The sequence below is a fragment of the Sus scrofa genome, chromosome 1, assembly GCF_000003025.6.
Source record: "Sus scrofa isolate TJ Tabasco breed Duroc chromosome 1, Sscrofa11.1, whole genome shotgun sequence".
Taxonomy (NCBI): Eukaryota; Metazoa; Chordata; class Mammalia; order Artiodactyla; family Suidae; genus Sus; species Sus scrofa.
The window spans coordinates 199878131-199950219 of NC_010443.5; positions in this window are offsets into that span (position 1 = coordinate 199878131).

Consider the following 72089-nt stretch of genomic DNA (forward strand, 5'->3'; position numbering starts at 1 on the left):
ATACAAACACGGCTTTGTAAATCTTGAGATATTGAATGTCTCTAATTGTAAAGAGGTAGAGAAAACACAGGTGCAAATAGTCTGGTGTAGCTTTAATACAGATCACTGGAGGACAAAAATCAAATGATAATTATTGTATCTCATACTATTTTACTGAATATATGTTATGTTTATATTCAATAAGGATGGTCAGAATTATTGGGATTAATTTTCCATTCAACATATGAATTCTCCAAATTGAATCAAATATTAAACATTTAATAGTTTCTCTGTATTTTGTTTTATTCTATTTATTTTTTGGCCACTCCTGCAGCATGTGAAAGTTCCAGAGCCAGGGATGGAACCTGATCCATGGCAGTGACAACCCAGGATCCTTAATCCATTGAGCCACAAGGGAACTCCAATACTTCTTATTTTATTTCTTTTTATGATTTACTACATAGAATTTATTTGATGTTAGTTGTCACTTAATGAGACATACTTCCTAAGGAAAAAATATGGAATGTTTTCAGATCATTAATTGGATGCTATGGATTCCAAAATTTCATTGCATCCAAAAGTTAGAGTGTGAGCACTGAGTAATATTGTAGATAAAACTATTCCATAAAATAGAAAACTTCTCTTGCTCATTTTGATAATGTGTAATTCTGGCCTTAAAAATGAGTTGGGAGGTAGTTTCATATCTTCAATTTTCTGGAAGAGTTATATAGAATTGGTATAATTTCTTCCCTAAATATATGTTAGAATGTACCAGTAAAGTCATGTGGGCCTGAACTTTTCCTTTTAGAAAGACTTTGACTTATAAATATAAACTATTTAATTGATGTAAGGCTGTCTTGTTACTTATTTGTCCTGAGCAAGCTTTGGTATTTGGATCTCTTATGGAATTTGTCTACTTCATCTTGGTTGTTGAATTTATTTCTATAAAGCTGTTTATAATATTTCATTATTATCCTTTTTACATCTGTAGAACAGTGATCCTCATCTTTATTGTAGTAATTACTAAGAAGTCTTAATTCCATGGGTTTACTATATGTTTTTAATATACTATATACTGTATATAATCTGTAATTTGTATATAAAAAGAGTAAGAATTTTTTGCTCAGCCAAACCAATTTTATCACCCCCATTGAAAATGCATGCTATATTATCTGTAGTGATTTCAATTCTCTTGCAATTCCTTTGCATCTCTCTTTCTTGATTAGTCTCTTCAGAGGTTTAATCTCATTACTTTTTGTTACTGGCTGATAATCTTCCTTAAATTTGAAACATGGAGAAATTTCCAAGCACAAATAAATTATTTTGGTTTTCCAAGAATGAAAATAGTACTGTAATTTGCTCTTCTGGTAGATTTATATTTAATTTGCTTTTCTGGTAGATTTATATTTAATTTTCCTTTTTTTTCTCAGACCTTAAATTTACTATATATACCATCTTATTTACAAAATTATCTATTTTCCTTCTGTAGTTTTTCTCATGCTTATTGTGCTATTAATTGTTTCAGATTCTTATCATTCATTAAACATTGTTGAAAAGACAGCAACTATTTATTTATTTATTTATTTATTTATTTATTTATTTATTTAAACTTATTTATTTACTTTTTAGGGCTGCACCTATGGCATATGGAGATTCAATACTGGCAACCTTATAGTTTTTAATTGATTCATTTCCACTGAGCAGCAAGAGGAATGCCTTTTTTTTTTATTTTTATTTTTAGGGCTGCACCCGCAGCATATGGAAGTTCCCAAGCTAGGGGTTGAACCAGAGCTACAGCTACTGGCCTATGCCACAGCCACAGCAACACAAGATCCAAGCTGCATATGCAACCTACATCACAGCTCATGGCAATGCTGGACCTCAACCCACTGAACCAGGCCAGGGATTGAATCTGTATCCTCATGGATACTGGTTGAGTTCATTACCACTGAGCCACAAGGGGAACTCCCCATAGACAGCGACATTTATATTAAACTAAGAAACAGTCTGTGGAAATGTCTTTTTGAATGGCATATTATTAAAGAATAAAATTTTTAAGATAAAGTTATTTTTATACAAGGAACTACAGTACTCTCTTTCTTCCAAGAGCCTTTTATACCTCCTACTATCCTTTTTTCATTGGTAATAGATTAAAACAATGTTATTCCCATTAAGGATCATAGAAAATAATAATATATAGTAATTAAAAATAACTAATGCTTTTATATTATGCTTTAGCACTTATAGAATAGTTTCATAACTCACATTTGTCACAATTAACTCTAGGTTTGTATGATAATATCATTCTTTAAAAATATATGCATATGGACACAAAACTTTTTGTGTGCCTAGAAAGTTTTTTTTGGCAAGCTTAGAACATATATAAATATAAATACACAAAGTTTGTATTTGTAATCCTAAACGCCTAGGTTTGCATAAACACTTTCTTTGTAACTAGGGATTGGCTTTTGTACCTAGCCCAAAAGATATCTGTAGCTATTTCAGCCAAAGATATGTACTAAATATTTCTGCTCTTAAAAGCTTTACAACTATTCCTACAAAGGAGGAAGATAATACAAAACTCTACCTGCTGTCTGAAGTCCAACTAATAGCCGATTTTATCACATCTTTCTTGGTTAGAAATTGATGGAGAAATTGTACTGCTTTTGCATTAAATGATGAAATAGTGTACAAACCTCATTTTGCAGAAAGTATAAATCTGATCCAAATAAAGACACTATTGGAATTTTCAGACACCGGGACTAAAGATTTGTATACCATATCACTATCACAGCACTCTCCACTTTTGAATTTCTTTTTCTTAGCAGCATGTCAAATATGGAATCCAGATTCATGGAAAATTATACAGTTTGAAAAACAAACAGTAGAGTACATTGTAAGAAGAGTTTCTGAAGACTGATAGTCTCTGAAATCAGTATCATTTCTGTTAAGTATAAAATTTTTCATTTGCTTATGTGAGAAGACATTAGTATTATTATTGGTGTTGAGGATATGATTTTGATAAAGAAGGGACAGTGAGTGCACCAATAGAAAATAAGCTGTTGAGAAATGCTGGGAAAGTTATGTGGCCTCTGTACTCTAAGTTTGATGCCTACAAAATATGAGAATTATATAAGTTAAAAGTAAAAATTTGCTAAGAACTGGGCCTGACACATAGTGTCCTATAAATCAATCAATCAATATTAGTTCTTAAAGCTCTTATTTTCACAATTTATGTACAGCATAGAAACCAAGGATTAAGTATTTATTTTAAACAAATTATAAAATCATAAATTAATGGGGAATAATATTTATCTATATTCCTCTCTCCAAGAGATGGTTTTGATGAAAATTTCCCCATACTTATGAAATACTGTTATAGGCTAGTATAGACCAATTAATTTGGTCAGAATAGGCTATGTATGCTATGATATGAAACAATCTTCAAATATTGGTGCTGAAAACCCCAAAGGCTGATTTCTGAATTACATTCCAAGGGGAATCTGTTCACCATTATCACTTAAGTACCTGGTTTTATGAAGTAGGTATCATTTTAAATACTGGAGTTGCTGTGCTAGAGGTAAAGAAATCTCTAAAAGGTTTTACCCTGTCACATCATTCAACTCAACTCATTGGCTAAAATTAGGGGATCTGGGAATACAGTCATCCCTGTTCCTCAAATGAATGAGAAGCAAATATCTATGAAGAGAATTAATAAATATCACAGATGCCGGGTTAGGGATGGGAATAGGGGATGGAAGCAGGCAATATGATTAAGTGGAATGATCGCTTTAGTTCTGGGTTTGTAAAGCCTTTCTTTTCCCACTCCTATACTCCCTTTGCTTCCTTCCAGCCCACACACTTATACATCCTTGATGCAAGGCAAACATTCTCACTCAATCTGTGCTTTTTAGAGAGATTAAAAAACAAAACAAAACACCAGTTTTAAATGGCATTTATTTGTGGCGCTAGACCAGCCAAAGTTTGTAGCTCTGTGAACTGGAATTATTGTCACAGCAGTTTCATCAGTTACTCCTTGATTTATCTGACAAATAAAATCTATAGAAACTTTATTTGCCTAATGGGCCAAGGTGTAACTACTGGAGTGTCAAATTGCCTTAGCATTAAAAAAAAAAAAAAAAAACAACTAACATAGAAGTGGAAAGAAAGCAGTTTCATGAACAAAGCTTAGAAAAAAGGAAGGTTCCATGCATTCGCCTTATCTCCCATCAACTGTCCTAGCATGAGACCTCACTTCTTCTCCGGACATCTGATCACCCTGATCTGCATGTGTATGGCCTTCTCCTCTGCTGAATCTGTGCTATTTCAGACAACTCTCACTTATATCACGTTGTTTCAGTTGTGTAAAGGCTTTGGAAGAGAGAAAGAATTTCTTGCCTTTCTAGGATCTTGAATCCACATAGGGCCAGAACCCAATTACTGATATACTTTGGGGACATATAACAAAGGATTGGTCACTATCACATAAGCACAGATGTGCAGCTTTATCTCAAATGTTGCCCTTAGTAACAAAGACTTTTTTCCCAAGCATCTTTCATGAAAACAACTATTGGTGGCAGAAGTGGTCCTATTTAATTAACTTCTTGCTTTCAACCCTTAGGCACAGGAGAAAATAATGAAAAATCCCCATGAAACATTTGGTGACCACCTACTGATTTTTTTTTTTTTTTGCAGTATTTCTAAATGTTTTGCTTCTATGTAATAGCACTTTTCCCCTTAGCATTTTAGTCAACAGAGAAATTCAATTCTATTAAAATAAAAGAAAATAGTAGAAGAGTGTTATACTGCTTTCTTTTTCACTGAATTGTCTACTTATGTTTATTTTTATGCTTTCCATTTATGGTAATTTTATTTGTTTCAGTTGCTATATTTCCTATTTTTATAACACTCTGAATTCTTCTCTCCTCCACTTAATTTTCATGCATTTATCTTTACTCTCCAAATAGCCAAACTGTATCATTAACGCAAGGCAGTAGAGTGAATAAAGATGATGTTTTTACCTCTCCTCCCAATACCAGAATGCAACTTGTATTCAGTTTATTTATATTTGTTCATTTGTCGTAGCTACCCAGTAGAAATTGAACAGAACATTAATTTTAATGAGCTTAAAACTGATTTTGAAAATGCTCACTATACATTTTGAAATAATATATATTGCTCAGGTTGCATGACTATATTGGTGGAGATATATAATATTATTAGGGTTTTGTATTTTGCTTTTTTTGGTTATTTTTAATTTGTAGTTTTTGTAAAATAAAAACATTTCACAGTAAGTATTTCGCAAAACCTCAAATACTTGATTTTTTCGAAAACATTCTTCTGTTATTATTTCAAGTTGACATCTAAAAATAAAAAACAAACTATACCTCCATGTGTTATGAAAAGTCAAAAGACAAGAATGGTATCAAAATAAACCAACTTTTGAACTTCCACAGTTTTCCATAGATGGGAGTTAAGTTACTATTTCCTAGGTCTGTAAAACTTTTGGAACAAGAAGCAGATCATTTAATGTAACTGTGCACAAAGTTCCCAATGCTAGTAATATAAATTGAGGGAAGACTGTGGGAAAGAGAGTGGTAATAAAATTAAGGTGGCCACATAGAAACTTAGGAAAAGATTCAGTTAAGGTTAATATGGTTAATTTTAGAATATGAATATGACTCTGAAAATTAAAGTGCCAGGAGGCAGTGTCAATAGTTTTGAGAAAAATTCTGCATATGCTGATAACACTACTAACAGTAGATACAAAATACAACTGTAAGCATGATATTTAAGAGAATATGTTTTCATTGCATCAACTGAAATTGATCATGCTGTTTCATGTATCTGTGACTTTTTATAATCTATCCCTCTGGCTAGATTTTCTTCCCATACTTATCCACAAAGGGAACTTACTTTCAACAAGAACGTACATTCACCTTCAAAATCAGTTCAAATATTAATCCTTCTTTGGAACTTCCCTGAGCCCAGGTTAGAACTGATTTCTTCCTAAGTTATACTTTCACTGAAGTGCACTTACTTGTTTGCATTTATTAGTCAAACAGTGAATTCCTCCTTGGGAGCAAGGACTTACTCCATTTTCTTTATATTACTGGTCCTGGTAGATACTAGGCATAATGTATATGCCTGCTAAGTAAATGATTCACATGATTTCAGTCATTATAACTCATGGTAACTTTTTTTCTAGTAGGAAATAACAATCAGGACCAACTGTCTCATTGCTTCTGAGTTTAAAATGCTAAAAGTAATATTTTGCATGATGTGTTGGCAGGATGACAAATATCCAGTCATTTAAGACACTTTGACAAGACAAAAGAATAACAGGATTGGTAGTAGAGAATAAATCATATGCAATTAATGAAAGAAGGTGATGAGGTGGGGGAAAAAAGCATAAAATTTCAACGAGTTGTAGATACTTAGTTCTACATGTAAGAAGACAATTAGGAAAAAAAATAATGAAACAAAAGGCTTGGTTAAAGTTTTGCACAACAAAGAGAAATATATTATTATTGAAAAACCAAAGAGAAATATTATTATTACTATTATTATTGTATTTTCTTTCCGCTGTACAGCATGGGGACCAAGTTACACATACATGTATACATACTTTTTCCTCCCATTGTTGTGTTGCAGTGTAAGTATCTAGACATAGTTCTCAGTGCTACACAGCAGGATCTCACTGTAAATCCATTCCAAGAGCCATAGTGTGCATCTGTTAACCCCAAGCTCCAGATCCCTGCCACTCCCTCCCCTCTGCCCCCCACGCAGGCACAAGTCTATTTTCCAAGTCTATGATTTTCTTTTCTGTGGAAACATTCATTTGTGCTGCATATTAGATTCCAGATATATGTGATATCATATGGTATTTGTCTTCCTCTTTCTGACTTACTTCACTCAGTATGAGAGTCTCTAGTTCCATCCATGTTGCCGCAAATGGCATTATTTTGTTCTTCTTTACGGCCGAGTAGTATTCCATTGTGTATATATACCACCTCTTCCGAATCCAATCATCTCTTGATGGACATTTGGGTTGTTTCCATGTCTTGGCTATTGTGAATAGAGCTGCAATGAACATGCAGGGGCATGTGTCTTTTTCAAGGAAAGTTTTGTCCAGATATATGCCCAAGAGTGGGATGGTGGGGTAATATGGAAGTTCTATGTATAGATTTCTAAGGAATCTCCAAACTGTTCTACATAGTGGCTGTACCAGTTTACATTCCCACCAACAGTGCAGGAGGGTTCCCTTTTCTCCACACCCCTCCAGCACTTGTTATTTGTGGATTTATTAATGATGGCCATTCTGACTGGTGTGAGGTGGTATCTCATTGTAGTTTTGATTTGCATTTCTCTAATAATCAGGGATGTTGAACATTGTTTCATGCACTTGTTGGCCATCTGTTTATCTTCCTTAGAGAGTGGTCTATTCAGGTCTTTTGTCCATTTTTCCCATTGGGTGGTTGGCTTTTTTGCTGTTGAGTTGTATAAATTGCTTGTATATCTTAGAGATTAAGCCCCTGTCAGTTGCATCATTTGAAACTATTTTCTCTCATTCTATAAGTTGTCTTTTTAGTTTCTTTTTGGTTTCCTTTGATGTGCAAAAGCTTGTCAGTTTCATTAGGGCCCATTGGTTTATTTTTGCTCTTATTTCTGTTGCCTTGGGAGAATGACCTGAGAAAACACTTGTAAGGTTGATGTCAGAGAATGTTTTACCTGTGTTCTCTTCCAGGAGTTTGATGGTGTCCTGTCGTATATTTAAGTCTTTCAGCCATTTTGAGTTTATTTTTGTGCATGGTGTGAGGATGTGTTCTAGTTTCATTGCTTTGCATGCTGCTATCCAGGTTTCCCAGCAATGCTTGCTGAAAAGACTGCCTTTTTCCCATTTTATGTTCTTGCCTCCATTGTCAAAGATGAATTGACCATAGATGTCAGGGTTTATTTCTGGGTTCTCTATTCTATTCCTGAGGGCTGGTGGTGTTGGCTGGTCTTCTTTGAGGCAGCACAGCCTTTCCCAAGGGTGGGCGGGGCTAGCAGGGTCACTCTGAAGCAAAGGAGGACTTCCTGAGGGCAGGCGGGACTGGCAGGTCTGCATCGCAATTGAGGCAGACTTCCTGTGGCTGGGCAGAGCTTGCTCTGGCATTTCTGGGCTGCGGAGGTCTTCCAGGGGGCAGGCGGTTCTGCGCAGCTGTTTTGCAGGAGTGCAGCACCTTCCGAGGGCTGGAATGGTTAGCCAGGCTGCTTGGAGACAAAGAAGTGCTTCTTCAGGGCAGCCAGAACTTGCAGGACTGCCCCAAGATGGAGGCTGACTTCCTGTGGCCATGGCCAGGCAGGTCTTGCTCCAGAGCTTCTGGGCCACAGAGCTCTTCCAGGGGGTGGGCGGTGCTAGGCAACTGCTCTGTGGGAGTGCAGAGCCTCCAAAGGGTGGGAGCAGCCAGCCAGGCCACTTGGAGACATAGGAGTGCTTCCCCAGGGCAGCCAGAACTGGCAGCACTGCCCCGTGATGGAGGCAGACTTCATGCGGCTGGGCAGAGCTTGCTCTGGTGTTTCTGGGCTGCAGAGCTCTTCCACGGGTCTGGTGGTGCTGAGTGCTGCTCCGTGGGAGGAGAAATATTATTTGAACTTCTACTCAATCTGCTTCCTACTCTATGACTGCTGAGAAAATTGGGAAAATCTTTCTCAGTGACTTTTTCTTAGAAAGCTTTTTAGACTCTGTTTTTTACCAGCTAATCCACTATCATCACTGCTCTATAATTACTTCTCCCAATAGTCTGTGAGATACTTGAAGTCAGTACCCTAGCTTTATTTTTTCTTCTTTCATTGTCAGAGAATCATAATTTATTTGAATAAATATGTAGAGTTTTGATCATTTTTTAGATATTCTTTTTGTATTAGATAAATGGGGCCTGGCTCTATTCATATGATAATTTATGTAGAGCATTATAATGCTAACAAATTCTATTGGTTTCAAGTTAAGAGTAATCACTGGTAATGCAATAACTTGAAAAAAAAACAGAGGACTTACTAGGTATGACTGGGAAAGTTCTAGAAATATTTATAAAAATTACTGCAGTCTTATAAGAACACATCTTAGAGAAATAAATGAAAATAAGATTATATATATAATATATATGTTACATGTATATAACTGAATCACTGTCGTATAGCAGAAATTAACACATTGTAAATCAACTATACTTCAATAAAACCTTAAAAAAATAAAAGAAATATAAAGATTAGTATAAATCTTAAAAAAGATACAGTCTCAAAGATGTTTGTTGAAAATTAATAGTGGAAGTTGTCAACAAACTAAATTTCAACAAAAGAATAAATTGCTCAATTATTCCACATTAACAAAATGAAACAATTATACAGTCATTAAATGATACTTATAAAGATTTTACAGATAAATAGGAAAGTGTTATTATAAAATTTAAAAGGAAAAAATGAACTGATAATTGCAAATATTATATGATTGCAATTATGCTAAATATAGATCACTAAATGGAAACATGGATGAAATAAAATATTATTATAGTAGTGTTTTTAGGGTGGTAGGATTATGACTATTTTTAATTTTTATAATTATCTTAATGTTATAGTATTTAAAATAAAGTCAAGAGAGAAAACTTGAGAGTTTTCCTCCTGGGAACTTAAGTAAGATGACTTTAAAGGACAAAAAGCAGTTCTTATAAAAAGCTTACTATATAACTCATGTATTCAACATTTCTTAAATGTTTGCCAGAAACTACTGTGTCCCTTGAGCAATTCTATTTTGCACTTTTTTATACCAGCAATGTCTAAATCTAACACAAATCTAACAATTTTGTAGGTCAGAAGTTCAAAAACTCAATATCTCAGTACCTCACTCCACATCATCTAGGGCTTCAGAAAATCAATGATATATGAATATTGTCAATGGCCAATTGAAATATGTTGTGGTGGCAGTGACCACAACAGGCAGCTGCTGTCATCACTGATGACATTTTTAACAGAAGTGCCAAGGATTGAAATAGCTTGGAAGATTTAAGTGTATTAGTCTCTGAAAAGAGTGCTTCCCAATGAAGGCTTATGGCAAGGTCAGGGTTAAATAGCAAGTGCTTGGCAGTTATAAATAGTGAACACTGAAGCAGTGCCTAATGAACTGGATTGCAACATTAAAAAGCCAATGAAAATGGCAATTTGGGAATTTGGTAGAGCATAGACTCTGGCGAATGCAGTTAAAGGACACTCACTCATCTAAAAGTAGCCATCTGGGGTCAAAGACTTACTTCACCTTAAGGCCATTCCAATGCTAGTATTTTTCCCTGAAAAATATCATTGTAAATGTTGAGGAATCTGCCATCTCTGTAAGCCAGTCAAAAGTCCAAGCAAAAACAAAACTGTTTTTCATCTTTAAATAACTTTCACAATCATTCATGCATGCATAAATAAATATTTGGAAGGTTCTTCTATAAGCAAGATGTAAAAATAAAATGTGAAAGATTAGGTTACCTTATTTGAAGTCCACCTCTAAATTGGACTCCAGGGTATAGAGAATGTGTAATATATTGGTCTCTTTTTTACAACTTTCCTCTAATTAGACAGCAACAAGCACATGAATTGTTTGGTGGTGGTGGTGGTAGTGATCTGTGTGTGTCGATGTGTGTGGTTGAGAGCACACATATGTGTCTGTTTTTACCTCAGGCTTCTGCTTTAATAGGCAGGGACTATCTAGGCAAGAGAGAGGCCAGCATGAAATCTATATTTGCTTTTAAAAGTTCCAGATTCTTCTTCATAGCTGCCAGGATCACATTTCTTTACATTTCCAACAAATGTTTGACACTTCAGCCTCTCATCAGACCAACCCCTCCCTTTGCTCCTCGTGCCACCTGCTGTAGTAATTGCTTGTGCTGCCATGCTTTTATTTATTAGGAGGAAACCTGGGGTTGTACCTATGGAGAGGAAATCGTAAGAAATGTGATAAAAAGGGAAAGATTAGAATCCTCCAAGCATCCTGGAAAGTAAGGCATTTGGAAAAACATTGTACCCAAATCATTGTGGGCATCAACCTAATTATAAAGACATTGAGGACCTGGGGCAGTAGTGAACTGCCTTCTCAAGAGCAGCAGGAGCTTTTGGCTGTGAGCAGCTTGTGTGGTCTCACAGCTCAAAAAGAAGGATGAAAAAACACACTTGTGGGAATCTATGGAAAGAATGAGTTTTAGTACTTTGTCTTTGAAGACACAGAGTAAGGACAAGGACTCACATGGCAGCCAAATGTATTTTCTCTGCTTAACTACCTCTTTTAGCTTGATCAGTACCTACTGTCTTAATTAGTCCCCTCACTCCATACAGAAAAGATGGCACAGCAGTGCTGCTTCATGTTTATATATTTTGCCAGTCCCCTTTGGGTAGTAAGAGCTGTTTTCGATACTAAAACTGATTTGTATCTTTTCGTTTTTCTTAACCTTGGCTCTACAGTCTGCTAGATATCCACAGAGGTACATTCCTCAGCAGAGGGGCTGTACCTCACTAGCCAGACAACGCTGTACATTTGCCATATCAGGAATAAAAACAACTGGGATTTAGCTCTCTTACCATAACCCCATGATACTTGAGAGCCAGATGGTCAAGTACATTCAAATGACTGCAATAAAAACAAACAGAAAAATCTGTATACACACACACACACACACACACACACACACACACACACACACTTATGAGGGAGACCTCTCCATTCAAAATTTTAAGTGTAGCTGAAAATCCCCCTGAAAACCTGTGAAAACACTGCATGGCAAAACCTTCCCTACTTTCTAATAAGGTCAACATTCATAGACAGGTCTTAGGTAAAAAAAGAAGGAAATGAACTTGTTTTTGATGCACATTTGTTCTGGTCTGAAATATCTTGACATATACTTAAACAGATCTGACTGTCTTTGGGTCATGCCCTTATCTTAATCCCTTCTGCCATTCAGTGTTTTGCAAGGGAAAGCATTCATAATTTCAGATTTCATTAGAGAATGCCAAGTCTCTCGTGTGTGTAGAAATGCAGTATTTCCCCCTTGATTTTTGAAGCTCGAATCACTCTTTAGAGTCGACAGTAATTTGCAGGAAGCACCAAAGAGATTGGGTTTAATGCTCATAAGGAATGTATTGTGTCAGCTTAAAGTTATCCAAATACTTTCAAAGTGAGCCACTCTCCTTCCTGACAGGTGTTAGACATGTTATCATGAGAAAGCTAGAAGAGCTGTAAACAGCAGTTAAGCCTCAACTAATCATTTCTATAAGAGCTAAATTGTAATGACAGAAAACAAAAGAAGGCTAAATATAATGGCAGACAATAATATGTTGTATCTTTATGTGTTTCAGATTTATATTCATCCAAAGTAATTCACAGGTTCCCAAGCTTTTAGTACAATCCATTTCAGTCATGATCGACAAAGATAAAGCCATCTTTCACAATAAACTTCATGGGTGTTTTAAATTAATGCTTTAAAAGTGACTTGAATGTTTTAAACTACTACCTAGTGATTAAATGTTGTATTTATGTGTTTTGAGGGCTATATTTATACATTTATATCTAATACTAGGAACCAGGAACAAAAATAAATTGGCCCACGTGGGAAAGGAGTAATAAGATGAAAATTAACAGTCAGTTCTAGTAGGAGAGAGAAAATAGAAGAACAAATTAGTCCAAAGGGAGTATCCATGAATGACTTGGCTGGCTATAGTAGAACCTCTTATCACCCTTGGCAAGGGCTATCTTAGAATTCCTGTTTTCTCTTTGAACTGGTTTGAAGAAAGCTTTCTTTTCATTTGGGTACTTGCAATGCACCTGAACAAGTTCCTAAGAAACTAGGTCAAGGCAAATGCTTCTCTGGTTGTGATGGTGGTGACTCACTATTAAACCATGACATAGCTACATGATCTGCCATGGTGTCATGATGGTCAACATTTTATCTATACCCATGTCCTTACCTTGGTTCATATTACTTGACTTCATGAATGCTGAGTGTTAAGGGTAATGAGGGTGGAAATTATGTGTGCAAATTTGGAGCCAGACTTTCCTGGTTCTAAATCTAATCCTGATAATTACTAGCTGTGTGACCTTGGGGCAACTATTTAACCTTCTTTTGTCTCAGTTTTATTGTCGTAAAAGACACATGTTAATTATACCCACTTTAGGATTGTTGTGATGATTAAACGATAATTTATAAAATTAGCACATAGCATTAACTATAATACCTGTTGATTTTTATTTTTCTTTAAATAACCTGGTAGATTGTTATTTCCAAATTGCTGGTGGGATATATCATGGTATTTAGGGAAGAAGCCAGATCTTTATACAATCAAGAAGGAAAGAAGGAAAAGTCTAGGGTGGAGCTGTGACTTCCTAGGTCAAAGAGTTGATTCTGTTCAGCTTTGTACTGTGCCAACCTAATCTTCAATATTGCTTACTTCTCCAAATCATGAAAAATATTAATTACTGCTTTAAAATGTATATGACTTTAGAAATTGCATATATTTTACTTTCAGAAAAAAATAAAATATTGTATACTTACATAAAAGTACTCAATTTTAAATAAAGTATTATTAGGTACATACATACATCAAAGGTCAGTGAGATGGTATTTTGCAACTAAACTGGAAGTTGACATCAGTTCTTTATATTTGTCCAAAATTTTATGAGAATCTGGATGGGCATAGATAAAGAGTAAGGATAGTAATACTTGTTTACATTAGGAATCTATTTTTTGCAGAAAATATTTCAGAATTTTGAAAATATCTCTTGAGGTACACTTATTTCAGGATTTTTTAAAGTTCAGTGCTAGAAGTAAATGACTTAGAACCATAACCAAATTAATGGTTCAAGCAATGGAGCATGAAGAGAAATATAGGAGTTTTAGTGTCTCAAGAGGGAAAGAAGGTAGGACTAATCATAATAAGATAAACCAATCAAAACAACTGAATATTTGCTGTTGCATCTGCTGATGCTTATGGTGGAACCTGACTTAAAAACATCAGAAATAAAAGAATAACTAAGAAAGTAAGATATGGATTTCTGAGAGACTTGAAAAATAAAATATGAAGAATCAAAAGAAAAAATGAATAATTAAAAAACACCCATGATAACCTATGATCACTCCTAATGCTTTAATTAGGAGAATAATTAATTAGGGGACTAATTCAAGCTAGTCCTACTAAAAGGCCCTGCTGAAAATGAATGCAAGTAAAATAAAACTTTAAGTTTGTTCAACACTCATTTGCCAGTTAAGGTACATACATACGTGAGATAAGGAGCAGTTTCAAGGTTTTGAATTATCCTTAGGATCATTAAATCACATTTTCCTCTTTCCCTACTTCCTTTTCTTTCTTTCCCCTTCCTTCCTTCTTTCTTTCTTTTCTCTCTCTTCTTCTTTTCTACCTTTACTGTCTTTTCTTCCCTTTCCTTCCTTCCTCCCTTCCTCCATCTCGCCCTTCTTTCTTTTTATGCCCTCCCCTTTTCTTTTTCCAAAGAGTAGAGGAAAATATCTGGGGTAAAAAAGAACTTTAACAGACTATAGATTTCTAAAATTTGCAATCACTAGAAGTTCCACAAAAGCAGACTATAAGTTTGCTAAAGACATTTTATTTTTTCATATGCAATTTCTTAGGAATGGTGAGACTAGAAATGTTTTACTTGGAATTACACAGCAGGAAGTGGACTTTTGTAACCATTACAATTAACTGATTTACTCTGTTGTACATGTGACACTAACACAACTTTCTAAGTCAACTATACTCCAATAAAATTTATTTTAAAAAATTTATGTTAAAAAAAAGAAAAAGGTAGAAATCTCAAGCCAATTTTCTGGTTCATAAACAGGGATGTTGAACTTCAGTTGTTTAAAATAAAAATAAAAAATAAAAACATAAAATAATATCCAAGTCTGCCAAGTGTCTCCTAAGCCATCTAAAGTTTTTGCTTTAGATCTCTGCACTGAAAGTCTCTTCACCTCAGGCCTTCCTAAGCCTGCTTATTCTTTTCATTCAGGTATCGAATTGAATATCATCTCCCACAATCATTTCTAACCTTACAATCTAAAGATGTATACCCTATCCATCCCAAGCTCAAAAACAGAAAAATCCTTATTTGCCCTTGATTTTTCTTGTTAATATGACCCTTAAAAATAGAGCTAAAAAATTTAAAACAAATTAAAAATTAGACTGAACAAGGTCACCTGATTGTATGTTATTTCACCATATGCTTAATAAGTGGGCTTGTTTTACTTTTTAAGTGGTCTAAATATTTCAGAAACTCAAAGATAAAAGAAAATGAAATAATAATATTAATTTCACATACTCCTACTTTCATTTTTTAAATTGAGAACTATTCTAGAAGGTTTAACTTCATAATCTCCTGAAAAGCTAACCCTTCCTAATGTCACATTAAATGAATACAAAACTGAAAGTGGAAACAAAATTTGTAACTTAATTTTGGGTGGATAGCTTAAACTTATTTGTTTTTCACTGCAGAATAACATATGAAAAAATTCGCAATAATTAATAATACATACATCTTTTATAAACTCACTCTCTATATAATATAAACTCCATTCTATACAAGCAACTCTGCTTTGGTTGTAAATACTCTATTATATGATTTGAAGATATCAGAGATAATGGTAAGATTTGAATATAAATTTTGATCAAGAGAAAAGAAATTAGATTTTTAGTTGAGGTCACAATATATTGGGTTTTTTTTTTAGTTAAGTGTCAGGAAGCAGTGGACTTTCACTCTAATGTAATGAATGTTTTCTTTAACAGGCTGTCCATAGTATTAAATCCTAGGGTTGAGGGACCACAATGTTAAGTGTCTAAAATATGCTCAATGATGGAATGAGTTTCCTGTGTAGAATAAATAATGTTTGATTAAATCCATTTTTTGCTTACAGGATAAAATACTGTGTCTGACGAAATTAAATTTGCTCTGTAGCCCACACATTAGCATAATGTAGATCTTCCAAGCTGCCTTTATACATGATATAATGTAAGCTGTAAAGAATGAAAGTAAGCACAGGTCATTTCAGTGGTAATTCCTCAGTGCTTTCCAGAAATTTTGATGGCAGATCAGCTCTTTATAGCTGAAAGAAAGCATTAATGATGACTCAGTGAACTGAATGGTATATTCCATAAGATAAAAAAGTGACCACCGAAACATAAAGATATCCAGAAGAAGATTTCTACTTTATTCCAATTTACCATGTCTATAGGTCATTAAGATATTAAGTTATTTTCTCTAAGATAGGACCCATGAAGAAAGTTGTTATTAATACAAATCAATCAAGGTCTAGATGAAGAAAAAAAAAGGAGGGGTTGATACATCGCTAAGAAATGTTGGAAATAAAGAACCTCATAACAAATTTAGTTTCAGAACAAATTGTAGGGCAAAGCTACAGAAACAAAGTTGAATATTTATGCTTTCATTTTTTGTTTGTTTGTTTTTGCTTTTTAGGGCCACACCTGTAGTATATGGAAGTTACTAGGCTGAGGGTCAAATCAGAGCTACAGCTGCTGGCCTATGCTACAGCCATAGCAACGCAGGATCCGAGTTGCCTCCTGGATTTACACCACAGCTCACAGCAACACCGGATCCTTAACCCAATGAGCAAGGTCAGGGACTCACATCCTCACGGATCCTAGTAAGGTTTGATAACGGCTGAGCCATGAAGGGAACTCATCATATTTAATTATAGTCAGAATATCTATTTACTGATAGCCTATGTTTTAAAATTAGGTAAACTGTTGAGGTATAATATGTAGGGAGTATAATTCAATCTTTTTGCATGTTCATTTTAATTTTGACAAATGATTACAGTAATGTAATGAGCACTACAGTCAAGTTATAGAACATTCTCATCATCCCCAAAATACCACTTTGAAGTCACTTCCTTCCAGAATGTCACATCAAGTTAATTACAGAATATGCATCTTTTTGAGTTTTGCTTCTCATACTCACTATAATGCACTTGATGGACATCATATAGTTGCATGTCTCAGTAGTTCACTGCCTTTGCTGTGGGGTGAGTTGTATTCCACTGTACCACAATTTGTTAATCCAGTCACAAGTCAATAGACAACTGGAGTGTTTCCAATTTTGGGCAATTATAAATAAAGCTGTTGCACATATCTATATGGAGGATATATATTTTTTTGACATATGCTTTCATTTTCAATTCCTAGATAGTTGGCTTTTGTGTTGTATAGTAAGCAAATGTTTTTACTTTATAAGAGACTATCAAACTGTTTTCCAAAGTGACTATACCATTTTTTTAAATTATAGTTGATTTACAATGTTTCTTCAGTTTCTGCTGTACAACAAAGTGGCCCAGCCACATCACACATGCGTTCTTTTTTATTTCTTTCATACTATTTTCCATCATGTTCTAATCCAAGAGATTGGATGGTTCCCTGTGCTATACAGTAATACCCCATTACCCACCCATTCCAAATGTAATAGTACCATTTTGTATTCCCACCAACATATGAATTCAGTTTCATATTTTCATCATCACTGACATTTTAAGATTTTATTATTATTAATGTTGTTATTTTAGCCATTCAATATCATCTTATTGTGATTTTAATTTTCACTTCCCTAATGGCATGATGAGTATCTTTTTTATATGCTTATCTATTTTTGTGAGCATTTATTTGAAGCATCTGTTAACATTTTTACCTATTTCTTTTGTGACCTGTCTTCTTCTTATTGATTTGTAATAATTCCTTATGTAGCTTAGATACAATTTTTTTTTAACCGATTATGCTTTTGCAAACATTTTTCTTGGTCTGTGATTTGTCTCTTCATTTCCTTAGGTTTTTTCAAAGATCAGAAGATTTTATTTTAATAGTCTAATTTATCATTCTTTCTTATTTTATTTACTTATTTATTATAAAAATTTTATTGTTATTTCCCCAAATACATTTTTTTTCTACTGTACAGCATGGTGACCCAGTTACACATACATGTATACATTCTTTTTTCTTACATTATCATGCTCCATCATAAGTGTCAGACATAGTTCTCAGTGCTACACAGCAGGATCTCATTGCTAATCCATTCCAAAGGCAATAGTTTGTATTTACTAACCCCAAGCTCCCAATCCATCCCACTCCTTCCCCCTTGGCAACCACAAGTCTATTTTCCAAGTCCATGATTTTCTTTTCTGTGGAAAGTTTCGTTTGTGCCATATACTAGATTCCAGATATATGTGATATCATATGGTATTTGTCTTTCTCTTTTTGACTTACATCACTCAGTATGAGAGCCTCTAGTTCCACTCTTGTTGCTGCAAATGGCATTATTTTGTTCTTCTTTATGGCTGAGTAGTATTCCATTGTGTATACATACCAAATCTTCCTAATCCAATCATCTCTTGATGGACATTTGGGTTGTTTCCATCTCTTGGCTATTGTGAATAGAGCTGCAATGAACATGTGGGTGCATGTGTCTTTTTCAAGGAAAGTTTTGTCTAGATATATGCCCAACAGTGGGGTTGTGGAGTCAAATGGTAGTTCTATGTATAGTTTTCTAAGATACCTCCATACTGTTCTCCATAGTGGCTGTACCAGCTTACATTCCCACCAACAGTGCAGGAGGGTTCCCTTGTCTTCACAACCTCTCCAGCATTTGTTATTTGTGGACTTATTGATGATGGCCATTCTGACTGGTGTGAGGTGGTATCCCATGGTATTTTTGATTTGCATTTCTCTAATAACAGACATACAGACTAATGGAACAGAACAGAGAATCCAGAACAAATTCAGACACCTATGGTCAATTAATCTTTGACAAAGGAGCCAAGAACGTAAAATGGAAAAAGATGGTCTTTTCAGCAAGCATTGCTGGGAAACCTGGACAGCTGCATGCAAATCAATGAAACTAGAACATACATACGCTCACACCATGCACAAAAATAAACTCAAAATGGCTGAAAGACTTAAATATAAGACAAGACACCATCAAACTCCTGGAAGAGATCATGGCAAAACATTCTCTGACATCAGCTTACAAATGTTTTCTTAGATCAGTTTCCCAAGGAAACAGAAATAAATGGAAAATAAACCAGTGGGACCTAATCAAACTAACAAGATTTTGCACATCAAAGGAATCCAAAAAGAAACCAAAAAGACAACTTACAGAATGGGAGAAAATAGTTTCATATGATGCAACTGACAAGGGCTTAATCTCTAAAATATACAAACAACTTATATAACTCAACAGCAAAAAAGCCAACAACGCAATTGAAAAATGGGCAAAAGATCTGAATAGACATTTCTCCAAGGAAGATATATAGATGGCCAACAAGCACCTGAAAAAATATCATTCTTTTTAAAATTATCCTTACTTTATATGTTTTGCTTAAGTGATTTCTGTCTAATCAAGTTGACAAAGATTTTCTATGTTTTCTTCTAGAAATTTTATAGTCAAATTTTAAATTTAGGTCTACACTTGAGTTAAGTTTTTTTATATGGTGCAAGGTATGGTTTATTGTTTCTGTGGCCACAAGGGCTCTGGGATTTTCTCCAGGGATTATCAAGGACTCAACAAATGCATGGGCTATGAAGAAGTCAAAATATTTTAAAAAGATGTAAGTATGCTCCATGATATTTAAAATGATCATCAAGTGGCTATAAAATGGCAGATTCATGTACCGTATAACTGATACATGAGGAATTAGACATATTCTGTTAATATAGTTCCTAATTTTTCTTTTTTCTTACTTTTGTTTTGATTTCTAGTTATATGCTCTTGGGAGAATTACTTCACATAAAAAATTCAGTACTGAATGTCAGAGAATTGATCCAAAATTTGTATTATTTTTGATAAATCTGTCATAGTGGTGATAGGAACTTCAAACTGTGGTTCTGCCTGTTAGATTTTCAGTCAAGACATCTCTGAAACATAAAGTGGGCCTTGTAGAAATATGTCTCACTGGATTGTCTGGCTTTTTCAATGAGAACAGATAAATTAATGTGCTTGCAAACTCTTTAAGGACAATGTACATGTTATTTATTTTATAGAATTTCTTTTGTTCTGCTTTTTTGACTTCAAAGGTAATTCATGTTAATTTTAGAATGTAAAAAAATGAGGTACCAAAATTTCTATTATCCAGAGGTAATCTGTGTTTACTTTTTGTGTATATTCTTGTAGTATTTTCCTAAGAATTTATATGAATATGTATATCTCTCAGTATAGAATATTATCTCATTTGCTTGTTTAATAAAAGCAAACATATGTATGTGTATATGAGTATAAACTTGTATTTGATTTCAGTGCATATATTGCTTTTATTTGTTTTATATAATTTACAGCCTTTAGTTGTGAGCACTCCTGTATATGAAAAACCCGTGTAATGTGAAGTCACAAAGAACCGGATGCTGCAAAGCCCTTTGGTCCTGCAGACTCCAAATATGTGTTTGTTTGTTTTTTTCTTCTTAGTAAGAAATTGATTTAGGGAACGTTTTGATTACTCTTCCAATAGTGTCTAAACCACAATGTAGTTAGACTTTGTAACTAAATCAGAAGCTTATATCACATTGATAAAAATACTCTTTGTCAAATGGCCCTTATTCTTTGCTTTAGAAATAACTGGTATCTTAAGCATGGCTTCATAATAGAGTGGCTGGCTTTGTAGCCTGTCTGGAAAGAAGACAGGAAATCCCATGGCTACAGGTAATCTACAATCTGTTGGTATACATGATTCCAATTCTTTCTGCCAACAAAAGAAAACTAATGCTTGGTCTAGAGCAATGCAGATGGTTAAATTTCCTTGTGGAGATAGAGCACAGTATCTATTCTAGTGGAACATGACTGAATTACACATCAGAAAGCTGAAAATTTGGAGCAGGTTTGGTTGATTACTTAGTCACATAGATATCTGTAAGTCCCACTTTCACAGATTCAAAGAATTTTACATTTTTACACTGAAATGAGTATGTTGAAAAAGGATTAACTATTACTTCAATTCACTATCACAGGTCTGCTAATAACACCTTTACTTTAGGTTTTCTTGTAAAATTCTGATCAACACAAAAAGTTCTTACAGTAGAAAATGATCTTATTTGTTTAATAAAAGCAAATGCATGTATGTATATGTATAGATATAAATAGATATACTATAAAATAATTGTAAAATTGCAGTATAGATTATAAAATTACAGTATGAGTGAATTGTGATTAATGGTGATTAAGACAGTCATAGAAGAGTTTGGAGTCAACTTTTTTTTTGGGGGGGGGCATTCCCATGGCATGTGGAAGTTCCCATGCCAGGGACTGAACCAGCCACAGCAGTAACAACACTGAGCACTGAGTCCTTAACCACTAGGCAAGCAGGGAACTCCTGGAATCAACTTTTAAAATCACTTAAAGGGTCTTTTTTCTCAATTATGGACCTAATTGAAATTTTAAAAATGAATATTTGTTTTGTTTTCTTAATGTAAAAAATGTACATTAGTGACTGCTGAATTTCAATTTGCTAGTCTTTCAAATAAATAGGTATTAACATTGCATTTATCAGGAATAAACACAACAGAGGTAGGAGATGAGAAAAAGCATTCAATTATGTAGTAATTTTAGTTAATTTTACCAATGGGACATTTTACATAATAAAGTTGTTTGAACAGTTGGAAAAGGAATTATGTTCCCTGCAGCACTATTCACAGTAGCCAGGACAAAGGAAAAACCTAAATGTCCACCCACAGAGGAATGGCTTAAGAAGATGTGGTACGTACATACAATGGAATACTTCTCAACCATAAAAAAATGAAATAATGCCATTTGCAGCAACATGGATGGACCTAGAAATTATCCTACTGAGTGAATTAGGTCAGAAGGAGAAAGACAAATATCATATGATATCACTTACATGTGGAATCTAAAATATCACACAAATGAAACTATCTACAAAACAGAAACAGACTTACAGACATAAAGAGCACACTTGTGGTCGCTAAGGGAGAAGGAAGAAGGAATGTGATAAACTGGGATTTGGGGGTAGTATGTGCAAACTATTACATTTAGAATGTGTAAACAACAAGGTATAAAAGTATAGCACAGGGAAATATAGCCAATCTCCTGGGATAGACCATGATGGAAAAGAATATACAAAATAAAGAATGTAGGAGTTCCCACTGTGGTGAAGTGGGTTAAGAATCTGACTGCAGGTAACTATGCAGGCCTTGGGATTTCATGTTGCCACAGCTGCAGCTCAGATTCAATCTCTGGCCTGGAAACTTCCATATGCTGCTCATGTGACCAGAAAAAAAAAAAGTAAAAAAAAGAATATGTGTATGTCTGTGTGTATAACTGAGTCATTTTGTGATATAGCAGAAACTGACCCAACATTGTAAATCAAATTATACTTTAATTAAAAAATGAAAAATAAATATTACAAGTTATATTACAAATTATAAATTATAAAAATTAATTAATTACATTTTTTTTTTGCTTTTTAGGGCCTCACCCCACGGCATATGGAGGTTCCCAGGCTAGGGGTCGAATTGAAGCTGCAGCTGCCAGCTTACACCACAGCCACAGCAAAGCCAGATCCGAGCTGTGTCTGTAACCTACACCACAGCTCACGGCAACTCCAGATCTTTAACCCACTGAACGGAGCCAGGGATCAAACCCACAACCTCATGGTTCCTAGTCGTATTTGTTTCCACTATGCCATGACAGGAATTCCTAATTAATTACTTTTATATCAGGTTGTCTTTTTAAAAAAATAATGGTTTTACCATCCCCATCTGTAAAGCATTCTCTATGAAAGGGAGAGTACACTTACTGGGAATATGAGATGCGGCTGCCTGTGACCAGTTAATAAGGAATCCTGAATTAAAGCTAAAAGATTTAAAGGCCCCTCAGTCAAAGCTCTTATGAAGTAGTCGGGATATAGTCAAGCATTAAAACAGATGTTAGGGCTGCAACGAGTGGAAAGCTGACTCAAGGCAGCAGGGAACTAGACACCAGCTTCGTAGATTGTGGTGATGTCTGTGGATGCATTCATTCATTCATTCATTCATTCATTTACATACATTCTACAAATTATTACCAAGCATCGGGGTCTGATATAGACATAGGAATATGTTTGGTGCCAGAAATTCAAAGATAAATAAAACAAAGACCAAAGTTTCAGAAAGCTCATGATGAAGTTTAGGACACAATAAGTGCAGCAATAAAAATAAGACAGCTGTTATGTTAGCATGCAGGATGTAAACATTTATTTATGTCAGGAATAACAGAACTATTTCTAGTAGAAAATTACACATATGCATTTGTGTCTATTTTTGTATGTATACATTTCTCATTGCTACTTATAGAACAGTACCTGTTGGCTTTAATGATCATATTTTTTTGAATCTTGACAATACAAGATTCCAGCTACTGTATTCCATCTGCCCATAGTTCAGGTGGAGGCATTCAAGGACTCAAGATGGTAAGCTTTTACTGGAAAACCAGTGAGATAAGGCTTAATAAAACATCTTGAATCCAAATTACATTTAGAAGAAATCATAGTATTCTAAATATGACTTCAGCATTAAAGAGAGTAGAGATTTGTGGCTCTTTATTATGGTATTGGTCATGACACTGAAAAATATTAGAAAGAAAATAAATGTGAAATGGTATAATCTTATTCCCTAAAACTATCTTTCTCACTATCTTTTATCCACTCTTCACACAAACATAATTATCCAAATTGTTTGAAATGTATGAAAAAGTATGAAATAAAATATCACTCAGAAATTAATAAAATTTAAAGTTGTGATATGGCATATTTTCAGCATGTGTCATTTCTGGGGAAAACAATTATGAGGAGTTGGAGATGTTTAGGGAACAAAAACAAAAAAAGCCTTGGGCAGTCCTAGTCCTTGGAGGAAGTTCATAGAAATAAACATATATTTAGTACCTACTATGTATCAATAATTTCTTTTATATATGAGAGACATAACTGTATATAATCTTAGAAATCTCAGAAAGAGAAGATATCAAAGGAACAGAGAAAATTAAAATGAGAAAACAGGTATATTATTAGTGATAAAATAAAATAAAAGGGGTAAATTAGATTTAAGACCATAAGAATCATGAGAATGGAAAGGGAAATTAATAACCAGTATGTAAGAATGTAGGCAATGTACTAAATAATTTCACAAAAGTTTTATATATATTGTCAATAATAATTACTATTCTTCTAAAATGATATATGTTAATTATAAAATCTTAAAGCAATACTAAAATATATTTCCCAAATCCCACAACCCATCAAATGAAATAACTGATCATAATCTTCACAGAAAATTGAGTTGCTTGTGTGTGTTGAGAGTGAGTGAAAAATAGTGATAAAAAAATTTGAGAATAAAATTATACTATAATTTACATTCTTCGAATAAAAGAAAATGTATTTTTTTAGAATTTCAACAAGAAAAAGGAAGAAGTTTATCAGGAAAAATTTTCTGAATGGAAGTTTTAATTACTGCAAAATTAGGGAAATTAATTATTATTTATTTATTTTTTGCTTTTTAGTGCCACACCCAAGGCCTATGGAAGTTCCCTGACTAGGGGTTGAATCAGAACTACAGCCATTGGCCTACACCATAGCCACAGCAACTCAGGATCCCAGCCAAGCCTGTGACCTACACCACGACCCAAGGCAATGCTGGATCCCTGACCCACTGAGCAAAACCAGGGATCAAACCCACATCCCCATGGATATTAGTTGGATTTGTTTCCACTGAGCCACAGCAGGAACTCCCAAGAAATTTAAAATAAAGAAAATATTTTCTTTTTTTAAAATAAAGAAACTATTACTTTAAAAATTAATAATTTTGCCTAATTTTAACTACATCTTTCCATACCAGCTTCTATTTCTTGTTCTAAATAATCAGAGCATTAGTACATTTGCCTACTTTCCAAATTCCACTTTTACTAGAATTTCAACTTTTATTGTTATATTGCTGATTTTACAATGTCTGAAATTCCAATATTTATATTCAATTCTTTTGTCATAATTCTTCTATTTTTTTCTTTGTTACATATTTTAAAAAATCAATATTAGCCATCAAGATTTTAACATTGCTTCTTCCTTCTTAAGTATTTAACTTTTATTAATAATTAGCCTGATTTTTTTTAAGATAGGCTCATGGGTAATTTATATGCTGAATTAATAGATGTTTAAGAATATGATCTGCTAATTTGAAGAAGATCTTTGATAGGTATAAAATCACAGGCTCAGTATCTGCCACAAAACATATTATTTTCTACTAATTTTGATTGCTATTGTGAAGAAATTTAGAACAAATTTTCTTCTTTATTTTAATTAACTTTTAAGGGAGTTCCAATTAGGGCTTAGTGGAAATGAACCTGACTAGAATCCATAAGGATTTGGGTTTGATACTTTGGGTTAAGGTTCCATCTTGCTGTAAGGTTAGGTTGCAGATGAGGCTCAGATCCAGCATTGCTTTGGCTGTGATGTAGGCTGGCAGCTATAGATCTGATTTGACCCCTATCCTGGGAACTTCCACATGCTGCATGCCGCAGGTATACAGAAAAGTTTATTCATTATATTAAGATACATTTTATTGCAAGTTTTAGTTTAGTGTTCATTCTCCTGTTTTTCTTTATATCAAGAAAAATTTTTTCCAGGGGGTATTTTAGCAATTTTTTTTCATGTCTCACATTTTCTATTCAGGCACGATTATGTAAATGTTAGATCACCTCTTTTTTTTTTGTCTCCCACATTTATGATCTTCTCTATATTAAATTACTTTCATTCACTTTCCAATATGTTTTGTGTGCATGTGTGTGTGTGTGCTGGGAAAGATAATAAAGGGTAGAGTGTATTTAGAATAGTACTTGTCTGTAAAAGAGGATGTTTTATTTTCTTACTCTAAGGACACTTCTCTTTAGCTGGAATTTATTACCAAAAATTTTTTTTGACAAATTTTCTATATTATGACCTTTTCAATGCTTCACATTCTCTCTTTCACCCTCTTCACCTCTACCATCTCCTCTGGCTGAGAGGGGCTGGTACAGAAGTGACAGAAATGACTTATTGGCATGGCTGTTTCCTTACTTCCTCTTCTTTGCCACTCAACTATTCAAGGTCAATCTCTACCTCTTTCAAGGAAGAACTTATCACCTCAAATCACCTCCATTTCTTCAGTTCAATGAAATCTCACTTTTCTCACCCTTTCACTGAAAATGTTTTCATTGAATTATAATTCTAGATTCAAAATCTAGTGGAAAATCTTTAATCTGACTCTCACTTGACCTGGTATACCTCTAAATAAGAAAATGAAACAAAAGAAAACAAAAACTACCTCTATCTTATATTTCTCATTTTAATAGCACAAATATCTTCTAATCACTTAACACTGAAATCTAAAATTTATTTTTGATTCCTAGCTTTCCTTCAGCTCTTCACATTCAAAACTTATTTTCCCAACTCTGCCAATTCTAAATATTTCCTGTTGCTTCTTATCCAACAGTCAGACTATCTTCAATGCAACAGGTAAAAGCAAAGGTGTATGGGAGTTCCCATTGTGGCTCAGAGGTTAATGAACCTGACTAGTATCCATGAGGATGCAGGCTTGATCCCTGGCCTTGCTCAGTGGGTTAAGGATCCGGCATTGCTGTGAGCTGTGGTGTAGGTCGCAGATGCAGCTCGGATCCCAAGTTGATGTGGCTGTGGTATAAAGCCAGCAGCTGTAGCTCCTATTCGACCCCTAGCCTGGGAAGTTCCATATGCTGCAGGTGCAGCCCTAAAAAGACAAAAGACAACAACAACAAAAGCAAATGTGTATGCATGTCAAGCACACACACCTATGTGTAAGTGTTCGTGCATATAAAAAAAGTATATACACAAACATTCACATGCACTCATATATACTGAACAGAGTTTAGAGCAGATCAATGTGCCCAGAACTTTGCGATCAGAAAATCTAGAAAGAAAGTTAAAATTCAGCATAAAAATAAGCTTTGTACTTTATAGTTGAGAAGGGACTGCTTTGCTTCTTATGGTGGTGCATTGTGATCTTTTCAGTTCTTAGTGTCTCAGAAGGCGTAAATTTAACCTGCTTCTTTCAATCTTCATGAAAGATGTCTTAGTTCTCTACATTTTTCACCTGGAAAGTTCCAGCAGAATTTAATCTATTTCAGTCATTGTCCAGATGGCTTCCAGAGTCCATAATTATAGAAATATAATCCTGTTGTGCAGATGTTTAAAATCTTTCAATTTCATCCACTACATAATAAAATAAAAGCAAAATGTATAACACATTATTCACATCTTTCTTAATTTGACTGCTGTCTACTTCTGCCTTAATTTGTACGCATGTCATGCCTCTGCTAATCAAATTATTCACAGTTTTTCAAAAGTGCCCTCCGTGTTCTCTCCTCCATCTTTGGTAAAAATTTTCCTCTATCTGGAATGTATTTGCACCAGTTCCTGGAACTTCCTCAAGCCTCAAGATTTAATATTTTCAATTTATTGATTTTGAAATTTCTTCAGTTCATTCACCCCATACATGCAAAACATAAGCTTTTTAAGTTCTCTGAAATAGAGTTAAGAATTCCCTTCTCTATAGCCCCATTCTGCTTTATATACATGTTTCTTTTATATAGTATATTGGTTTCCTATTGCTACAGTAATGAATTATGACAAACTCAGTGGTTTAAAACATCACAAATTTATTGTCTTATGGTTCTGAAAGTCACAAATCTGAAAAGGGTTTCACTGTGCCAAAATTAAAGAGTTGGCAATGGAATATGCCTTCTGGAGGCTATAGTGGGAGAATCTATTTCCTTATCTTTTCCAGCTTTTAGAGACCTCTTGCAATCTTAGCACCTGGCTCCCTACTCCATCTTCAAAGCCAGCAGTGTGGCATCTTCAAATCCCTCTCTGATTCTGACTTTCAGCTTCTGTCACCAAATATTTTGTCTTTGACCCTGACATTATCACCTCCCACTTTTAAGGACCCAATCACAAACAGCCAACTAGCCTATAAGCTATATAGCCGATCAATAATTACCATTGTTTGCTTCCAAATTCCCTCTATATGAGTCTTTCCCCTATGGAGGAGCACTCCTAACCACTTCTAGTTTGTCACTGACCTATTTGAATTTACTTTTGCTCAAATAACCCCTTAACATTTTTAATATGCCTCAATTTATCTTTTAGTACCTCTGAGAGCTACATTCATCAAAATTCCTTGGAGTATTTCCAAAAATGGGTCAAATTTCAAATTTACTAAATAAAATCTCTGAATTTGAGGCCAGGAATCTTCATTTTAAGAGATTCTTCAATAATTATTACAAAACAGTGCTGCAATGAACATATGGGTTCATGTAACTTTTTCAAGGAATGTTCTGGGAGGGAGTGGGATGGACAGAGAGTCTGGGGTTAATAGATGCAAACTATTGCATTTGGAGTGGATCAGCAATGAGATCCTGCTATATGCTGCACAGGGAACTATATTCAGTGAGTTGTGATGGAACATGATGGAGGATAATGTGAGAAAAAGAACGTATGTATATATGTATGACTGGGTCACTTTGATGTATACTAGAAATTGACAGAACACTGTAAATCAACTATGATAGAAAAAATAAAAATCATAAAAATCAAAAAAATAATTACAGAAACTAAATTATAAAAATCTCTACTAGAAGTCAGAGGGTGTGTACTATTTTTCATCTTTTTATTTCAAGTTTCTAGCACAGTATCTGATGCATAATAAACCTCAATAAATTATGATTAAGTGACTGAATATATTAGATAACCTTTAAAATTACTTTCAATGACAAAATAGATTTTTGATTATAAGGCAAAAGAGAGGAAACATAACATTTTTTAAAGAATATAGATTAGGCAATTTCTAAATTATCTCCCAGCTGAAATTTGTTTGTGTAATTCATATAAAAGGAATCTTTAACATAGTAAAATTTGATAAGAGAGTCAAGAGATGGCAAAGCAATACTCCGAATAAGGTATAGCCATCTCCCAGCACTGTAATCCTTCCTGCTGAGAAATTAAGAACAGAGTCACAAAGCAACAACAAACTAACTTGTTTATTTTTTAATTTTTAAAAATTGAAATGTAGTTGATTTACGATGTTGTGTTAGGTTCAAGTGTAGCAAAGTGATTCAGTTTGCAGTTTATTTTATTGTTGTTGGATTTTTTCAATGTATTTGTTCTTCTAAACGTTGCAAGACAGTATGGGAACTTTAAAGATGGGGAATAGAGGACTTGTGTAGAGACAGCACATATATTATACATATATATATATATATATTCTCTTTTTAGATTCCTTTCTATTATAGGTTATTACAAGATATTAAGTGTAGTTCCCTTTGCTGTACAGTAGGTCCTTGTTGGTTATCTATTTTAAATATAGTAGTGTGTATATGTTAATTCCAAACTCCTAATTTATCCCTCCCTCATTTTTCCCTTCAGCAACCATAAGTTTGTTTTCTAGGTCTGTGTCTATTTCTATTTTGTAAATAAATTCATTTGTATCATTTTTTAGGTTTAACATATAAATAATAACATATAAATAACATATAAATTTCTCTGTGTGACTTACTTCACTTAGTATGGTAATCCCTAGGTCCATCCCTGTAGCTGCGAAAGACATTTTTTCATTTTTCTTATGGCTGAATAATATGCCATTATTATATGTATATTATATATATATATTCTCCATTGGTTTGACTGAGATTTTCCAGATCTGAATTACAATGTAGGGCTATTCTTGCTCAATTTTTCTTTCTCTTCTTTTTCCTTCCATAGGCATTCAATCTTATTTATAATCTGAAGAGTTTCCCTGCTCAATCTTGCTTTCTCACCCTTTATCTTTCACAGACATTATTTCTGCCCCACCTCCACTTCCCTCGGTAAAACCCTTGTGCACTTCTTAACATTGTCTCAGTGTTTGCTTCCTGAAGGATCCCAAATGACATAGTCCTTTACCTGGAATATCCCATTCTACTTTCCATTCTAGCTAATCAAGCTTTATCTTTACTTCTGAATTCTTCTTAATGCTGGGCCTACTTTGTGTGTTGTTCAGATATGTGCAGTTGGGTAAGATCCTGTGCTCAGTTTAAGGCTCTTCTATGTGTGTGTATAACTGAATCACTTTGTTGTACAGCAGAAATATCACAACATTGTAAATCAACTATACCTCAATAAAACTTTAAAAAGAAAAAGTAATTGAAATTCTTAATATTTTTGAACATAGGATTCCAAATTTTCATTTTATATTGGTACTCCAAATATTTTTATAAATCAATTATACTTCAATAAAATTTTAAAAAGAAAAAGTAATTGAAATTCTTAATATTTTTAAACATAGGATTCCAAATTTTCCTTTTATATTGGTACTCCAAATATCTATAGCCAGTCCTGCATTAAAATATTTTAAAAATAACACTAAACCTTAGTGCATACTATTTTCTCATGAATACCTTAGTTAATTGAAGCATTTTCTTTCCTGTTAGTTTCTTTTGTATTAAAATTATATCCTTTTTTTCTGTTTATAATTTGAGTGGGAAAATGTGTGCCTGCCTTATTCTCTAACAAGAATGCAACCTCTGAGATCACATTTGAGCTTACTTTTTATTGCACATAGAATTGTCAAGTAAACATAAAGAAGTATCTGTAAATATTTTCTGAATCGATGACACAAAATCCCCTTTATGTGAAGGAGAGGGCACAGATTTAAATAGTGACAAGGTTAGACATGCTAATAAAATAAAACTTTATGCTCTATAACTCATCTATTCTTTCCCACTACCCCATGGAGTAGTATGAAAACCTCATGAAAACTTGCTATCCAACTTACCAAAACTCAGTTTCTTCTGATTTAAACATTCAGTTTAAAGCAGCTCATATGAGATAAATTCTCAATCATTACAAGTTCTATTCAACCTTTGTCTTCTGCTCTGGGAAGAGGAAGAGAGCTGGAAGTAGGAGAACAGCCCTGACAAACCTAGACAATAACAACAACAACACAAATTTCTATGGGCCAGGTACTGTACTAATCATTTTATGTTTATAATGGCATCTATTATTCATAGAAATTGTATGAAGGCTACCATCGCTAACCTCTCAAGAGAATGAATTAGGGTTTGGAGAGTTTAAAAAATTAGCAAATAGAGTTGGGAAACTGCAACTCAACTTTCATTTCTCCAAGACCATGGTCTAAGCCAGATACTTTTATCTCAGACATAAATGTTTACTCAATATCCATTTAGCAAAAGGTACAGCTATCTACACAGATGTATTTCTTCCAAACTCAACTGGGAAAAACATCTTGAACTGCCCACTGGAGTCTCCATGTGTGAAAATGTAAGACAAATCTCAAATAGGAAATTTAAAAGAAAGGCATTAATTAATTGGGCAAGAGAAATTTCCTATGCCCAGGCCATGAAAAGCCCTATATTTTCTCCTTATACTTAAAATTACCTAAGAGACTTATCTGCTGAAGACAGACCTAATCTGAACAAATAGCCCCATTCCTGAGAGCTTCCAAAGTCAATACACAAAGATGGCTGGGATTCAAAGCAGTCACTGCAAAATGTGCCGCAGGAAGCTTTCAAAGCGTAAATTAACCCATTTATTGTGTCAGTGACAAAGTAGCATGTTTTGCCTTGTATAACATTTCTCATGTTTTCCAAAAACTGTGTTTAGCATTTTTTCGGAAGATTAAAACTAGAAGTCATTCCTGGTGCTAGCAAATATTTTGGTTGACTGATACAACTGTTCTATTGGGCCTCACAACTTGGCAGCTAGCCTCTTCAATTACACATTTGAAGTAGGACAAAACTCTGAAAGAAAGCAAACCCTTGATCCAGAGTCCTTCAATGGGATTGGATATGTTGTCCTATCTCCCCAAGGCACATTTTCTTAAGCAAAAGTGTATTTTTGCAGATGGTAACTCTTAGTCACTTATTACTATCAGAAAACTATTACATTCTCTTTTCTGGTTCCTATTGGCCAGTTATTTAAAATTAAGTTAGAATGTACACATTTTTGTGAGGAGAACAGACTTGATTTAAATAGACCATGATAACTAATCATTTCTTCTGAAAAACATGCTGCAGTCAGCACAGTCTCAATAAAACTGCAACAAGGATATTTCAAGTGTCATGATTTTAGTTTTACTATTATATTTAAAATTCCAAGATTGAATTGTTTCTTTTTTTGTATAATAGGGGGCAGTATGGCTTACTTTTTCTTAGATTACATGTCTTCCTTTCTATTTTGAACAGGTGTGGGCTGTTTTTGCCTCTGCCTTCCCACTCCATCCAGGCTGGAGTCAAAGATACTTTCTATATGTTGGCTTAAACCTATCTGGTATATGGAGTATAGAACTAATTAATTTGCACATCAAAATCTGTCAAATATCTGCTATGCCATGTGGTTCATGCTACTACTATTCAAGGTACTCCTTACCATTGCAGTACACACCTAGTAGACTCTTGAATTAGTCTACATGTCAAATGTGCAGACCTGATGTTTCTAGAATGAGCTATATGCAGTCAACAAGTCAGTTTTTACTCATTTGGGTATCTTGTTCTCAAGTGATTTTGGATTTCAATTTTCCCAAATTCTTTATTTATGCCTTTTAGTTCCTTCTTTCCTCTTACAGTTATAAATTATACTTAATATCAGACCTTGTGCATTTTCTATTTATCTAGAGGTGTCTCAGAGCATTTTTTTTGCCAAAACTAATAAAAAGGAGCATTTTACAAAGCAGGTGGTTGTTTTCATAGCAGTTCCTGGAACTACAAATTGGTTCCAAAATACAGCTCAATATTTAATTGATTTTTATTAGATATTAGATATTTTTATTAGATATATTTTTATTAGAAAGTCCTAATAAAAATCAATTAAGAAATCAATTTTTATTAGATTTTTATTAGATATTAGATATTTTTATTAGATATATTTTTATTAGAAAGTCCTAATAAAAATCAATTAAGAAGCAACAAGTAAGTTGAAACAAGGACTGCATTCAATATATTTGTATGAATCAGTTGATTCTAATTTCTATAATGTCACATTTTCTGTTTTCATATACAGTCATTATCCTAATACCTTCTATGAGTGACAAGTCTCTGAGTGGGAAATCCACATTTTACACTTTAAATAAATTTACCAAAACTTCCAAACAGTAAGGGAGAAAGGGAACATGAGTCTTACATACAACTTGCCCTTGTTCTTACAGCTTCCATGGTCAGACAGTTTTAAAGTCTAAAAAAAAAAAGCCTTTTAAACTTCTGACAAAATAAAAATAAAAAGCAACCTAACATTTTTTGCCCCAGCTTCAATTTTTTTGTTCACTTACATGCTTTTTCTCTCTTATTCTTTACACTTATTCTTTTTCTTTCTCATTTTTACTCTACTCCCTCTACCTTTCCTTCCTGATGGATGTGCTTCCTTCAGTTTTAATAATAAGTGTCAAATATAAATGCCATACAAAGTCCTGGCCATAGCAGTCAGAGAAGAAAAAGAAATAAAAGAAATCCAAATTGGAAAGGAAGAAGTAAAACTATCACTATTTTCAGATGAAATGATATATAATATACCTATGATTTCATGAGTGATCTTTTGTTGTTAATATATAGAAATGCAGTCTATTTCTGTGTATTAATTTTGTATTCTGCAACTTTGCCAAATTCATTGATGAGCTCTAACAGTTTTCAGAAAAAGAAATTAGGGAAGCATAATCCTACCTAAAGAGATAAAAGTTCTGTACTCTGAAAACTATAAGACAGTGATGAAAGAAATCAAAGTTGACACAAAGAGAGGGAAAGACATACCATGCTCTTGGATCGGAAGAATGAATATTATCAAAATGACTATGCTACCCAAGGCAATCAACAGATTCAATGAAATCCCTATCAAATTACCAAGGACATTTTTCACAGAACAAGAACAAAAAAAAATATCTGAAAGTTTGTTTGGAAGTACAAAAGACCCAGAATAGCCAAATCCAAAAGAAAAATGGATCCAGAGGAATCAGGCTCCCTGACTTCAGACTATACTACAAAGCTACACTCATGAAATCATATGGTACTGGCACTAAGATAGAAATACAGATCACTGGAACAGGATAGAAAACCCAGAATTAAACCCATGCACCTACAATCAACAAATCTATGACAAAGGAGGTAAAAAACATACAATGGAGAAAAGACAGTCCCTTCAATAAGTTGCACTGGGAAAGCTGCACAACTACATCTAAAAGAATGAAATTAGAACAGTTCCTAAACACCATACACAAAAATAAACTCAAAATGGATTAAATACCTAAACATAAGACCAGATACTATAAAACTCTTAGAGGAAAACATAAGCCAAACACTCTCTGACATAAATGACACAATATCTTCTCAGCTCCGCCTCCTGGAGTAATGACAATAAAAACGAAAATAAACAAGTAGGACTTAATTAAACTTAAAAGTTTCTACACAGGAAAGGAAACCATAAACACAACATAAAGGCAACCCACAGAATGGGAGGAAATATTTGCAAATGAAGCAATGACAATGGATTAATCTCCAAAATTTATAAACACTCCCTACAGCTCTTTACCAAAGAAATAAACAACTCCATCAAAAAATGGGCAGAAGATCTTAACAGACAGTTCTTCAGAGAAGACTCACAGATGGCCAAAAAACACATGAAAAGATGTTCAACATCACTCATTATTAGAGAAATGCAAATCAAAACCACTATGAGTTACCACCTTATACTGGCCAGAATGGCCATCATCAAAAAGTCTACAAGCAATAAGTGCTGGAGAGGGTATGGAGAAATGGGAACCTTATTACACTGTTGGTGGGAATGTAAATTGGTTCAACCACTGTGGAAAACCATACGGATATTCCACAGAAAAATAAAAATAGAATTACCATTTGATCCAGCAATCCCACTCCTGGGCATCTATCCAGAAAAAACCACGACTTGAAAAGATACATGCACTCCAGTGTTCGTTGCAGCTCTATATACAATAGCCAAGACATGGAAACAACCTAAATGTCCATCGACAGAGGAGTGGATCAAGAAGATGTGGTACATATACACAATGGAATATTACTCAGCCATTAAAAGGAAAGAAATAATGGCATTTGCAGCAACATAGATGGACATAGAAATTATCATGCCAAGTGTAGTTAGTCAGACAGTGAGACACCAACATCATATGTTATCACTTACATGTGGAATCTAAAAAAGGACCCATTGGACTTCTTTGCATAACAGATACTGACTCACAGACTTTGAAAAACTTATGGTTTCCAATTGAGACAGGTTGGGGGCTGTGGGGATGCACTGGGGGTTTGGGATGGAAAGGCTATAAAACTGGGTTGTGATGATCATTGTACAACTATAAATGTAATAAAATTCATTGAGTAATTAAAAAAATAAATGCCATACATGTTGTAATGTGCTGAGAAGCCAATTCCATTAAATTTCTTGGTTAGATACATGCTGACAATTTATAATATGTTTTAAAAATATCTTTTCTTCTTTAAATTTCATTTTGTTTTATTATTCTTGATATTACATGAGAAACATCCAATACTTCTCAAAGGTATTTTTCAAAAAATTGTTAAGCCAGCTTTAATGGGCAAAATTTTAGTCCAGTTTATCTTGAATAGTTTTCTCAAAGTTCAAAATCACAGTCTTTTCCTAATTCTGCCCCAGAGAAGTGATAAACTGTGTAAAGAGCATGGGCATGGGTTTGTGTGCAAATCCTTTCCCTTTTTAGCTGATTAACTTTGGCAAATGATCTTGTCTAGATGGATGATATAGACCTGGCAGCATATGAGTATTAAATGAGACGACACAAATACAGTTTCACAAAATCTAGACACTAAATACATATTCATTTCTCTCACCCTTATGTAGTCAACTTGTTTGTATGAGTGGTACCGATAGGGTTACAACAATTAAGGAGAAAATGAGGACTATTTATTTTCTTATCTGAATTTGATAATTTTGATTTCATGATTTCAGATAAAAAATCTATTATTTAGATATTGCTTTAAAATTCACAGAATCTTCTTACATATCATTTCTTTTATTTTCTTTAAATAGAAATGTGACGTTAAGTGAGTAGATATTGTTATGGAGAAGTGGGTCAGAGTGGTTACATATTATAGCTAGTGATTGATAAGCTGAATACAAAAGCCAGGTCTCTTGATGTCTATTCAAATCCTATTTCTAATATATAGTGTATAATTAAATTTAGAAACAATGTTAATCATAATACATGATAGACAGCACTGTTTCATGGTTGCCCACATGGCAAAATAACTAAGTGGAATGACTCTAGATCCAGATTTTGGGAGTGCTTGAAAAATTAACATACACTTTTGTACTCTTAGTTTTCTCACTTGCAAAATGGGTATAATAATAATTACTACTTCACTGTGTTGTTATAAGGATTAAGTGACAATGTATGTAAATTGCTTAGCATAATATTTGGCACATAATAGCTGCTATATGTGTTTGTTATTAACATTAGTATCACTGCATAAGCTGTAAAGAATTATAAGAACAAATCTAATGGTGAATAATGGAAATCCATCAGATATGAGATATACTCAGATATTTCATTTTATCTACTTCTCTGAATAATAGATATATACCTAACCACATTTTAAAAACGATTATATTTATGCTCCAAAAAGTTAAAAAAAATTGTTCAAGTTCATGTAAGTAATACATGTTAAAAAAGGATTTAAATGCAAATCTCTCTTCAAAGACTATGTGCCTTCCACTATTTCACACAATGTATTTTAACCAATATTCACTTTTCACATGAGCGAAGGAGGGTCAAGGGAGAATACCTATGAGTACTAAGAATGATGTCTTATAATATCATTAGTAACTGGCTTAAACTAGGACCCAGAACTCCTAAATCAGAGTTTAGTGCTTATATATATGACCTAAATAACTTTTTTGTTTTGTTTTAATTGTCCATGATCTCATGTTATTGTCACTGCTTTACATTTAAAAACTTACTATAGAGAATAAGTAAAGAGAAGGATTTTTTAAAATTAATGAGGCATTTGTTCCCTATAACTACAAATTCTAATAAAACGACAGGCAGACTGATACATAATTCATAGAAGCTAACAAATTACAGTGCATTTGCAAAAATGACCTGTTCTTTCCCACTTATTTTCTGTATGGTACATTAATGTCAAAAATAACATAGTAGTAAATATAGACAGCATAGTACAACAAACAATATTGGAATAATGTATTGATATAACCCATGCCAGAAATGCTAGCAGAGCAATTAGAGAGCTCACACAGTTTGAAAATGAAGTCAAAAGGTCAACCAAGCTTTTATTTCAGCACATATTATTTTATGCTTTATATTCCTTTTACAGCAAGGATTCAATTCTTTATTACTGGAAAGGCCAATCAGATATCACAAATTCAATTCTTAAATCCTACAAAATTGACGTTGTTTAGGCTTTCAAGAATCACATGAACACATACATTACGTATACAGACTTATACCACTAAGCTATGCCTCCGTAAGAATTGCAAATTACTGTAACCCCAAGTAGAGTATTCAAAATGGCAGATTTCCAGATCCCATCCTTAAAGACTGTGTTAGCTGTGAGGGAAGAGATTGAAGATAAGAAGAAAAGCCTTCTTTTCTCAAGGTTAAAGGGTACAGTTTAACCTTCATCATTTGTTTTTCAGTTCCGGAGTGAGAACCCAGTAATGACCTGGCTAACTAGATTGATTAAGGATACCTCAGACAAAATTATAGGCTCTGAGACATCAGGGGTTGGGGGAACTCCAAAATAAACACATACACACACACAAATCAGATAATAAAAAAATTTAATGATAGGACATTAGGAGTACTTGGAAGCACATATTAATAAAGCTTGTAATAAAGAGAAGCATGCAATTTTTTATCTTTTTCACCTACTATTAGCCTGCAGAACATGTGACTGGAGAAATGCCAAATGATATTTTAAGCTGTAAACTAGGATTCTTTCACATATATGGCATTTGCCATCTATGGACAGTCATTTCACTCTTATTCTTCTCCACAAGTGGCACTTATCTCATAAACGTGCTTCTTTTTATTTAACACAATATTCTGCACACAGGTCAGAACTAAGAGCCTCTTGGCATTATAGAGACAGGATGGCCATAGATTAAATCAGAATTTGAATACTAAAAAGAGCAGACATCATATATGCATGCATTAAATGCATGGTAATTATCAGACATATTTAAAATGCTTACAAAATAACACAGATTCCTAAATTCAAAAGTCTAAGGTTTGTTTCTCTATATCCATGTCCAGAAACATCTATTGCCTTGGAGTATATCAATGTTTTCTGAGGCAAAGTCACACAAATAGAATCAACCAATCCATATTAACTGGTATATATGATAGTCAAAAGAAAGTGCCACATGATGTTAGTAAATAATATGTTTTTCCCTCTTCTCTTGAAGATATACCAGTCCTTCAGGAAGATATAGCATATGCATTAAAAATAGAGTCTAGGAAACCAGGAACGACAACCAGTTTTATTGTTAGACTTTCTAAGGAAAAGAGAATTTTGCTTTGGATGTTAGGATTAGCCTCCAGAATGCTTAGTTTAGCAGAGCAATTAAAGGGCTGACAGTTTAAAATGTGTGCAGGGGTGGGGGTGTTCTTTGGGTGAGAGAATGTATTAGTTTCATCCTCTGCTATTAAAAATAATCCCACATTTAGCAGCTTAAAAACAATATAAACTTACTATCTTACAATTCTGAAGATCAGAAGTCCAAAATGGGTCACATGGGCTAAAAATTGGTGTTGGCAGGGCTAGTTCCTGTGGGAGACTCTAAGGGAGATTGCATTCCATTGCATTGTCCAGATTCTACAGGCTGCTTGCCTTCCTTATCACATGGCCCCTTCCTCCAACTTCAAGGCACATCCACTACCACTTCTTCTCTGTCATCACAGCTCCTCTCTGACTCTGACTTTGACCCTCTTGCCTCCCTTTTGAAATAACATTTGTGATTATATTGGTTTTACCTAGAAAATCCAGTATAATCTTTCTATCCCAAGAGCCTTAAATTAATCACCTCTGCAACATTCCTTTTGCCATGTAAGGTAATAAATTCACAGGTTCCGGGGATTAGGATGTGGACATATTTAGGGGACCATTTTTCTGTCTACCACAGATAAAAATACACGTGCAATGTTATAGAGTTAAGTGCCTGAGACCTATACTATAACACTACTCAGAGACTTTGGAAGTCATGCTTTTAGAAGAAGAGTCATTTTAATAATAAATTTTTTCAGCAACTAATAATATATGCCTAAAAAAATACTCCATGCCAGAGGTAAAAATTTATGCAGATTCAGAACCTGTTTTCAAAGAAATTTCAGTCTAGTGCGGATTTCTAAAATCTTTTAGACCATGATCCATTGTATAAAATAAATTTCCTTTACAATGCAGTTCATATATACTTCATGTGTATGTGGTGAAACAAAATTTCATAAAACAAGCCACAGTCTAGTAGGAATTTAGTATTTTCTATACTATGCTTTTTATTTAAAGAAAAAATGTGTTCATCCCCATCCTCTAATGCGCTTTTATAGATAAAACACACAGGTAATTAAATATATAAATTATCTATTGATTCTATAGGTAAAACAGATACATATATCCGAGTGTAATAAAATATTCAGATGCATTATTTAAGGTGAACCTTGGAGTTCTCACTGTGGTGCAGTGGGTTAAGGATCTGACTGCAGCAGCTTAGGTTGCTGCAGAGGCACAGCTTTGATCCCTGCCCTGGAAAGTTTCATATGCCATGGGTGCAGCCAAAAAAAAAAAAAGGTGAGTCTGTCTTTTCTAGGGCTGCTCCCATGGCATATGGAGGTTCCCAGGCTAAGGGTCTAATCTGAGCTATAGCTGCTGGCCTACGCCAGAGCCACAGCAACGCGGGATCCGAGCTGAAATCTGGCAGCTACACCACAGCTCATGGCAACGCCAGATCCTTAACCCACCGAACGAGGCCAGGGGTCGAACCCACAACCTCATGGTTCCTAGTTGGATTCGTTAACCACTGTGTCACGATGGGAACTCCCAAAAGGTGAATCTTATTGTGAGTAAATGGGTAGAGTAGTTCAAGCAAAGGAAGCAAAACTTAAAAGTATTATTCAAAATGGCATATTCAGGAAACTTCAGTCCTGTGAGTTCGAAAGGGTTTGAAATAGGCTGTAATTGGACACTTATAAACCAATGAGGTTAGAGTTCCTTGGTTACCTAGCAGTTGAGGATGCTGTGTTGTCACTGCTGGGGCAAGGGCTCAATCCCTGGCTTGGGAATTTCCACATGTTATAGAAGTGGTCAAAAAATAAACTAAAACAAAAAGAAAATATTAAACCAATGGGTTTAAGATAAAGTTATTCACAGTCTACCAGCCATAAGGTCCACTTAAATCTAGATTGGGAGTAAGTGACTGAAAGACAAGGCAAGGAATTTGCTCCCATGGAGGTCATATTCTAGTTTTTTACATCCTTTAAACAGTGACAAGAAATTTAAACTGTATCATATAGGCAAAAGATACGTCACTGAAATTTTTTCCTACAGGAAAAAAAATCATAATGAGATCTGTGTTTTAAAGAAAACTGCAAGTGAGAGATTTAGTGTGTGTAGGTGAAAATTTCATGTCTAGTGAGAAATAGAAATAAAGCTATATAGTGGCATGGTATCTTGAAGAGAATAGATTTTTGAAATATTAATAAGATTGAATTTATAGGATTTGGAGATTAGATATGAAAGTCATAGGAAATGAGAAATAGATGATAATCTCTTTGTTTTTAATTTTAGTGAGTGAGTATAAGAATCACCATTCAACAAAGAAGGACAGAAGAACCAGAAATGAATATGGAAAGCTCTCCAGTTCTACTTATTAAAAGCAATTTTAGGATAATTGATACTAAGTCGATAATAAAATATCAAATGGATACCTACAGGACATGAAAAAATATACAGATCTAGGCTACAGAAGAGAAATTGAGCTCAGATTTTACGCTGTTAAAATATAAGTGGCATTTTAAACAATGAAATTAAGATAAATCACTTGGGAAAAGTGTACAGAAAAAGGAGAGAAGAAAGGATAGATTTCCATGGATAGCAGCATTTAAAGGATGATCAGATGGGATATTTCACAGAGAATTTTGTAATGGGAGTGGAACAATATTATATAGTTGTGTGATTAAAAAAAAAAAAGAGTTTTGATATTATATGGAGTGGTTGAAAGTGAGTCCAAAAGGTCATGGAAGATAAGATGTGAAGAATGTCAACCCAACTTGGTTTTCAGGCCATCTCTAGTAGCATTAGCAGAAGTCAAGTCTCAGAATGGTAAAGGTGGTAGAGAGAGATTTTAGTGGCCTGAGGGATTATGGAGTAAAGGGTGTAAAGATGGTCACTGTAGCCTATAGTTTTCATAAACCTACTTCTGAAGGAAAGATAAGAGGGAAAGAAAATTGCTGGAAGGGAGCAATTTATAAACATGCTTTGTTTTAGGAAGAAAAATGTAGGAGTCAGATTCAAGTTTTTAATGAAGTGGAAAATAGGTACAAGGAGAGCAAGAAGAACAGAATCTATATCATAGCCGAAATGGCCCCTTTCCCTTGGGTTATAGTGTATGCTATTTGTATAGTAAAACCAAAATATTTTAAATGACTCTTACATCTTTAAAACACAAATCCAATTGATTGTTCATAGTAGAACTGGAGAGCTTTCCATATTCACTTCTGGTTCTTTTCTCCTTCTCACTTGCAAAACCACCAAGGGCAATTAATATAAACAGGCTTGTGATACTCCTGACTTTGCAAGGTAATCAACACAGCAGGAAATGCATTCTGGGGCAGACAATTCCTAGAAGAGTGGGTGGAATCTTAATGGGAGACTGAGGAAGAGTAAGCAAGTTAATAATTCTAGTCTTCATGCTCTCACATCATTAAAGTCTCAAAAGTTATTTTTAAAAGGCCAATAACCTGAAGAGAAATTTTTACCTTTACTTTAGTTTCATTGGTGGCCTGGGCTTTCATTATTACTGTTGTTTCTGTCTGATAGTTGTGTTTATACAGACTTTCTAAAATAGTCTAAAAGCCAACTTAATTGCTAGCTTTGCACAACTTTCTGAGTTACTATTTAAGCAATAATGACCTTCAGACCAGATATTTTCTTGGCATTAATGACGAATAGAAAGCTTTGGTGGTCTCAGGTAAAGTTAGAGGCCTTTAATGGAGACTGTCATTCATAGTCAGAAAATGCCTAACTGGGAGGTCATTAGTGTGATTATAAATCATAACAATGTAAAGAAAAAGGCAAAATATTCAAAAGTTACAAGTTGAACATAAAGTTGCCATGGATACTGTATTTTCCCAGATATGGCATTCCAGACAATTCTCAAATCTTATTATTCTACTTACGGTTACAATTGCTATTTAAATACAAATATTGGTCTGTAGTATCTGAAACAACTAACGTTCCTTCTATATAAAGGTAAGAAGAAACTTTGGACTGATGAGGGCCTGGGGAGGTTATTCATCCAATTTCTGCTATTACAATTGTGACAAGCTGAATGATATTAACATTTTCTTATATTTACAGACATCCAAAGACATCTTAAGTAGGGGTGGATCTAGTTTTTGTGGAGGCTGAGGCTCATAGAATTTGGGGCTTCTTTTTTGTTTTTGTTTGTTTGTTTTTGTTTATTTTTAGAGCTATACCTATGGCATATAGAAGTTCCCAGGCTAGGGGTCAAATTGGAGCTACAGCTGCTGGCCTACACTGCAGCCACAGCAACAAAAGCTCTGAGCCACATCTGTGACCTACACCACAGCTTTGAGCAATGCCGGATCCTTAACCCACTGACAGAGGCCAGGGAATGAACCCACATCCTCATAGATCCTAATGGGGTTCATTACCACTGAACCATGATGGGAACTCCCAGGGATTCTCCTTTTAAAAGAAGAGAAATCCAATTTACTAACATAAAATGTCCATTTTACCAGTGCCTCTGACAGAAATGTGGCAAAGGCAAGTATATTACTGACTTCAATTAAAATGTTTTACTCTTGCAAAATTTATAAAATCATATGACTATATATTTCAAGGCTTCTTCCCAATGTAGATGAAGGGCTGTTTTCAATCTAAGGTTTGATTTGCTTCACAATAAATTCTCCCCCAACCCCCTGTCAAGAATCATAGAAGTTCAGACAAAGAAAGAAGCCTATAGATAATCCAATGCAAAACCCACATGGTGGATGAGGAAACTCAAAAATGTTCAAGTGAGGAGGCTAAAACCAACCAAGTCCTCTAACTCATACTCTTCTGCACCAAAGTTCTTTAAGTCTTATTGGCTTTTAAAGGAGGGTGACTAGCTGGAACCTAAGTGATATCTGTTGAGGATTTTTGATGTACCAGTGAGGCAGATTAAAGGGAATATATTTGGGTGAAGCTACTTGAGGAAATAAAGCATTCTGGAAAAAAAAAAGAGATCAGCTAAATATTATTTTTTTAAAAAATGGATTAGTTGTTAAACTAAATTCTATCTCCCCTTATTTCATAGTAAAAGAATTCTGGCTAGAATATCTCCTCCCAAGTAGGTCTGCATGTCCTATCCATTCTTGGAGCTAGGTTTTGTTCTGATTGCTAAGGGTAAATGGCACATAAAAATTTAGAATGTCCCTTTTAGTTTCAGCGCATTGTGACATGCCATTGTAACTACTAGGTTTTAAAGAGGAGAATCTAGATACTTCTTATACTAAATATTTTAAGACTATCTTTCTTTTTTTCTTTCTTTCCTTTTTCTTTTTAGAGCTATACCTGTGACATATGGAAGCTGCAGGCTAGGGGTCAAATTGGAGCTACAGCTGCAGGCCTATGCCATAGCCACAGGAACACCAGAGCCAAGCTCTATCTGAAACCTATACTACAGCTTGTGTCAACTCCAGATCTTTAGTCCACTGAGCAAGGTCAGGGATCAAGCCTGCATCCTCACAGAGACTACATCGAGTTCTTAAACCACTGAGCCAAAACAGAAACTCCAAAAAAAAACTATTTCTTATTTAAAACTGCTAATAAATATATATTTCCAAATAGTAATGTCTCAGGAAAGAATATTTGTAAAGATATGTATGTATATATATGTGTGTGTGTATATACATGTATATGTATATACACTGATCTCTCTATTTATATATACACATACATATATGTAGTGTGAAAGAGGTATCGATTTTTACTTCCTGATCAAAATTGAATTTGTTTGAACAGCATTTCGTGTTTAAATAAATTTTGATATTGACCTTGAGAGAGAAAGTCAATAACTATGTAATATACCTCCAAACATAGAAACCAAATATTCAGACTTCTGTCTGTCAACTGCACATCATCAGACTAGCATGGATACCATAAGACTGGCAGTTCTGCATGGTTTGTCTAAAGGGAAAAGGGTTATATATGCTTATGAAAAATCTCAGGAGAAAATGAGAATTAAAAGGGTAAAATCTGATTCTCAGATGTCTGATAGATATCCTAATGACTGAAGAAACCACTGCGTTTCTAAAAGGAGGATTTCCAGAAATGTCAAATTTCTACCCCCTCCTCTTCTGTAGCCTGGCTCCTATAGTTCTTACCTAGGCCATTTCTGAATGTGACTTTTTCTGAGATCAGACTTTTAGAGAAATTATCACCCTGCACCTTCTCAGTTTTACATTGCAATCTAACTTATTATCTATTCCACTAACTCTTTTCAGATAGGAGGTAACAACCACTGAACTCAGATCAAAAAGAATATTTTTCACCCACAAATTTATCAGACTTAAAAGTCAAGTCTTGTACAAAATAGTTCCTTTGAACATGATGTACTTTGCTTATTTTGGATTAGTGTAAAAACTAGAACTGGCTCCTGGTGATATGTAGTAGTTACTTTTGATCACTGTTGCTTAAATTGCAATGACATTTTCTGAAGTTCTAACTCCAAGGATGCTAACCTGTGACTGCTGGGTTCTGTCTGAGAAAGCACAATATAGTACATCAATAGAAGTAAACACGCAGGGGCTAGATAATGCAGAGGGTGATACAGCTGCCTTGATGCCCTAAGGATCTGGGTTGAGAACCAGCTGAGCTCATTGCTTCAAGGAGGCTAAGGTCAATCCCTGTCTGTTTTCTACACATTGAAAACCGGGCCACCATTCATTGAGCATAATTGACAAGTTATTTCTCCAAAGGAACTGTGCACTAAAATAGAATTTTGTCTGCATTTAAAAGAAAACAATATCCAAACACCCACACAATTCTTATAGTTTTGGGTGCTGACTATATTATAAAGTCTTTGAATTTTATTTCAAGCTTGATTTTACTACTTAAACTTTTCCGTGGCACTCAAAACAATTAAAAATACTTGGCATGTTTCTGATATTTCATCTGGTGATTTGTGAAAGCTCTCAGACATTTGAACAAATTTATCTTTTGAGACCCTAAAACATGATGATAACCAAATAATAAAGTTATCTTTTAGTTTGTGGGATCATTCGCTGGAATTAGTAAGATAAATGTGCATACCATTTGTGTGATGCTAAATGAAAACTGATATATTGAAAACAGTAATAATATATCTCCCAAACAGTAGATTATAATACAAAATATATTTTCAGTCTGGAAAAATCTAGATGCTTAATTCTGGAATGCATTGCTCAATCAAGCCAGCTTTCCATAGTGGTAAGTGCAAAAATTGTATTTCTCCAAATATAATATCTACATTAGCCTTTTTAGGGAAGACATCCTATACCTGTGTACATTAAAAATTTGTTTTGTGTGGCTTTTCTTTAATGACAATATTTTACTTATAATATTTCATCACTTGCCTCATATCCTTATGAAAATTTTTATCATTATTTTTACCAATCCTTTCTTTAAAGACTCCCCTTACCACCTACCATTTATTTCTTCATGTTCATCCCAACTTGTCCTTATGCTCAAACAGTAAAATATATAGTGTGCTCTTAATAAATAACAATGATAAACAGGGCTTCTTGTGGTTTTAGAAACATAACAACTTATCTAACAACTGTGTGGTTTAGAATAGCATTTCTCAAGTTTGGCACCATAGATCTTTCAATAAACCCATCATAAGTTTAAAATGCATTTAAAACACCTAACCTGCTGAAAATCATAGCTTAAGAACCCTTACGTTAGCCTGTAGTTGGGCAAAGTCATCTAATACAAGGTGTATTTTATAATAAAGCATTGGATATCTCATGTAATTTATTAAATACTATGCTGAAAGTGAAAAACAAAATAGCTGTATGAGTACAGGATGATTGTTGGTGTATCAGTTATTTACCCTCCTGATGACATAATTGACTGGGAGCTACAACTTGCTGCCACAGTGCCCAGCATCATGAGAGAGTATTCTACTACATATTGCTAGTCTGGAAAGAGATCAAAATTCAAAGTTTGCAGTACAATTTCTACTGCATGTATATAATTTTTGCACCATTGCAAAGTCAAAAAGTTTTAGGTTGATCCATTCTAAACTGGGGATCATCTATACTGACATTATAAGTTGACTAATTTTTTTTTTTTTTTTTCTGTAGGGGTCTATTCTGTGCATTGCAAGAGTTTCCTGGTCCTAACTCCCAAGTAGCATTCCTTCCTGTCACCCTGCTGTAACACCCACAAACACTTCCAAATATTTGTAAATATTCCCTGGGGGTAAAATAGTTCTGTGCTGAGAACCATTGGATTAGCAAATGCTGTTCTGTGTATGAGGAATGATTTTCCTTGACCTTGCCCAGGTGCATATTACTGCCCATGCATTATGGAATTATCTTGAAGTGTCACCTCCTCCTTGAAACCTTAGATGAATTACCCAGGAGGAGGTAATAGCTTCTTTTATTCTGTTTTCATTAGAATAGCTTCATATCTCTTCATATCTCAAAATCCTTAGCACAATACATTTGTATTTATAAACATATTTGTACTAGTGTCTTCCTCCCTCATTTCTTATGCAACTCAAATAAAAAATTAAGGGTAAATATGCTACCTTTTATATAATATATTCCCATATCAGCCATCGTTTCTGGTACATAATAGACATTCGCTAAATATTTATGGAAAAAATAAAGTGATAGATTAAGAAATCAGCATGGGAAGTTTATAATAAGACAACTCATGAGCATATTTTGACCTTTGTGTAAAACACTGGGCAGGAAAGAAATATTTCTTAACATTTTTTCCCATATTCCATATTAGAGGGTATTTGAGATCATGAAGGAAATTTATAGGGTAGAGTTGTATGTAGAGGTATAAAAAGTCATTAAAATTTTTGTAAATGAAATTTTCTAAATTATTATTTGATGAGATTATTACTTACACAAAGTCGCTGGTAGCTGACATGAGCTATAGTTAATTTTCCAAAGATGAGGTGCCAATTAATATTTGTTAGTGATGATGAAATGAAAATTTTGAACAGATTTTTTTTTCTATTTTCACATAGATATTGAGCAATTGCTTTGGAGAAATTTTTTTTTTCTATTTTCACATAGATATTGAGCTATTGCTTTGGAGAAAAATTTTCTCTTAAATATGAAAAAGTAGATGCTTTTGTAGCCAATATAATCTGGTGAAAAGCTAAAAATAAAATCCCTTACCCTAAACACACATACTAATCCCCGAAACCTGTGAATATGTTTCCTCATGTGGCAAGAGGGACTTTGTGGCTGTGATTAATACAAGATCTTGAAATGGGAAGTTTATTCTGAATTATTCAGGTGGGACCAATGGAATTATAGAGGGCCTTATAAGAGGCAGGCAGAGATTAGACACAAAAGGTAACATGACATAGAAAGAGAGAGAGATTTAAAAATGCTATGCCACTAGCTTTGAAGATGGTGGAAGGAGCCATGCGCCAAGGATGCTGGTGACCTTTAGAAGCTAGAAAAAGGATGGAACCTAGGCAAGCCAATACCATGATTTTAATCCAGTGGTACTGATTTCACATTTCTGACCTCAGAAATGGTAAGGTAATAAATCTGCATTGCTTTAAATCACTGAACTTGTTGTAATTTGAGAAACAGTGACAATAGAGAACTAAATGATACAATTATGAGAATTTTAACATACTCTTGGTAAGAATTTTATGTTGAATATGTTATTATATATGTTTATATATCATTCTATCATTTTCCAGCAGTAAATTTTGTTCAGTGTTAATAAAATACTATGAATATCCTAAAAGTATCCATTCATCCATTCTGCAGGTGAAGTATACCTGGGTTACAGTCAGATTTCAGTTATCCTAGCAGCAGTGCTGTGAATATGCTTATAAATGGATCCCAATGCAAATGTGCAAGGGTGTCCAGCTCTCCCAGAAATATATTTGTCCACACATACACCACACACACACACGATTGAGAGAGAGAGAGAGAGAGAGAGAGAGAAAGAGGATTAATTTATTATGAGGTATTTGCTCTCAGGTTTATGGAGGCTGAGACAGGCTGCTATCTGTAAACTAGAGACTTCAGGAAAGCCAGTAGTATAATTTTGTCTGAAGAACCAAAGCAGTCAATGTCTGCATTTATGTAAATTCAAGCCTAAGAGCAGGAGAAGATGAGATGATTGGTCTGTTTTAGCTGAAGCAGTAAAGCAAGCAAAAAAGGGCAAATTTCTCAGTCTTTTGTTCTATCCAGGCCCTGAAAGGGTTGGAGGATACCCGTCCACATTTAGGAAGGCAATCTCCTTTTCTGAGTCCACTGATTGGAATGCTAATCTCATTTGAAAACACTCTTACAGTTACTCTTAGAAATGAAGTTTAACCTGGGCACTTCATGGCCAGTCAGGATGACACATAAGATTAACTATCACATGATGTTTCAATGCATTTATATTGAAAAGGAATGAAATGACACCTTTGTATATTTGAACTTATTATACCTAATGAGTTTTATAATTTTTCAAAAAGACATTTTATATTCTTGTTAGACTTATTCTTAGGTCTTTCCATTTTTGTTGTAAGAGTGACATATATATTTTTTTCTAACTTTGTTCCTAGCATATAGAAATATAATGGAGTTTAAAACCAGCAACTTAGAAGAACTTTCATAATAATTTAAAAATTTTTCAGCAGGATTTCCTGTTGTGGCTCAGCAGAAATGAATCTGACTAGCATCCATGAGGACACAGGTCCAATCCCTGGCCTCGCTCAGTGGGTTAAGGATCCAGTGCTGCTGTAAGCTATGGTGTAAGTCACAGACATGGCTCTGATAGGCATTGCTGCAGCTGTGGCATAGTTTGCAAGCTGCAGCTCTGATTCAACACCTAGCCTGGGAACTTCCATATGCTGCGGGTTTAGCCCTAAAAAGGCAAAAAAAAAAAAAAAAAATAGCAGTTTATTTAGGAGTATACACACATACACACACACAGAGGAATAAAATCTGTGTCTTTTTTCCCCTTATTTTTTAATTCTTTCTTTAACAAGCTGTCTAAGAATGTACATAGTCAAAGCAGGAAACCTTATCTTGTTCCTGATCTCAAAGAGAATGGAATGAGTATAATGGTATGGAAATAACTTTTGTTTTATTGTGGAATAATCTGAAAATAGAGCAAATAGGATTTTATGACAGATTTGATATGGCAACGGGGTAAAAAAATCTAGTAAAACATGACTCTAGTTTGGCAGAATGCAGTTACTAGGCTAGGAAGAATGGAGGAGGGTATAAAATCAAGATCTCAGTTTAGTGTGCACTAAGTTTCAGACATATGTTAGATGTGCAAGTGGACCCATAGAGTAATAAGTTAAATATGTAAACCTTGGTTATAGAAGAATGGAACAAGTAAGAGAGAGAAAAAGGTGAATCATTAGCATTTAAAGGCTATTTAAAGCCATAAGACAGTTAAAACATCAAGACATACATAGTAGATCAGGTTGAAAGAAGTTTGGCCTGAAGTATACTACCATTAAGAATTTGAGGAGGAGTTCCTGCTGTGGTGCAGTGGGTTAATAATCTGACTGCATTGGCTTGGGTCACTGTGGATGTGCAGGTTCAAACCCTGGCCTGTTACAATGGGTTAGAAGATCATGTGTTGCCACATCTGTGGCATAATTTGGAGCTGTGGGTCAGATTCAATCCCTGGGCCAGGAACTTCCACATGCCACGGGTGCAGCTGTTAAAAAAAAATGAGGGGAGGAAGAGAAGCAAAAAAATACGGATGCAGGAGTTACAGAGGTAGCAGGAAAACCAAAAGAATAAAGGAAGTGTCCTTGAAACCAAGAGTAGAAGAAGGAAATTTGCTTAATCTCCATTTGTTACTATAAATGCTTCAGTAAAAATTTTTACATCCATATCATAGCTCATCTATAATATTTTTTGGTAGATAAACATCCTACAAATAAAATTTTAAGGAAAAGTCTACATTGGTTTAAAATCACTAACCCAAAAAAGTATCATACAAATTTATATTTCTATCCCTGGTATAAGAGTATACATAAAGGGAAATACACATTTTTCCTCAGATGCCTTCAATAAAAGAGAGGCAGGTAATCAAAGATAGAAGCTGAAGTGGTTTGCCCATGTACTATCCCTAGTTAGGTCAGATATCTCTGCTTTCAGAGGAAACAAAGAAATACATCATTAAGTAATCAACTCCAAAATTCAACTTATGGAGGAACATAGTTGGTTTTCAGTGAAAGGAACTTTTTTATAGTAAGCAGAAAAATCATTTTGGAAGCCAGCTAAGTGATGATTATTATATTATCTAAGAGTCAAGAGAACTTCAGATAAATCACAAACATTATCAAAGCTATGTGTTTCTAATCTTTAGATAATTATCACTTTCACTATTTTTATTTTATCCACATATAATCTGAACTTCTAGCAATTTGATTTTTAATGTCAATCCACTTTCTCTTTTACTTATATCTTCTTTAGAAGAAAAGTGTATATCATTATTGTGAACAGAAAGAAAGTATCACTTGCCATTAAAGGTAATGGCAAAAATAAATATAACTAATAGAAACAATGTTATTAAGTTTCAGGTTGATGTTATTGTTTGCCAAAGGCTCTGAACCTATGGCCCATAAAAAGAAAATTACCAAAGATTAGAGAAGAGTAAAAGGTGTATTTGTTTCTACACTGTATACTTATAAAATTGTAAAGGAATGAATTGGAAAGTTAAAAGTCTGAACTGTAGCTTTCCATAGATTGCATGATTTATTCAGGGCAGTATTCCAGTCCATTAACAGAAGAAAAATAACTCAACTCTTGTTTTTCCATTAGAATTATAATTGCTGTTGGATACGAATGTTAGTCCACAGAACTTAAAGCAAACATCAGTGTATATCGTGTGAAACTATAATAACAAAAATTTTGGTCTAAACAGAGCCCTGGGAGGCAGCTATTTTAAAGTCTCCTCTTATTTTTATACGAAGGGTTATACTTATACAATGTTATTGTCAAAGACCTATAAAGAAGGATTTTTAAAAAATTCATAATTATATAAATAATTTCAGAATTTTATAGCTTAGAAGAGAGTCCAGAAATCATCCAGTGCTTCACTTTTCAGGTGAGGAAACCACATCTGTGGACATGCTGATGGATAACCAGAGCTCCCATATCCTGTTCATAAAACTCTATCTTATAACTTCCATTTCATCAATTTTTTCATTTATCTCAAAGTCTTAAAAATCTATTATTTAATTGCTTTAAAAGGGAAGAGTCAGATGATTATACACTTGAATTAGTTATGGAGATATATGCCCTAGAAGAGAGATTTTAAAAGATAAGGAATGTAGTGGCTAGGTTAGAACATGGAGAACAAATGGAGTGATTTAGAGCTTAGAAAGAACTTCATAAAGATGTAAACACTTTCCATTATGACTTTACATGCCAAGATTTTTCCTGTGACACACAAATATACTGGCTTATTGTTTCACAGATTGTGTGTGTGTGTGTGTGTGTGTGTGTGTGTGGTTGTATATGTTAGCATAGAAAGATTATGAAAAAAGAACATTCTTAATAATGAGAATTATTCATTATTTTATATAACAATAAATAGGTATGAAGTGCTATTATGTTCTTTTTAGGTGCTGGGTGGATTGCATTCCATTCATCAAATCAAAAAGGTCAAGAGTAAATCAAGGTTGTCTATTAATTTCACCTTTTTGGTGTCAAGAAAGAACTGTCAGGAATTCCCGTCGTGACTCAGTGGCTAACAAATATGACTAGGAACCATGAGGTTGTGGGTTCGTTCCCTGGCCTTGCTCGGTGGGTTAAGGATCCAGCATTGCCATGAGCTGGGTGTAGGTTGCAGACACGGCTCAGATCTTGCATTGCTGTGGCTCTGGCATAGGCCGGCAGCTACAGCTCAGATTAGAGCCCTAGCCTGGGAACCTCCATATGCCATGGGAGTGGCCCTAGAAAAGGCTAAAAGGCAAAAAGACAAAAAAAAAAAAAAACTGTCTAAACCACTATAATCATATATAGAATCAATAATCAAATTGGTAAAAACTAAATTTACCAATGATGATTAGAGAACAAAGAACTGGATGGGCACAGTACAATATAACTCTGGTTAAAGTCTCATAACACCCATATCTTATATACCGTATTTCTTGCTTGTTTGCTTTACCTTAACCTTAAGCCTAATTGAGAAACAGCTTTTGCTAGGATGGAGTTGCATTAGCTATTATCACTTCTCCCTCTAACTAGTCCCATAAATCTTCCAAATTTCACACCTCGTAAATGCAGCTAAAACCAAGTAAATAAAACAATGCCCGTGAGAATTGTTTGTTTTGTAACTTTAAGTATAAAAATGTCTCTTTCGAAGCCTGACCTATTTTTACAAGGGTAAGAATATGTGTTCTTCACATTTAATATTACAAACAAATCTCCATATTTTCCTACTGGAGAGAATAAGCATTTTAACACTGATGAAGCTTTGTGCTGAGATGCAATCTCCACCAGATAACTGCTTTGTCTGTATACTATTTGTCTTCTATTTACAGTTGCACTATCTATTCAGAGTAAATAGTTTTGCTCCAGAACATAATGTAATAAAAATAAAACAATCCTAATTTTTTTCTTATATCTGTATTGCTCTTCAGTTTTCAATTAAGAGATTATTTGCAGGCAATTCATAACATTTTTTAGTAAATTCATTTCTGAGGAATATAACACTGAAAGTCTCAATTGAAGTTATAAGTAATATAGAAAAGAGACATGATATAAAATAAAAATCAGTTTACTAAAAACATTATGAATTTACAACTTCTACATAGACCAGAGTCACACATGAACATACAATTATTGCTGTGTGTGTGTTTGCATGTTTTCACTGCAAATTGCTTAATGTCAAACCAAATACAGCTGAGAAACACTAACTCGACACTGATTGAGGTTTAGTCTCTCAGTGAAAAATAATTTATTATTTTTATTTATTTATTTTTACTTTCATTTTTATTTATTTATTTTTTGTCTTTTTAGGGCAGCACCCGGACCATATTGAGGGTCTCAGGCTAAGGGTCCAGTTGGAGCTGTAGCTGCTGGTCTACACCAGAGCCACAGCAATGCAGGATCTGAGCCGCATCTGTGACCTTCACCGTACTCATGGCAATGCCAGATTCTTAACCCACTGAGCAAAGCCAGGGATCAAAACCACATGCTAGTCAGGTTCGTTAAATGCTGAGCCATGATGGGAACTCCCTTATTTATTTATTTTTGGTAGCAGTCAATCAGCTAACGATTGACTCAGGGAGGATACTGTGATTCCTGTATTCATGTTGTGAATATTAAAAATTCAGTTTGGTAAGACAGACAAAATGGCAGAGTAGAAGGACACGAGCTCACCTCTTCTCATAAAAACACCGAAATCACTACTAACTGTTGCACAACCATCAACAAAATAGATGGGAAGCTGTGAAAAAAAAAATATCCTACACCCAAAGACAGACAAGTAGCCAATTGAGATAGGAGAGGCACTCTGGCAATATAAGCAAATCCCATACCTGATTGGTGGGTGACCTACAAACTGGAAAATAAATATACTTCAGAGGTTCTCCATAGAAGTGAGAGTTCCAAAACCCATGTCAGGTTCCCTAGCCTGGGGGTCTTGCATTGGGAAAAGGAGGCCCCACAGCATTTGGGGTTGAAGGCCAGTGGAGCTTGCATACAGGAGCTCCATAGGACTAAGGGGAAACAGAGACTTCACTCTTGGAGGGTGTACACAGGGTTTTACATGCACTTAGCCAGACTCATCAAGAAAAAAAGGGATAGAACTCAAATCAGTAAAATTAGATATGAAAAAGGAGAACTAACAATGGACAATAACAGAAATACAAAGGATTTTAAGAGACTATTAAAAGCAACAATATGCCAATAAAATGGCCAATCTATAAGAAATGGAAAAATTCTTAGAAAGGTACAATCCTTCAAGACTTAACCAGGAATAAACAGGAAATATAAACAGACAAATCACAAGTACTGAAATTGAAACTGTGATTAAAAAACTTTCAAAAGCCAAAAGTCCAGAACCAGATGTCTTCACAGGTGAATTCTATCAAATACTTAAGACGAGTTAAAAACCTATACTTCTGAAACTATTTCAAAAAATTGTAGAGGAAAGAACACTCCCAAGTTCATTCTTTTAGGCCATCATCACCCTCATAGCAAACCAGACAAAGATAATGCATAAAAGAAAACTATAGACCAATACCACTGACAAGCATAAATAAAAAATTCTCAACAAAATATTAGCAAACCAAGTCCCATAATACATTTGAAGGATCATACACCATTATCAAGTGAGATTTATCCCAGGGATGCAAGGATTTTTTTTTAATATCCACATAGTAATAGATAATGTGATATACATTAACAAATTGAAGAATGAAAACTATATGGTCATCTCAATAGATGCGTAAAATGTTCTGACAAAATCCAATACCCATTTATGTAAATACTCTCCAGAAAATGGGCATATAGGGAATCTACCTCAACATAATAAAGACCATATATGACAGACCCATAGCTAACATTATTCTCAATGGTGAAAAATTGAAGGAAGTTCTGCTAAGATCAGGAATAAGACAAGGATATCCACTTTTGCCATTTTTATTCCAAATAGTTTTGGAAGTCCTAGCCACAGCAATCAGAGAAGAAAGAGAAATAAAAGGAATCCAAGTTGGAAAAGAAGTAAAACTGTCCTGTTTGCAGATGACATGAGGCTACACAGAGAGAACCCTAAGGACACCAACAGAAAACTACTAAAGCTCATCAATGACTTCAGTAAAGTTACAGGCTACAAAATTAATACACAGAAATCTATTGCATTTCTTTACTAACAATAAAAGATCAGAAAGAGAAATTAAGGAAACCATCACATTTATTATCACATCAAAAAGAATAAAACATACCTAGGGAAGAAAAAAATCCTGTATTCTGAAAACTATAAGACACTGATGAAAGGAGTCAAAGATGGTACAAACAGATGGAATGATACACCATGTTCTTGAACTGGAAGAATCAGTATCATCAAAATGGCTATACTACCCAAGGAAATCTACAATTTAATTCAATCCTTATAAAGTTACCAATGGAATTTATCACAGAACCAAAATATATATATATATATATTTTTTTTTTAATTTTCCCACTGTACAGCAAGGGGGTCAGGTTATCCTTACATGTATACATTACAATTATATTTTTCCCCCACCCTTTCTTCTGTTGCAACATGAGTATCCAGACAAAGTTCTCAATGCTATTCAGCAGGATCTCCTTGTAAATCTATTCTAAGTTGTGTCTGATAAGCCCAAGCTCCCGATCCCTTCCACTCCCTCTCCCTCTTTTAATTTGTTTAGAAACATAAAAGACCCTGAATATCCAAAGTAATCCTGATAAAGAAAAACAGAGCTAGAGGAATCAGGATCCCTGACTTCAGAATATACTACAAAGCTAGAGACATCAAAAAAGTATGCTACTGACCCAAAAAAAGAAATATGGATCAATGGAGTAGAATACAAAGCCCACAAATAAATTATGCACCATAGGGTCAACCAATCTATGACAAAGGAGGCACAAGTATACAATGGAGTATATAGTCTCTTCAATAAGTTGCACTGGAAGAATTGGACAGCTACATGTAAAAGAATGAAATTAGAACACTCCCTAATGCCACACAGAATAATAAACTCAAAATGGGTTAAAGACTTAAAATAAAAGACCAGATACTATACAACTCTTAGAAGAAAGCATAGACAGAAAACTCTCTGACTTAAACCTCTGCAATATATTTTTGGATACACCTCCTAGAGTAATAAAAATAAAAGCAAACATAAATATATAGGACCTGATTAAATTTAAAATCTTTGCACTTTTAAGCAAAGGAAGCCATAAACAAAACAAAGGGACAACCTACTGAATGGGAGAAAATAGTTGGAAATGAAGCAACTGACAAGGAAATAATTTCCAAAATATATAAACAACTTATGCAGTTTAATATTCAAAATAAAAACAACCCAATCAAAAAATGGGCAGAAGATCTAAATAGACATTTCTCCAAAGAAAACATACAGAAGGGCATAAAATGCATGAAAAGGTGCTCAACATTGCTAATTATCAGAGAAATGCAAATCAAACTAAGATGAGGTATCACGTTATACCAGTATCATTCTTATACCAGAATGCCCATCATTAAAAAGTCTACAAACAATAAATGCAGGAGAAGGTGCAGAGAAAAGGGAACAATCTTACACTGTTGATGGGAATGAAAACTGATACAACTACTATGGAAAACATTACAGTGGATCATCAAAAACTTAAACATAAAACTACCATATGATCTAGCAGTTCTACTACTGAGCATTTAACCAGAGAAAACCCATTTTTAAATTGGGTCGTGGGCTTTTTTGCTGTTGAGTTGTATAAGTTGTTTCTATATTTTAGAGATTAAGCCCTTGTCAGTTGCCATCATTTGAAACTATTTTCTCACATTCTGTAAGTTGTCTTTTTATTTATTTATTTATTTTATGGTCTCCATTGCTGTGCAAAAGCTTGTCAGTTTGATTAGGTCCCATTGGTTTATTTTTGCTCTTATTTCTGATGCTTTGGGAGACTGACCTGAGAAGATGTTTGTAAGGTTGATATCAGAGAATGTTTTGCCTATGTTCTTCTCTTCTAGGAGTTTGATGGTGTCTTGTCTCACATGTCTTTAAGCCATTTTGAGTTTATTTGTGCATGGTGTGAGGGTGTGTTACAGTTTCATTGATTTACATGCAGGTGTCCACTTTTCCCAGCACCACATGCTGAAAAGACTGTCTTTTTCCCATTTTATGTTCTTGCCTCCTTGTCAAAGACTAATTGACCATAGGGTCTGGGTTTATTTCTGGGTTCTCTCTTCTGTTCCACTGGTCTGTCTGTCTGTTTTGGTACCAGTACCACACTGTCTTGATGACTGTGGCTTTGTAATAGTGCCTGAAGTCTGGGAGAGTTATGCCTCCTGCCTGGTTTTTGTTCCTCAGGATTGCTTTGGCATTTCTGGGTCTTTTGTGGTTCCATATAAATTTGTGGATTGTTTGTTCTAGTTGTGTGAAAAATGTCCTGGGTAATTTGATAGGGATTGCATTGACTCTGTAGATTGCTTTGGGTAGTATGGCCATTTTTACGATATTAATTTTTCCCACCAAGGAGTTTGGAATATCTTTTCATTTGTCTGAGTCCTATTTAATTTCCTTGATTAATGTTTGATAGTCCTCAGCATATAAGTCTTTTATCTTCTTGGTCAGTTTATTCCCAGGTATTTGATTTTTGGGGATTCAATTTTACAAACTATTATATTTTTGCATTCCTTTTCTAATATTTCATTGTTAGTATACAGAAATGTGACTGATTTCTGAATGTTAATCTTATATCCTGCTACTTTGCTGAATTAGTTGATCAACTCAACAGCAAAAAAAGCCAATGACCCAATTGAAAAGTGGGCAAAAGACCTGAAGAGATATTTCTCCAAAGATGATGTACAGATGGCCAGCAAGAACATGAAAAAATGCTCAACATCACTGATTATTAGGGAAACGCAAATCAAAACTACTGTGATATACCATCTCACAATAGTCAGAATGGCCAGCATTAAGAAGTCCACAAATAGCAAATGCTGGAGAGGATGTGGAGAAAAGGGAGCCCTCCTGCATGGTTGGTGGGAATGTAAATTGGTAGAACCACTATGGAAAAGAGTATGGAGGTATCTTAGAAAACTATACATAGAACTACCATATTACCCAGAAATCACACTTTTGGGCATATACCTGGACAAAACTTTCCTTTAAGAAGACACATACACATGCATGTTCATTGCAGCTCTATTCACAATAGCCAAGACATGGAAACAACCCAAATGTCCATTGACAGATTAGGAAGATGTGGTCTATATATACACAATGGAATACTACTCAGCCATAAAAAGAACAAAATAATGCCATATGCGGCAACACGGATGGAACTAGATCCTCTCATATTAAGTGATGTAAGTCAGGAAGAGAAAGACAAATACCACATGATATCACGTATATCTGGAATGTAATATAGGGCACAAATGAATCTTTCCACAGAAAAGAAAATCATGGACACGGAGATCAGACTTGTGGTTGCCAAGAGGGAGTGAGAGGGAGTAGGAGGAACTGGGAATTTGTGGTTAATAGATGCGAACTATAGACTTTGGAATAGATAAGCAATGGATCTTGCTGTATGGCACTGGGAACTGTCTTTTCACTTGAGTTGGAACATGATGTGAGAAAAAAGAAAGTACACATGTATGTTTGACTGGGTCACCTTGCTGTGCAGCAGAAAATTGACAGAACACTGTAAACCAGCTATAATGGAAAAAATAAAAATCATTATTAAAAAAGAAATACCCAGAGAAAACTACAATTTGTAAGGATACATGCACCTCAATGTTCACTGCAATACTTTTTACAATAGCCAAGACATGGAAGCAATTTAAATTTCTATCGACAGAGGAATGAGTAAAGATGTGGTACATATAAACAATGGAATATAACTCAGCCATAAAAGATGAAATAACTCCATTTGCAGCAACATAGATAGACCTGGAGATTATCATACTAGGTGAGGTAAGTCAGAGAGACAGACCACCATCATATGATATCATTTATACATGTAATCTAAAAAAGAATACTAATGAACTTATTTACAAACAGAAATAGACTCACATACTTTGACAAAAAAACTTATGGTTACCCAAGTGAACACGTGGAAGAGGGATGGATTGTGGGTTTGGGATTGGCATAGTCACACTTTAGTTTATGGAATGACTGAGCAACAGGGAACTGCTGCATAGAACAGGGAACTATACCCCATATTCTGTGATAATTTATATGGGAAAAGAATCCCAAAAAGAATGGATGTGTGTACATGTATAACTAAATCACTTTGTTGTACAGCAGGAATCAACTATACTTCAATAAAACTTTGAAAAAATTTAAAAAATAAAAATTCAGTTTCATTATTAAATACAAAACCTATATATATTCAGATATTCCTAAATACAGGTTACAAAATATATTATGGTGTATGATATTAACTATATCATGTGTATATAATCCATTAATTATTAAATACATGAATATAATGATATATACAGATAAATAAAATATTAATAATGATTTTCATTGGGTGCTACATTATGAATGCTTTTTTCTTTCTTTACATTTCTTATTTGCCAATTTTATACAATGAAAATGTTTACCTCTTATTACATTAAAATATTATTTTATTTTTACTGTCTCTTATGCAGGAGCATGATTTATCTCATAAAAATGAGCAATTTTTTTCAAAAGGCAAGATTAAAGATGCAATTTAACAAACATTTACAGAATACCTTAATGGTGCTCAAATATGGGAGACTATATATAGTGGAAGAATCATAATCCCAATTGATTTTTCTTTTCTTTTTTCTTTTGTTTTCTTGATGAATTTTATTACATTTATTACATCACAGACGTTTCTTTTCTCTTCTTTTTTCAAGTCCAAGTGTGGCCAAAATTACATCGTCATTTGCATGACAATGGACGAGACCTGGGTTTCTTTTAGAGGTTTTGCCATAAATCCCTTGGTTTTATTTACACATCTAGTTAGCTGTTAGAAATTTTCTACCTAGAGTGAGGCTTAACAATTTTTAACCTAAAGAACTTTGATCACTCTTTCCTTCTAGAAAATATTTTTCATTTCCCTGACATATCTGATAACATTTCTATGTTTCACAATTGTGCTTCTAAGGTTCTATTCATTTAGAAGTTTCTTGAGGCTTTGTCCTAAATATTTTCCATGTCCCTTCCTAGGACATCTCTTCCTTTTCCAGTGTATGGATCACCATTATATTTCATTACCTATTTCCTTGGTTCTTACTATCTTTGGTGTATTTATGTACAACTGTCATTCAAACAATCTCCCTGGAAATCTCATGGAAATCCCAAAAGAACAAATTTAGAATCTTTATCTTCTTCTGCAACTCTCCCTAATTGCTCAATATATAGTTCTATTAATTATTCTTAGTTCCTTCCTAATTTTGCTCACTCGGCCATGCTCTTATACCTTTGATCCTACTTCCTAAAGAATCCCCAAACCTTCCATTGTTTTCCATCCTCACTGCCACACCCCAAGTCCAAACTTCAGTAATTTGTTTCTTAGCCTGCACAAGTAGACTTGGATATCTGCACATCTATTCATCTACTTGTGACAACTTCCCAATCTTTATGCATCAAGTCTCCACAACGAGGCTAAAACTATTTTAAAATGGCAGGGTAATCTTATAATTTCCCTGATGCAAACTAATCAATGAATTCCCACTGCCTTGGAAAAATTTCAGAATCTTTAACAGATTACAATACTCTGTATTGTATAGATTCTACCTCTTTCTCCAGTGTCATCTGTAACATTCTATTTGTTGCTTTCTCCATGTCAGCTCTATTAGGTTTTTCTCAGGTTTTTGAATCTACCAGGCTCTCTTAAGTTTCTAGGCTGTTATACTGGCAGGTATTTTTTCTCCTGGATAAAGACTTATCCTCTATCTATTTAACTAACTAAAACTCATTTGACAGAGTTCAATTCAACTATTCACCTGCTTATTCATGCAAAACTATCAGCATCTTTATGTATCAGGTATATTTATAGATGCTGGAAAAATAGTGCTGAGTGGAAGAAACATGGTGTCTTTTCCTGACCCAAAAAATTAGGTTTTGACAACCAATCCATGAAATGTTATGAATACTTTTCCTCAGTAATTATATAGTTAAAATAATTGTATTAATTATACTTTATTATTTATTTAATATTTGTATTTTCCACTAAATGGTGAGTTCCATAGAGGCAGAGATCAACTGTTTAGTGTATATTCAATTAACATTTTTTTAACTGACTGTTACTACTAGGCTAAAACAAAATCTCAAGGATAACACCCAAACTCTTTGAAATTGTATGTAAAGCCACCGAAATCCTAACCATAATTTTCCACCTGTTTTATAAAACTTCTTGAATTCTAGTCATAAATTATATTAATTTCTTAAACCTATCTTGTGTTTATTGCCAACTTTTATACAAACTACTTCCTTTATCTTGAATGCCTCTCTCCAACTTAATTTGCTTGAAATCCTACCTTTTTCAGTATCTGTTTACTGAGTATATTCATAAAGTAGTCCATATACTGTGAACCTAGGTTGTTTAAGAAGTCATGAATACAGAGATAATTTTGGAGGTCTGGCTGAACAGAGAAGACACCAAGATGAAAGTAGTGATCTCTTAATATTTGCATCATATCCTAGCACATGGTGGACAACTCTGTGAAGAATGGGAAAAATAGCTTTGGATAGATGGAGATGTCAAAGGTACTTGGAAGTGACAAGGGAGAATAAGAAGAGGGTTTCTGGCAACTGTCCTCAAAGAATCTATAGTACAATGTGAGAGACAGAGTGGCTAATATGTATAATTGCAGTAATTTAAAAAATAATATATGCTAAAGAAAATATGAGAACAAACTGAAACATACATTTTTGTAGGTTATTAAGGAAAGTTGCATAAAAGTGAGAGTGATCAAATATGAGAAATATAGATGAAGCCAAATAAACCAAAATTCCTAATAGTGACTGAGTTGAGTGAGGAAAAAAGGAGAAGGACTGAAAGAAGCACATTCGTAAAATAAATTTGTATTCACTCTATTCAGATTTCTGGGGTCTGAAGCTTATATAATTCTGAGACCATCTTTCAGAGAAAGAATATAAAATTACATGGACTTCCTATTGTGGCTCAGCAGATTAAGAGTCTAACTAGTATCCACGAGGATGCAGGTTCATTCTCTGGCCTTGCTCAGTGGCTTAAAGGATCTGGCATTGCGGAGAGCTGTGGTGTAGATAGCAGATGTGCTCAAAACTGGCATTGCTGTGGCTGTGGCATAGGCCAGCAGCTGTAGCTCTGACTTGACCCCTAGCCTGGGAACTTCCATGTGCCATGGATGCGGCCCTAAAAATGACAAAAAAATAAATAAATTAGATGTAAACCAAACATTCATTATAATGAAGAAAGAAACTACACAGTTTACAAATAGCATTAATATTGTAAAATTTAGAAAATAACTTTTCAATCGCTCTTTATTCTTAAGACACAGCTTACATAAAGTAAAATGTGCAAAATGTAGTATAGTTTAGTGAGTTTTACCAGGGCATATATTTAAGTAATCTCCAATGCAGTCAAGATATAGAACATTTATATTAGCCCTGTGTTTCCTTATGCCCCTTTCTGGTCAATTCCCATTCCCAAAGGCAATTGCTGTGTTAATTTCTGTCACAATTAATTACTTTTGCCTGCTTGAACTTCACAAGAGAAATAATTCAGTATAAACTTTTTATGTATATATGTAGTCTATTTTGCTCAAGATTCATCCATGTTCTTGAATGCATCAGATGTCTTTTTAAACTGTATTGTATTCCGTTGTGATCATGTGCCACAGATTTCTTACCTATTCTCCTAGTAAGGAACATTTGGATTATTTCTAGTTTAAGGTATTATGAGCTAAGGTACTAAGAACTTTTACACACTTATCTATAAGCATTTGTGAAACAAAAGTTTTCATTTAACATGAATAAAAATTATGGGCTTTCATTTGACATAACAGAAAATAGTGGGTCATGAGGCCACTTTATGTTTATTTGTACAAAATTCTGTCAAACTGGGTTTTCAAAGTAGTCATGTTATTTTTACATTTCCAACAGAAATCCAGGAGTTCAGTTTTTCCAAATATTTATTCTTCTTTTAAATATGAAGTACTACTTAATTTAGTTATTAGTTTACATTTCCATCATATTTATTGATGAAGACAATTTGTAAAGATTAAAAATTGAGATAAAAAGATTATCTCAACATCAGGGGACATCATAAAAATGCAAAACATTTTAATTTTGGTAAAATTCAGCTGATAATTTTCTTTCATTGTTAGTGCTTTTTTGCACTGCTTCAGAAATCTTTCTCTACATGGAGAGTGGTTATTCAGTCTCCTATTGAGGGGGATATTTAGATTGTTTCTATATTTGAGATATTATGAATAAATTTCTATGAATATTAGTACATGGTTGTAAAGAATTTCATACATTTGTACATTCATTTGAAAGTCTTTGAAAGGAAAGCATTATATTTTTACCCTGGGTAAATTCCTAGGAAGCAAATTACACTTCATCAACTACTTTTTTCTGTGAAATATATTTTCATGTCCTTTTTAAAACTGGGTTGTTTATCATTAATTTCTATATATTCTTCATTATTATGGAATCAATTCCTTTTTGAATTATAAGTATTGAGAATATGTTCCCTATGTCTATAGATTGCTTTTAATTTTTTTAGCATTTTTGATTAGCAAAACATTTACTTTGTAAAGATCTATTTTTCTTTCTATTTGGTGACTTTTTGTTATAATAAAGAAAATTTCCCTATAACAAGACTGATAAAATATTTTCAATGTTTTCTCGAAAAGGTATACACATTTAGATTTTATGTTTATATCTAATAATTCATCTCAGATATATAATAAATTATTTTATTTTATTTTTATTTTCTGGTTGAAACATTTTTTATTGAGAAATTTCCAAACTTTCATTGAGTGTCTATACCACTTTTATTTCCACCAGCACTGTATGAGTGGCCCAGTTTTTTAATAACCTTACCAGTATTTGCTACTTTCAAAATCTGCTGGCCCTCTGATGGGTCCCACTCACCCTGTGGGAAAGGGGAAGTGAGGTATATTAGTGATTAGCCACATCTTCTCACACTAATTCATTAAGTCACATTCCTAACATGCAAAAGTAAAGAAAGGCTCAGCTCACCTTGTGCCCTTCTACCTTGTACCCTGCTGACACATTACTTGCTTCTGCTGTGGAGGGTACAGAAGATAAACTCCTTCCATGCTCTGTCAACACCACCCAACTGGGAAAATCAGAATAACACTTCTTGCTTTCGTGGAGGGGATAAAATCACATTCCCATCACTGAAGTCATGAGTGGGAGCAGTTTTTCCATTTGCACTTCCTATAACCTGCCAACATGTTTACTTGACTCTATCAAACATATTTTCTTTCAAGAAGCAACCCTAAGAATAATACCAATCACGAATATCCCTCAATTAAAATTTGCTAATCTGTTAGTTGGTTACATTTTGACTATTTATTTGAGCTATTATTTTTATTATAAGTAATATAAAAAACTGTGTTTCTTTTTTGGAATTATTTAGTTTTTAAATATTTTAATTTTTTTATTAAAGTATAGTTGATTTACAATGTTTATCAATTTTTGCTGTATAGCAAAGTGACTCAGTCACACACATACACACACGTACACAAACACACACATACATATATATACTTCTTAATATTATTTTTCCTTGTAGTCTATCTCAAAAGATTGGATATAGTTCCTGCGCAGGGATATAGTTTCCTGTGTGTGTGTGTGTGTGTGTGTGTGTGTGTGTGTGTGTGTGTGTGTGAGGGAGAGAGAGAGAGAGAGAGAGAGAGAGAGAGAGAGAGAGAGAGAGACTGAGTCACTTTGCTATACAGTAGGACCTAGTTGTTTATCCATTCCATGTAATAGTTTGCATCTACCAATCCCAAACTCCCAGTCCATCCCACTCCTCCCCTCCCTTTGGCAACCACAAAACTTTTCTTTACATCCGTGAGTCTGTTTCTGTTTCATAGGTATGGTAATTTGTGTTGTCATAATAAAGTGATACCATTTTAGTATACACATATAAGTGATACCATGTGGGATTTGTCCTTCTCTTTCTGACATACTTTATTCAGTATAATAATCTCCAGTTGCACCCATATTACTGCAAATGGCATTAGTCTGTTTTTTTATGGCTAAGTAATATATATGTATATCACATTTTCTTAATCCATTCATCTGTCAATTTAGGTTGTTTCCATGTCTTGGCTACTGTGAATAGTGCTGCTATGAACATAGGGGTGATTTATCTTTTGAATTGTACTTTTTTCGGGATAGATGTCAAGAAGTGGGAATGCTGGGTCATATGGTAATTCTATATTTAGTTTTCTGAAGAAACCCCATACTGTTTTCCATAGTGATTGTACCAATTTGCATTCCCATCAATGGTATAAGATGGTTCCCTTTTCCCTACACCACCTCTAGCATTTGTCATTTGTAGACTTATTAATGATGGTAATGATGGCCATTCTGACTGCTGTGAGGTGGTACTTCATTGTAATTTTGATATAGATTTCTCTAATAATTAGTGATGTTGAGCATCTCTTCATGTGCCTACTGGCCATCCATATGAGTTTTTTGGAGAAATGTTTATTAGGTCTTCTGCCCATTTTTCCATTGGGTTGTTTCTCTTTTTGTTGTTGAGTTATATGGGTTGTTTGTATAGAAGTCAAACCTTGTATACAAAGTTTGATTAGGTCCAATTTGTTTATTTTTGTTTTTATTTCTATTGCCTTGGGAGACTGACATAATAAATATTTGTATGATTTTTGTCAGAGAAAAATGTGCCTATGTTCTCTTCTAGGATTTTTATGGTTTCGGTACTAAGTTTAAGGCTTTAAGCCATTTGAGATTTCTTTTTGTGCATGCTATGAGAGTGTGTTCTAATTTCATTGATTAAGCAGCTGTCCAGTTTCCACAGCACCACTTGCTGAGGATACCATCTTTTTCCATTTTATATTCTTGCCTTCTTTGTTGAAGATTAATTGCCCATAAGTGTCTGGGTTTATTTCTGGGCACTCTATTCTGTTGCATTGATCCCTATGTCTGTTTTGGTACCTATACCACAATGTTTTGATTACTGTAGCTTTGTAATACTGTCTAAAGTCTGAGAGAGTATGCCTCATGCTTTATTTTTTTTTTCTTTCTTTTTTCCCCCTTCAGTATTGCTTTGGCAATTCTGGGTATTTTATGATTCCAAATAAATTATTAGATTATTTATTCTAGTTCTGTGTAAAATGTCATGGGTAATTGGATAGGGATCACATTAAATCTATAGATTGCTTTGGGTAGTGTGGATATTTTAATAATTAACTATTCCAATCCAGGAGCATGGGCTATCTTTCCATTTTTTTGAATCCTTTTCAATTTCATTTATTAATGTCATAGTTCCCAGTGATTTACAATGTTAGTTTTAGATGTACAGAGATTCAGTATATATATATATATATATATATATATATATATATATATATATATACACACACACATATATATATACATGTGTGTATATAATTTTTCATAATTAAATATAATATATATAATATATATGAATTCTTTTTCAGATTATTTTTCCTGGTAGGTTATTACAAAATATTGAGTATAATTCCTGTGCCATACAGTAGGTCTTTGTTAGCTATCTATTTTATATATAGTATTGCTGACTTGTTAATCAAATCTTCCTAATTTATCCCTCCCCTATTTCCCCTTTGGAAACCATAAATTTGTTTTCTATCTCTGTAAGTCCTTTTCTTTTTTGTAAATAGGTTCATTTGTATCTTTTTAAGATTCCACATATAAACATTATCATATGATATTTCTATCTGGCTTATTTCACTTAGTATGGTACTCTCTAGTCCACCCATGTTGATGCAAATGATATGATTTCATTCTTTTTGATGGCTAAGTAACTTTAAATTGTATCTATGTACAATCTTTATCTTTATCGTCTTTATCCATTCCTCTGTTGGTGGACATTTAGGTTGCTTCCATGTCTTGGCTATTGAAAATAGTGCTGCAATAAACACTATGGTGCATATGTCTTTCAGAATTATAGTTTTTTCCAGATACATGGGACTGAAGAATCACTATATATTATTAAAAACATATTTTAAATTATCCTATTTCATTCTTTTGCTGAAATGCTTTAGAAAACAACTTTATTCACACAAATAAAATAGATTTAATGTTTCCATGTTAGTGTTCTCAAAATGGAGATTAATTTGCCCATTACAAACTTTACATTCATCCCCAATGAATGTTTTGAAGATTTCCTGATCTTTTAGTGAAATTTTACTGTGATATTTTTCATTCTGTATGATTGAGAATATATACAGCTGTTATGTAATTGTTTTTCTCTTGTTCTATTTATAGTACATTACAAAATTTTTAGCAATTTTTAAAATAATCTTTATATTTGCAATATAAATGATAAATTTGTAATCATTCTATTATATAAAAGTATAAAAATATCTAGCTTATTAAATCATAAAAGATTATAAAACCCCTATGGCACTCTTGTGATATAGGTAATATGCTATGTTACAATCTGGATCCCTTCTTATTCATTCCTTATTTTCTAATTTCAGTTTACAGATGCCTAAACGTACTTCCATTCCATAGAACTAGCTTCCTTCCTCTTTGTGGCTATTGAAAATAAGCTCTTTTCAAACTTAAAGGTATTATCACTAACCACCAGTGGAAAACAGTCAGCTAATAAAAAAAATCAATAAACATGAGTCATGTTTCCAGAATCTTACATAGAACCCTCCCACATTTGTTGTTCTTATTGTTTCTTTCTTATTTTCCTCTTTGAAAAAGTATAGGAATTGTTTCTTTTTTTCTTTGTTGCATTACTATGGGAAAAATCATCTCCTTCTCTTCCTTTCCATAGTCCCTTATAACTTAGATTTCCCTTTCCTCTAACACACCAAAATTACCACAAAAGTCTACCAATATGGTCCTTAGATGCTACTAGAATTACAGATATGCTTTTAGCAATCTCAGCATACACTTTATGTATTAAAAAAAATAAGTCACCTTAGATAATGTGTTTTTATAATCCTATTAATATGGTTAATACTTAGAAAACAGAGGAAGAGGCATTGGTGGTTGGAGAGTTCTTTAATGCATTTTCTACTGTCCTTCATGATAGTAATTCTGCCAAAGATTTACAGAATGGAATACCAAATTAGGAATCTCAACAAAGCTAAGAGAGCCACGTTTAAAGATGAAGTTAACTATGTTTTCAAATATTTCATTTACTAATGTGCATATGTCCTTTCCAAGGTTTGAAGATGGAACAATGTGCCAACTTTGTCCTATATTTCTAAGATTTATAAAAATAAAACACTTGACTGATATTCAATTTAGACTGCTCACTCTCTAATTATAAACATTAACAATATCCAATATAATACATCATATCAACATAAAAATCATTCAATGCAGAAAAATCTTTGATAAAGATCCAATACTCATTCATGATAAAAACTTTCAGTCAACCAGGAATACAGAAGAGTTATCCTAACTTGGAAAAAGGCATGTACACAAAGATTAAAGGTAACTTAATACTGAATTATGAAAGACTGGATGCTGTTCTATAAAGACTGAGAACAAGGTAAGAACGACCACTCTAGTCCCCCTTTCGAACATATTACCAGAGTTCCATTGTGGCTCAGTGGGTTAAAAACCTGACATAGTGTCCTTAAGGATGTGGGTAAGATTCCTGGCCTCAATCAGTGGGTTATAGATCCAGTGTTGCCACAAGATGCAGCATAGGTCACAGATGTGGCTTGAATACAGGGTTGCTGTGGCTATGGCAAAGGCATACAACTGCAGTTCCTATTCAACCCATAGCCTAGGAACTTCAAGGTGCAGCCTTAAAAAGAAAAAAAGTGAAATCAAACCAAAACAAAACATATTATTTGAAGTTCCAGTCACTGAAACAAAGCAAGAATAACAAATAAAAGGCACAGCAATTGGAAAGGAGGAAACAAACAAAAGAAACCCTGCCTTTATCTGCATATGACATTTGTCTATTAAAAATCTAATGGGAATATTAAAAAATACACTCTATGATTAAAAAGCTAGTTCATCATGATTGCAGGATACAAAATCACAGAAAATATTGCATTTCTATATACTAACAATCAGCACATGGGGACAGTTATTAAAAAACATTAAAATTATCCCAAAGAAAATAATTTAATAAGATATATTCAAAGTATATACTTAATAAAATTTGGATAGGATTTGTATCATAAAAATTACAAGAGAATTCCCATCGTGGCTTAGTGGTAACAAATCCAGCTAGTATTCCTTAAGATACTTGTTTGATCCCTGGCATCGCTCAGTGGGTTAAGGATCTGGCATTGCCATGATCAGTGGTGTAGTTCACAGACGAAGTTCATGATCTGGTGTTGCTGTGGCTGTGGTGTAGGTTGAAAGCTGCAACTCCAATTTGACCCCTAGCCTGGGAACATCATATGCCACAGGTGTGGCCCTAAAAAGCAAAATTATTTTTAATAATAATAGTAATATTACAAAATTCTGATGACAGAAATAAAAAAAAACCTAAATAAATAGAGAGGCATAATGTGGTCATGGATGGGAAATAAAATAACACAGACATCAATTTAATCAATATGTTTGATACAACTTCCATAGAAAACTAAGCAATGATTTTTGAGGACATATAACAAGTGATCCAAATTTAATACAGAAAGAGACAGAATAGCTAGAACAATTTTGGAAAAGAAGAATAAAGTAAAAGGAATAACTCCACCTAATATTAAAACTTATTAGATAGCTACAGTAATTAAAGACAGTGTAGTATTTGGAGAGAGACACATAGATCAAGGGAGCAGAACAGAGAAACCAGAAATAAACCCACTCAAATTTTTCCAACTTTTTTCTTAAGGGCCGCACCCAAGGCATATGGAGGTTCCCAGGCTAGGGGTCCAACTGGAGCTATAGCTGCTGGCCTATGCCACAGCCATAGCAATGCAGGATCCAAGCCATGTCTGTGACCTACACCACAGCTCACGGAAATACCAGATCTTTAACCCACTGAGCAAGGCAAGGGATTGAACCCATAACCTCATGGTTCCTAGTTGGATTTGTTTTCACTGCACCATGATGGGAATCCCTCCAACTTATTTTTGGCAACAGATAAAAAGCAATTCAATGGAGGCAGAAGAAACATTTTAACAAATGAAGAAACTGGAAATCCATAGCCAAAAAATATCCTGAACCTCAATCTAAACCTCAAAACTTTACTCAAAATTTATCCTAGACTTAAGTGTGAAACTATAAAACTTTTAGAAAAACCTTTTAGAAAATCTTTAGGAATAAGGTCTAGACAAAGTGTTAATAAACTTGACAGCAAAAGCAAGGTCCATAACAGGAAAAATCATAATATTTGACCTCATCAAAATTTAAAAAAAAATTCTCCATAAAAGATCTTGTGAAGAAAATGAAAAGACAAGATATAAACTGAGAGGAAATATTTGTGAACCATATATCTGACAAAGACCCAATACGTAGAGTATACAAAGGAGTCTCAAAAATTCTAGAGTAAAAATAAATAAACAATCCTGTTAGAATATGGGCAAAGACCTGTCATACATTGGTGGTAAAATTGGTGAACTGTAAAATGAAGCAGTTACTGTGTTAAAGAGGATGCTAGATTTCAGAAAACTAAATGTTTGCATATGACCCAGCAATTGAATACTTGGGCATTTATCCCAAAGAAATCAAAAGTTATGTTCACACAAATAGTTCTACATAAATGTTTATATAAGCTTTATTTGGAAGAGACAAATACTGAAGACAACTCAGATGTCCTTCTGTGGATGAATGGTTAAATAAACTGTGTCATACCCATACCATAGATTAATACTCAGAAATAAAACAAAACTGTTTAAACACTCAACAACTTGGATGAGTCTCAAGGGAGTTATTCTGAATGATAAAAATCCAATCTGAGCAGGTGACATCCTGTATGATTTCATTTATATAACATTCTTGAACTGACAAAATTTTTCAAATTGTTAACAAATTAGTGGTTGCCAGGGAGGGAAGGGTATGTCTGTGCCTATAAAGGTATAGCATGAGGGATCCATGATGTAGAGCTGTTCTGTATATTGACTGTGGTAGATTTAATTGTACAGAAGTAAGACACACACACACACACACGTGCATGTACAACTGATTAAATCTAAACAGCATTAGTTGATGGTATCAATGCCAATTTCCTGGTTGTGATATTTCCTTCCAGTTATTTAAGATGTTACCTTTGAAGGAAACTGAGTAAAGGGTACACAGGACTCTCTGTATCATTTCACATAACTGCATATGAATCTACACTACCACAAAATTTAAAAAATAAAGTTATCAAGCAATATGCAAAATTCAATAACATTTTGGGTAATGGGGAAAAGACTAGAAGTAAATCCAACAAAAATTAATAGCTATCTGTAGGAAAAAAACAGTATCTGTACTTTTTAAATGCCTCCATCCATCTTGTCTTCCTGGCTTATCTGGCTTATATACCATTCTTCATAACTATAATAATTCCTGAATTTCACCTTCCTTGCATACTCTCTCTTTATCATTCTCACCTGAACAAATTCCAGTTTTGGTTACATCCAACTCTCCAAACATTCCTATATACTTCGCTACTATGCTAAAGAAAAACATATTGACTGGATTAAAAACAAACAACCTTAATCACTGGAT